Source organism: Vigna angularis, chromosome 4, assembly GCF_016808095.1.
Source record: "Vigna angularis cultivar LongXiaoDou No.4 chromosome 4, ASM1680809v1, whole genome shotgun sequence".
Taxonomy (NCBI): Eukaryota; Viridiplantae; Streptophyta; class Magnoliopsida; order Fabales; family Fabaceae; genus Vigna; species Vigna angularis.
Genome location: NC_068973.1, coordinates 3,267,456 through 3,336,410, shown reverse-complemented (window position 1 = coordinate 3,336,410; position 68,955 = coordinate 3,267,456). Strand labels below are relative to the sequence as shown.

Genomic DNA, 68,955 nt, shown 5'->3' with positions numbered 1-68,955 from the left:
AATAAAAACTACTATATTATATTTTAGAAAAACACAACATCGAGTTCTCACTGTTTTTAGATGAATTAATCACAAGCTTTTTATGTAATTTTGCTTCAATATGAAGCCTCCAACACTATTGCTGAATATTTGCAAGTTGAGGAAATTTGTCGCCTTGACCATGTTACACAAACTATACCTTGTCGTTCTAAATGAATCTTGACTAACAAATTTCAGGAATAAAATAATATATTTAAATTAAAAATAGTTTTAATATTTATGTAGATTTATTGAAATTCGTTCTCTACGGTCCAAGATAGGAGTGAGGGAGAATCTTGGTGATTGGAATATATGTATATATAATAGAAATTTATAAGAGTTAAATTAGGTGGATTTTATCTTTTTCATAAAACATGTTAATAAATAGTAAAACATAACATTAAATATAATTAAAAAGAAAAAACTTATTAATTTTTTTTTCTCTTCTCTTTCGTAATGAGTTACTTACTATTTATATTCATATCTTATTCTTAACTTTTTACATGTTAACTCTTTTGCTTCTGAATAAAAAAAAGTTAAACACAAATGTATTATTTTTTTCTCATTTCTCAATTATCAAAACTCATAAATAAAAAAGTATTAAAAAATAAAACTGAAAAAAATGCATTTCTAATTCTAATACAAATCCAAAAAATAGAATAAAATCAACAATAACACAAATAAAAAAAACATACTAATTAAAAATGAAGACAAAAAAATAGTACACACAGATTACATGATATTCAAGAAATGAAATCTGGCAAAAATTTAAAAAAAAAATAGAAATCAATAAATGAAAAATCACATAGATAAAAAAGAAAATAAAAGTTATAATTGATTATAAGAGAATAAAAATAACTTATCATTATCTTATTCCTAAAAAAATTATAATTTATTGAAAAAAATATTTTAACTCATTAAATATCATTTTTTTAATACCAATAAAAATTAACAAGTAATAATTTAGTTAAATTTTATTTACAAACACAAAGTTATAATTAATTTAACAGAGGTATATTAATACAATTTTTTTTTTGAGATATTTTTTCTTAAACATAATTTTATAATTAACTTAATAGAAATATATTAGTACAAAAAAAATTTTGAGACTTTTTTGAAAATATAATTTTATAATTAATTTAATAGAAAATATTAGTACTTAAAAAAATTGAGGCTTTTTTTCTTAAATATAACTACATAATAATTAATTTAATAGAGAAATATTAGTACTAACATATATTTCTTTAAGGTCTTTTTTCTCTTTAAACATAATTTTATAATTAATTTTGTGAAGTAGTATTAAAAAAATTCGATGCCTTTTTGTTAATGTCTAGTTACTTTACAGGCTTAATCCTTAAACCGGCCATAATTATGTATAAACACTGATATAACTTTATCATTCATTCAAATTTATTAATCGACATTTTTTTTAACTTAAAAATCCTTCTAATCGTTTTCACTTGTATAAATGCAAACTACTAGTTTCCAATTTATGTTTTCAACAATTTCAATTTATTTGACCAGTTTTCTTCTTTCTGTTTGCAATGTATTCCTAAAATTATCTCTGATATTGGTAAAATTTAACCAGATTCAAGATTTGTCGACGTCCTCAAATATCTACATTTAAGAGTTAGTTTGTTTATAAAATGATGTGAATTTTCATTGTCAGCATCCACACACCAGTTCTTATCAACTTGAATTTTTCTAAAGTGGGTAATTTTCCATATGACGTTTCATGCATATAGGATTTTCAATTATTCTTCGAGGAAGATTCTCATGTTTCTAAATATGTTTACATATATTTAGGTTTAGAAGTATCGAGGGTTAACATGGTAGGAAGAAACCATACACTTCTATGTTGTGGAAATTATGTTTATAATAAGTTTATTTAAATAAACTGGTCGCAGTAAAAAAATATAAGTTTGCTAGTTGTGGTGTCAGCTTGAATTTCTATTATTGTTGTTGTGTATTTCAAGCTTTTTCTTTGTTTACTCTTTCATTTTATCTTTGTCTCCATTTTACATACGTTAATGATAGAGTTGAATATATATTTAAATGCCATGTTTTTATTTTTAAAAAAACAAAACATATAAAGATATGATGATAATTTAAAAAAATTTGTAAATTTATAGACTCTAATTATAAAGGAACTAAAGTTATACATACTTATACTTGTGTGTTTGGATTCCTTAATAATCAATATGAAAAGATACCTCAAAATTTTTAAAATTTTCGTTATTATTTTAATTATTTTATGTGAACGAGGAGATTTGATTTTGGTTATACACTAACTAAAGTTATATATTTTTTTGCTTCGATTTATAAAAATCATGGTCAAAAGTTGCATAAAAGTTTTCAAAAGTTTTCAAATTTTTTTGAAATTATTTTATCTGAGCGAGAGAATTTTACTTTCGTTTTTATTATAATGAAACATAAACTCTTCTCTAGGGTTATTTATAACCAAATTTTTAGAAAGACACATTATTTTCTATCTTCTTCCGTTGTTATGATTCTATGCGAATATCGTCATCCTCCATTGTTTTCATCGCCAAACGTCATCATGTTGTCGCTTTGTCGTTGCTACCACTCCTACACTCCTTCATAGCCTCCACTTTATTTCCATTTCAAAATTGCGAGAGAAGTTTCCTCAAGATCTTTTTTTTTATTTGAAAGGCTAATGCAACTACTTTTTGTTCAAGTTCTTTACACCATACATAATTTGACACTTGATACTTCAAAGATTTGCAAGACTTTCGGTATCAACTTGTTTTGTGATCCCAGGTTCATGAAAAAAATTTAATATTGGATATTTTGTTATAAATTGTTTTTATTTTGGTACAAAACCAAAACTTGTAAAAATTTATCATAACATAATATATATTTTCCAAAACTGAAACTTTTTAAAAAATAATTAAAATCACGCTTTAGATATGCTTCTTTAAACAAAAGGAAAATAAAGGAATGAAATACTCGTGAATACACCTTCTATTAATCATGAAATTGCACTTAAGGGAACATCACCAACTAGCATCTAATCTCCATCTTGTCTCCATAAGTAAGAACATATTATAAACCATGAAAAAGATCCATCAATCGATTTTTACTTAATTTTTCATCGTCGAAAGTGGACATAAGTGTTGCAATCAATTATGTGTTGCGAAAGTGTTGTGTGTGAGAGATGAGAGATGGTGTTGTGTGGGAGAGACTTGATATAATAGAGATAATATGACATGTGTGGAGATGGAAGAAATTGTTATGTGTAAAGAGATGTGAGAAAGTACTTAACAACTTAATTATAAATTATTTTTAAGATATATATATATATATATATATATATATATATATATATATATATATATATATATATATATATTTATATAGGTTTTATAAATTATAAATTATTTTTAAGATTAATTTTATTCCAAAGTTAATTATAAACTTAAAAATATTTCTTTTCATGTCTAATTTTCTCTTAATAAACACACAAATCGTTTCGTAAATAGTACAGATTTAAAACTAGTTTCAAAGGAAAAAAAAACACTACATGCATGGAAACATTGTAAGACAATGTTTTGTGGATTACTTCATGCATGACACACGTTGTTCAATGCATTGTGATTTGGTATAGAGATTATTAAAGTTTTGGTGCACTTCAAAAAATCTTCCTGTAATCTTTGATGCTGAAATTGGACCTTGTAGAATAATAAAAGTAAGAAAAATCTTCGTAAAATCTGCTTGGAGTCAAGTTGCATGCCAAAGAACATGAAAGGAATATCACTTCAACTTTACTTAATGGCTTATAATTTTCAAATGCAAATAAATTAATAGATAACGGGATTGATTGGGAAGCCAAGAGATTATATTGCTATGATCTTTTTAAAACATTAAAAATCAAAACTAAATTTAATTAGCCCCTCAATTTTGAAACATCCTTTTACCGTTAATTTCTCGTCCAGATTCTATTAGATGTCTTATAATTTCCACCCTTTAGGTCAACGACGAAATCATTTTTTAATGCGTTTTTTCTTCTTACCAAAATAACTATATTCATGTTTAGTCACAGACGTTTTACAAATGTTTCCTTTTGTCTCAATCCAACTTAGATTATTCTCATAAATGTTCAATATATGTTTTAGGGTGGATTACTTTCTATGCAATTTTTTTTAAGTGAAATAGTTTTTAGTGTAAGATTTATTTTAATACAAACAATTTATTTTATGCTTTCTAGGTAAAAACTGAGTAAAATATTTTTTTTAGCTTTTAACTTTTACACAATGGATTTCATTTGAAATAAAATTATTTTTCAAAGTTCACTATTTTGAATTTTAAACTAATTTTAAACTCGTGTTACACAGAGTTGGTTTGTGTGTTTATTAATGGAGATAAAGAAAATAATAATAAAAACTTTTAAATTTATAATTAAGTTTTGAATAAAAATACATTTTAAAAATAATTTATATGTTTAAAAAGTCAATATATTTATAAAAATATAAATAATAAATTTTGTAAAAATATAAAAAATAAAATATGTGAAAAATAAAATAAAATCTCTAAAAATATAGAAAATATATAAAAATATATAAAATTGATTCTTTAAAAGTATAAATTAGTGTATAAATGTAAATGATTAAACTCATTTAATAATATATTGACAAATTTATTGACCAATATAGCAACATATTCATCTGGTGTAATGTGTATAACTAATTGATAAAATTACAAAAATTATTCATTGTATAAGTAATTTTTATAATTTTTTAAAATCTAATAATATTTTTTATTTTGATAATTATAATAAAAAATAATATTTTATTTTTTTTATTACGAGAAATAAAATATATATAGAGAGACAGAGAATAATATACGTATTTCTACTACTACATATGTACACGTTTTCTACTATGAAGGTAATTACATGAGACACATAAAGTTATATTAGTCTTTGACCTATTATTATAAAATGTTTGATGAAAATTACCTTAAAGTTGTATTAAACCTCGGTCAAAGATACGATTTCAAATTTATGTGCGCAGAATGCATATGTTATTAAGTGGGACCAAATTATCTCAAAGACCAATATTTAATTATGCTACACTCGTAAAAAAACTGCTTTTTAACTCGCGTTATAGGCCTCGGTTTAGGTGCAACCGAAGTCTATCAAACTTATACGCCTCGGTTCAAAATCAACCGAAACATATAAGTCATATTACCTCGGTTAAAGTAATGACCGAAGCCTAAAAGCTCACCTACCCCCTGACAGTCTCTGAAATTTCTGAAATTTGAAATAAGTGCAGAGCCTATGGCTTCGGTTCGTTCAGAACCAGTGTAGAATAGTGTTTATGCCTCGGTTTAAACGCAAACCGAGGTATATAATCATTTCATATTTTTTTTCTAAGAACTATAGGCCTCGGTCAGGTGTAGAACCGAGACCTATACGTATGTATGGCTTCGGGCCAGCAGAGAACCGAGACCTATTCATTTTCCAGATCTCCCTCGCTCTCGCTACCTCAGTCTCCCTCCCTCTCACTCGTTCTCCCTCACTCTCCCTCCCTCTCACTCTTTCTGCCTCACTCTCCCTCCCTCTCCCTCCTCGGTTGCTCTCTCCCTCCGTCAATCTCTCACTCCCCTGGCTCTCGCCTCGCCATCCCTCCCCTGGCTCTCGCCTCCCCTGGCTCTCGCCTCCCTCCCCAGGCGCTTCTTCCTTACCCCCACGAACCTCCCACAACTAAACCACACCACACCACCCAGATCTGCCACCGTTTCTGTAAAGAGCACCCGATGAAGAGGAAGGAGAGGCATCGCGCAGTCGGCGGCGGCGGAGGAAGAATATCGGAGAAGAACGGTGCGGGGATGGGGGCCTTGTGGCGGAGGCAGATGTGGAGGCTGCGGGGGTGAATGCGGAGGGCGCGGAGGGTGCGGAGGGCGCGGAGGGCGCGGAGGGCGCGGAGGCCACGGAGGGCGCGGAGGCGAATGCAGAGGATGTGGCGGAGGAGGAGGAGAAGCGACAGAGGCAGCGGTGATGGCAGAGGCGGAGGCGGATGCGGCGATTGAGGTTGCGGAGGCGAATCCAGAAGCGTTTTTCTCCAGATTTCTTTTATTTTTGTTTTGAATTGAATCTGAGATTGAATTTGACTTTACTTGTTAAATTGATTGCTTGAATTGAATCTGAGATTGAGATTGATTTGTTGAATTGAATCTGAGATTGATTTGTTGAATTGAATCTGAGAAGCTTGAGGCACCAAAATGATTTTTGTCAAGAAGCTTACAGAAGCTTGAGGCGTGATACGAGTGGCTAAAGAAGAAAAAAAAATAAAAAATGGATCATACTGCCTCGGTTCAGCCTCCAACCGAGGCAGTAAAGGGAGTGAAACGATTTCGGTTGTTAGAACCGAGGCCTAATCGTATCATTATATGTCCCGTTTCAAAAACCGAGGCATAAAGTCCACCGCTTTTTATCTCGCCCGAATATGCCTCGGTTCAGGAACCGAGGCCTATTAGCGAAAATAACCGTTGTCGTATCCCTTAACTGTACTAGTGCTAGTATCTATAATTTATTAAGTTTACACTATTTTTTTAAAATATTATATATAAAAATCTTGTAAATAGTAAATATTTATTTAGTCAATAAATATTTAAAATATATTTTAATTAAAAATTAAAAAATATGCTTAGATATGCTTTTAGTCCTTATAAATATGAATTTGTATACCTTTAATTATTGTAAAAATTGTTGTTAGTTTTATGATGACAATTTTTAGCAGTTTTTTTCTAGCTGTCATTATTAACTATAGTTATTTTAATCATACAATATAAATTATTAATGAATATAAATGATATTTTAAATTAATATGAATAGATTATTTTACGTATTTTAATTATATAATATTTATTATTGAATAATTTATTTTTAAGATTGTATTTGTTTTTTACAAAGTAATTATAATTTACTTGGATGGTTATAATTTACTTTTTCATATATTAGTTTTGATTGTACAATTTACCGTTAATATAAAATAATTTCATTTATAATATTTTTTTTTCACTGCTCGTTCTCTACCTATAAAAAGAAAAATACATAATTACAAAATAAAATTATATAATAATTTTATTTAAATAATACTTTGTAAATAAGAAAATTATAATTATTTAAAAAGTATATAAAAAAACATATTCCATGATATATTTAAAAATATTATATGCAATTTATTGCTCATAACAGGAAATTAACCTCAAAGTGAAATAGAACACAAAAACAAAATAGAAAAGAGTTTCCATATAAATGAATTATTATAGATATTGTGATCATGCAAAATAATTTATTTAGACAATTACAATCAAGTTCCTAAAATTATATATATTGTATAAGTTATAAAGAAAGATTGTCTAAAAATATGGTGGTTTGATTCTATGGTTGTTTAATGTTATGATTATCTAGTTGTCAGGGTCGTATAACGTTTTATATTATGTAATGAATTGTGAGTATTCTTGATAAAGATCCATTTTCACTTTAAAGATTATATAGTGTTTATGGTAATTAATAATGTTTCAAGAAATATTCTCACTAGACATTAGAATAATCAAGATTATTTAGATGTGAAAGATCACTTCCAAGTACTCTAAAGAAGAAGAGAAGTTCACTTAAACAAAAAGACAAAGGAACTAAAATGCCGAATTGAAATGTACATAAAATGAATCAAAGATGAAGATCATATGATAAAAGATAAAAGACATGAAGAAAGGATGGAAAGCTCAAGGGAAGCATGCCACTTAAGAGCATAGAGGCTCACCAATCCAAGATGAGTAGGGATGTCACCACTTGAATACAAGTCTCAAGATAAGGCTCAAGAGAAGAACACTCCATAAGGAGAGCACTCAAAATGATTGAATATAGTGTATGTATTTTCTCAAAACATTCAACTCTTACATAAGTTTAGGAGAGCTCCTTTTATAACTATGGAAAATGGTCTCCTTTCAGAAAGACAAAGTTAAGGATAAAGGTGCAATAATACAAAAGTTAAGCTTATAGAAACTAGGTGTAAAGGAAGTGTCTTAAAAAATAAGACAACCCTAGCTTGGCATCTAAACCTTCTCCTTATGCACCAATGACCTTTTAGAAGAGAAGGTCAACTTCAAGCATCTTTTCTCTCCAAATATGCACTTGATAGAAGAAAATGTAATGACATGACACCTTATAACATGACCTTTGCTCTTTGAATGAAACATAGTTTGCATTCCTGACCTGCTCTGCACCTCTGTCCCAAACAGAAAACAATATTGTACTATAGTGCAATTTGCGCCTACCTCGTCCTCTAAAAAATTGTGGGAGTGTATCAAAGTTCAAATATCATGTCTCTAACAAATATTTTATCTTTTTCTTCCATGTGTCTCTTTAGAGTCAATTATACACATTCTCAACGCGTTTAAGCATTCTAGGCTTGCTTAACCCACATGGTATAAGGTCTCACATGGACATCACAACCTTGCAATGTCTAACAAACAAATGTCTAACTTTCTCAATCATCTAATCACTAATACAAAAATCGAGTACAACGTCGAATATTTTGGGCTTTTAACGACGAATTCGCGAACAACGTCATATCAGGAGACGTTAAATTTACGTCGAATTTAAAAAATTCAACGTTAAATTAACGTCGAATTTTGTTAATATACGACATTAACTTAACGTCGAATATTGACAAAATTCGATGTTAATCAATTTTTTTTGTTTTTTTTAATTCTGATCATTTTTTACAACTCTATGAGACCTGAAAAGCAAAAAAACAACAAATTTCAGTGTTTGGTATTTTATAAAACATGAACTATGAATGTGTAGTTTAGTATCAACAACAAACAATAATAAACAACAACAAACAAGTTCAATCAAACAACAACAAACAAATTCAACCAAACAACAACAACAAACAAACAAGTTCAACAAAAAAAACAACAAACAAATTCAACACATAAGCTCTTCAAAACGAAAACGAAAACTAACCTTCAAAAGGTGAGTTCATCGGAATAAAGTTTCGTCACCAGTGAGAGAGAAAACAAAATGCGACTATGAAGGAGAAGAGCACGAAAATAATCGGTTAAAACAAACAAAAATCATACATAAAGTAATTAATTAACATGCATTTTTATCAAATGAAAAAAAGATTACATGTGATGCTCGTCAAACTTTGTTCGAGAAAAGTTTGAGAAGAGAAGAGGGTATCGAGCGCTAAGATAAAGTGAATGAATTTTCAATCTCCCACTTAAATTTTTATTGAATTCACTAACCTTTTGACGTCGAATTCATTTAAAGGGAATTCGACGTTTTATATCCTTTTACGTCGAATTACAATTCTAAACGACGTTTAGTAATTACATTTCAGTGGTTAGACATTGAATGCGTGACGTTATACGTTGTTTTTGTACTAATGAATGCTCTTAAGTATCTACTACTTGTCTAAGAATGATTGTCTAATAATTTAAGAGGTCTCACTAGACCATTACTCACCTAGAAGACATTCCACCCTTGGCTACGCTCATTTAACAAACCCAAAGGGGTTGTCTAGTGATCTTATATCACACACAACATTACCCTTAAGGCTCATCTAAACTTTTAATACACTCCCATCCAAGGTCGTCTTTCCTCAACTCGTTTAACACCTATATCTATAAGAGACATACATTTTTGGGTCTTAGAGTAGCTAATTGAGATAAATGAATTTTATCATTGGTCAACAAAATAACTTCAAGATATTTAATCTTGAGTAATATTTACTTATTTGAATCCTTAAGCTTACAACCAGAAAGTCATCAAATCCTTATTTGTTATATATTTTATTATTCTTTAAGAAAAATTTAGATTATTATCATATTTATTAGTCATAAAAATAAAATATTAAATTAAAATCAAGAAATATAAATAAATAAAGAGAAATAATTATATTTAAATATAAATAAATAGATATGAATATAACTAGAGATAAATAAAAATAAATAAATAAGATTAGTACATAAATGAAGATAAATACGAAAAATAAATAACAATAAATAATTAGAATGAAATTAGAAATACCTTCTTAGGATGACAAGAAAATTTATATCCCTATATATCCGCAAGTAAAATCTATAATTGATATTCAATGAATATCTTTAATAAATACTTACAGACAATGAGTATGAATATTTAATTACTTGCTTGCTAATTAAACAAGGACTTAGTATTCAATTTATAGATACACCTACCACTAATAATTGTTTGTGAATTTTATTGAGTATGTAAAAAAAATAAAGTTATCAAAATAAAATTATTGTGTTTATTTTTCTTTTTATTTTTTAATAAAATATTCATGATGTTATGGTAGTTATGCAGCTTATGTGAAAAGAATATTAATTATTAAATAATTGTTTTTGACTTCATATATTTTTATTTTTTTATTTAGATTTATGAAATTGAAATTATTTTTAAAAAATTAATTTTTTAAAATTTATATTTTAGTACAGCTGTTTTGAATTCTTGGAAAAACAAAACTTATTTCTATTAATATTTTAGTGAGTAATTTTGTTTGAATTATATTTTGAATAAATTTTTATTGAAATTTATATTTTAGATATTTTTTTTAACTAATTTTATTTAATTTTAAAGTAAAATATAAAAATATCCACAAGTATATATGAGTATCTACAAATATAAAAAAATCTCAGATATTTTTACATTTATACTCAGCAAATAACAAGACTTATTTTTTTAAGCAAGATTAACGAAAGACATTATTTATGTTTGATCCAATCCATTACCACTTTATACCTCATTTAACAAATACAATATAAATATAAGTAAATAAATCAAATGAAATTAGAAACAGCTCAACTTAAATAAGTTATAGAAATAAATAAATAAAATAATAGATGTCTTGTACTCTTAATTACAAAATTGTTTCTTTTTTTTTTCTTTTCTCTTTTCTCTAACTCTTTCCTCCTCCCTGTGTAACTCATATCTAGCTATGGACAATTTTTTTTTCTAATTTTATTTACTACAAGTATTAGTTGCAGCAAAAAGAAAAAATTATCCCAACTTATCTCTTGGTAGGATGGAATATAAAATTAGTTAACTAATTTTCATTTTATTTTATTGTTGTAGTTCTTTATCTTAATTTTTTTAATTTAATATTTTTCTATTAAATTCCTTTTTATCCTACATTTTATATATATATATATATATATATATGTATATATATATATATATATGTATATATATATATATATGTATATATATATATATATATGTATATATATATATATATATGTATATATATATATATATATGTATATATATATATATATATATGTATATATATATATATATATGTATATATATATATATATATGTATATATATACATATATATGTAGAGAGAGAGAGCTGTGAAAACGGATAATTCGGCTCGACTCGGTTCGACTTACCACGGGTTAGTCACTTAGTGAGCTAAACCAACCCGGCTTACTTATTAGCAAGCTGAAAAAATTCGAACTCGGCCCGACCCACCACGGGTTAGTGGGTTAAATGAGTTGGTTCATTGGCTCATTTAATTATAAGTGTTTTTTAAAATAAAAAAAAAATTACAATTTTTTTAATTTAAATTTAAATAAATGTTACACTAAAATGATGTTAAAACATGTACAAAAGGTGTGAACAAATAAGTTTTTAATATTGATAATTTTTGTATCACTTATCCATTTATAATATTAGAGTCTTCAATAAATAAATCTATAATAATTTTCTCTCTTTAAACATCTTCTTTTTTGTCACCATCTACAATAATAAAAAAAATTATGTGGGTTGTTAAGTCAACCCGGCTCACCACAGGTTCAACCCGGTGAACAAGTTGAAAACTAACCCGCACAAAAAAATTACATTTCTTTCAAACTCAACCCAACTCAAACCTGCAGTAAGTTGGGATTAGCTCGCGAGTTACAATCCATATTTACAGCACTATATATATATATATATATATATATATATATATATATATATATATATATATATATATATATATATATATATATATATATATATATATATATATATATATATATATATTCAAAATATTCCATTATAAACCGTTAAATATTTCAAATGGTGGGGACTTTGAATTCACCTTATCACGGTGCTACCGATACTTGTTTTCATCCACAGGTTTAGTAAATTTTCTCAAGGCTAAAATTCCTTAATAACCAGTCCTCATTAATAAAAGTAAAAATCCTTGTAGTAAGTAATTGCCATAAATTATACAAAACCAATTTGTTAAAAATGTTTTTTTTTAGCTTTAACAAACATGGAAGAGAAATCATTTGTTATGTACGTTGGAATACAATATTTTGAATAATAAAAATATCGCTAATTAAGTGCTTAAATCCAATAAATATTAACAATTAAAATGCTTCAAAAATATTAATTATATACCTATATTGTCTACTGAATATCCATAATTAATTAGTAATTAATACATTTCATTTGTTGATACAGTATAGTCTTAGGAGAGTATTAATTAAATGAATTAATAATTAATCCAACATAATGATATATTTTTGAAAAATAAAAATAGTATTAGCTAAAATATTTCAATTACACGATTAAGTCATATAGGTAGAGAAATTTTTTTTAAAAAAATCTTTGAAATATATTTTACATAATTGCATAATTTGAGTCTGTGTTTTGTAAAAACAATAAACTTAATTCTATCTTAGATTCTATAAAAATAAAATTATATTAAAAAAGACGTATGCAATAATCCCTTTACAACTAATCAGACCAAATTCGTAAACTTCTATATTAGATCTAAATGTAAACGAAGGATGTAAATAATATTTTAGAATAAATTAATTTATAATATTATACAATATAAAAAAAATGCAATTGGCTTAACAAGTATTTGAAAAGTTAACCTAACTTGTATCGTTTTCAACACCAATCATTACGTGGCAATTACATAAACTTTGAATACATGATAACTTGCACGAATTCCTTAATCTATATATAGACCCAATTCAAAACATATCACATAGAAATTTAACTTGAAAATAAAAATGGATGTGAGTAATTTAGCATTTTCCATAGCCATGGCTGTTCTATGTCTATCTAGCATCACACAAGCAAATGTCAAAATCCCCAAAGAAATAGCCAAAAAGTTTAGTAGTGACCCTCAAATCCTTTCACTGGCATCAACAGATTATGGGCACATAGTTCACGAAACCCCATTAAAAGTTTTTGAGCCATCTTCTGTGAGTGATATCTCAAGTTTGATCAAATTCTCAAACTCTCTTCCCACCCCATTCACCATAGCCACCAGAGGCAAAGCTCACTCCATTCTAGGGCAAGCCCAGGCACGAAATGGGGTGGTCTTGAACATGACTAACCTCAAAGGGTCACTGATTTCGGTTTCAAATTGTGATCGAAAAACATCATTAAATTGTTATGCTGATGTTGGTGGTGAAGTGTTGTGGATTGATGTGTTGCATGCAACCCTAAAACGTGGACTCACACCTTTATCTTGGACAGATTATTTGTATCTGAGTGTTGGAGGAACTCTGTCAAATGCTGGAATCAGTGGCCAAGCCTTTCGATTTGGTCCTCAGATCTCTAATGTTCTTCAACTCGATGTTGTCACAGGTATCACTTTCTCAAATCTCACCTTCTTATCAACTTCAATGCTATCAAAGTCTTCAAAAGTTAGGTAACTGTTCATAACATTTCAAACACACTCAAACTTTATTCACTTTTTCATTGTGTGATTATAGTTCATGAATCATGTCACATTCACTTCACGACAGAGAATCATTATAACTGAAGTTAAATCCTATTAAATTTCAATCTATAGAAAGATTAGGTGAGTAAGTTGTCATTCTTTAGGGTTGAAATGTTTGATTACTCATTTTATTATAAGCTGTACAGATTTTATCTTAGTTTTTGTATTTGAAAATTGTTTATTTTAATCTTCGCGTGTATCGTTTTAATTGCTTATATTCATTTTAAATTTTTCAATTCTCTGTTGTCTATGTATATATAAAGACCAAATAATTATTACATAGAATAGCAAAACAATATATTTGCCTATTATATTCATCCAAAATTATTGTTTTCTAATCCTTCTATATTATAAAAAGGTTTAAACAATTTTGTATCCATCATATATTTTTTGGATTTTGATTTATGCTTGATAAATTTTATTTTGTCCTTATAAAAATATTATTATTTTTGTTTTGTTCTCTGATATTTATTGGCATCAATTTTCTATTAAGCGATAGTTTAATAGAGAGTGTAATTAATTAATCAATCTTCTATTAAGCGATAGTTTAATTGATTCATTGAATTGGAATTACACTAAAATTAACTATAATAAATTCAATTTTTTAATGAATAAAAGTAAAAAAAAAAAATTTATCCCATTCAAAAAATAAAATCCATTATTGATCCAAATTTGTCACTTATGTTTAAGTATATATAGACTAAAATATAAATTGAGTTTAAGCATAATAAAACTTAACAATTTGACAAATTTAAAATATGAAATAAACTCTTAAATGTAACTGTCACATGATCTCACCATATATGTACCAATACTCTTCATGATTAAAAAATCAAAGAAAGTTTGCAATTATATATATAATACAAAGATTTCACATGTAACTATCTTGTAGACCAATCTCTTATAGTGAGTCAAAATATCATTTCTTTTTCAAAAAGTCAACACTTATTCTCTCATCAATCTGAAAAGATGTTCATATTATTTTCCTTTTTAATTAATTTAAACATATATTACCAAAGTAGTTTAATTTCCGTATTTATTTATTGGTTATAAAAACTGAGTAGATTGGTTCTTTTGATTGAAAAGTCAATTAATTGATCTAGTATTCAATTTATCTCATCCATAAGGTTTCCATTTGAATCAATTTGAAACCAATTCAGAACGAGTTATGGAAATGTTTCTATTTAGGAAAAAAAACGTTTTTAATAAAAAATTTAAGATAATATTATTATTTTTTCCCTTAAAGATAAAACATGTAAAGTATTTATCTCTTAAATATAATATAATATTTTTAAAATAATATTATTATGTATTGTTAAAGTTTAAATCTACCTAGATGTTATTAAACATTTTATTTAATGTTATATTTTAAATGATAAAGACTTATTAAATGTTTTATTTTAGTTTTTAATATTATATTAAATTATGATATTGTTTTTAATAGTATTTTATAAATGGTTTCATTATTACATTAATACCAATTAATTAGTGGTTTCATTGTTGTACTCTCAATCAGTATTTTAACAGTTTATAACTGATACGATTCTCAGGTCATACATAGATATCTATATATAATTGGTTTAAACAATAATATAATGCACAAAAAAATGATATTCAATTGTCTATCTATAAGACAAACTATATTTTTTTTTTCAGGAAAAGGAGAGCTTGTGACTTGCTCTAGGGATAAGAATTCTGAGTTATTTTACGGTGTTCTTGGAGGATTAGGTCAATTTGGTGTAATAACCAGAGCCAGAATACCTCTAGGACCTGCACCAACCAGGGCAAGTATCATTTTCTCTCTTTTCTACATTTTTTTTCTGTACAAAACAAACTTGTAGAATTAATTAATTAAAACATATATATAAAGTAAACAGTCTACCAAATATAAGAATAGTTTAAAAGTATGAATACAGATTTTATCTTATGAATTTTTTTGTGAAACTAAATTAATTTTGAAGTCTTCTTCTTATAATATATTATAATAAATTATCAAAGTCATTATAAAAAAAATGAGATTTATTATTTGTTATTCATGTTATCGAATTATTCATTAATATTAGTTTTACGATGTTATGGTTACTGTCAAACCATTTAGTTTTAATATATATATATATATATATATAAATAATTAAAGAGCTGGTTAATTTAAGTTCCTTTTTTAACCTAAAACATACATATGAATTATTGATCAGGTGAAATGGCTCAATCTGCTTTACAACAACTTCACTGCATTTTCTAGCGACCAAGAACATTTAATCTCCTTCAGTGAAAAGAATGACACTACTGCAGCAGATTATGTAGAAGGCAAGCTTCTATTCAATCAGTCACCCCTGGAACTTTCCTTTTATCCAGATTCTGACCATCAAAGAATAACTTCACTGGTAACTCAAAATGGCATAATCTACATCATAGAACTTGTCAAATACTATGACAACAACTCTCAAGCATTCGTGACCAAGGTAATGAAACAAATGTTGTCATGTTCTAAGGAACTTCTTTTACTTTCATTACTCGTTTTCATATATCAAAACATATCATTACACGTCTGGAACAAACTCATCATGTGTGAACACTATGTTTTACTAAATTAACTATTTATCTTCTTGTATAGGATGTGGCCGATTTGGTGAAAGGGTTAAAGTTCGTACCAACATTTATGTTCGAAAAAGATGCATCGTACGAGGAGTTTCTGAATAGAGTTTACGCAGAAGAGTTATTTCTAAGGTCAAAAGGACTTTGGGAAATTCCTCACCCCTGGTTGAACATCTGGATTCCAAGATCTCGAATCTCAGATATTAACGAAGGTGTCTTCAAGAACATTATTCTTAAGCAAAACATTTCTGGCGGAATTTCTCTGATATACCCGCTGAACCGAAGCAAGTAAGTTCATAAGTACAATACATAACATATAATCAGTTTTATGAAATTAAATTACGTAACATGCTAACATGCATTATAATAATTATCAGGTGGGATGATAAGATGTCACCAGTTACACCAGATGAAGATGTTTTCTACGCTGTAAGTCTTTTGCGTTCTACAAGTTCGATAGATATGCTGAAGAAATATCAGACTCAGAACCAACAAATATTAGAGTTTTGTAAGGGTGCTGGTATTAAGATCACGAAATATCTCACTGGGAACAAAACACAACAACAATGGGTGGAACACTTTGGCTCAAAATGGAAACTTTTTGCAGATAGAAAAGCTCGATTTGATCCCAAAAGAATATTGTCACCAGGACAAGGCATTTTTTGAAAGTAAAATGGTTATAAAAAAGAGAGTAGAATTTTGTATTCTTATTAGAAAATAAAAGAATAAAAAGTAAAAAAAACAAAAGTATCAATGAATGTAAAAGATTTGTATGTTTCAAAATATTATTTCACATTTTCCAATAGATAATGTATAATTAGGTTTTGCTTTACCAGTCAATCTTTCCTTTGGAACTTTATGAAATTAGATTTAATATGCAAATATCTATTTAAATGTTTTTCGTTATTAATTTTTCATGACTCACTAAAATCATGGACAGTTCTACGAAAAAAAGAAATAAGAAAATGGTGTTTGGAAAGTGATGGAAGGAAGGAAAGTATAATATTTTTAATTTCTTTTTGCAATGTTTCCTCCATTTTTGAATGAAAATAAATATTTCTTTTACATAAAAGAGAATATTTAGCTATGAAAAGATATTGACTTTAGAATTACATGTTTTCATTTATAGTACAAAAATAGAATTATGTAGTTTAAAAAAAATGAGTTGATTATTTTATTTTGAAAATTTAATAATTTTAGTGTTTTAGTAGAATATTTTAAGGTATGCATAATTCGGTTTAGTTATATATAATTAGACACGTCAACATGAGGTTACATTTTCGTTATCAACAAATATTAATTATTAGTATTTTGTTAATATAGAAGTTGAACTCAAAATTTCTTTTTTTAAAAGAAAATTATCAAAATAATTTTATTTTGTAATTCAAAAAGTTAATAGTATCATCGAAATAAGGGAAAAATATATTCAATTTTATCTTACCGTCGTTACTATATTCAAATATTTCAAAGTCAAAATAGCAATTGAAGTTGTATTTTAGCGGATGAACAACATATTTGTCTACATTTTAGCCCAACCTTAATGATGTTAAGTTATATTATATTAAAACTTACATATGAACTTTAATTTTTTTTTTTGTAATAAATAAGTGTACGAAATAATCTATAAGCTATAATTTAATTTAATTTATGTTTAAATTTAATTCATTTAATAAGGTGTTATAGTTGCGGTGTCCATATAAATGGTGAGGTGAGTAAAAACAAAGGTGAGCTTCCTTGTGGACTTTTAAGTTGGGCTAAAATAGAGGAAACCCAAAGCACAGGGAGGGGGAGTGTGCTTTAGTATTTAAGAAGTGCAAACAAAAACCCTCTCTTATTTCTTTCCAAAAATAGTTTTATTCTTATTCTTTGCCTTCAAGCACCACTTATGTCATAAAAATCACACGTGTCAAGTCTTCATCAACCATAAAAATATTATTATTAAACACTAAAGTAAACAAAAGAAAAAAATATATATGCATGTGATGTCAGACTTCGTATATAACTTTTAATTTTTTGGGGTAATTACTCAATTTAATATAATAATCAGTAGCAAAAGTTAAGGTTTAAAAAGAAAAACCATGCGATATTAGACTTTGTATGGAACATTGCTTCGTGTTACGAAAGATAAGTAAATGCACCAAACTTTCATATTACTGGTGACAACACAAATTTTTTTTTATGCTAGAATGAATTCAATACCACGTGATTCTAATTTTTTTAATAATTATGCAATTTTAGTTTTTTTTATAATTTTAATTGTGTCAATTTGATCACTTAATTATTATAATTATATGGTTTTAGTTTTTCAAACATGTAATGCGTAAATTATACATTAATATATTTGAGGGGAATTAGAAATTCATAATTATAATTATAATATCCGGAAAACAAAGTTGGAACCACAGATATTCAAAATTTACACACGAACTCCATTGAAACAAATGAAAGCACAGGGGTTAAAGTGCAATTAATTAAATTTTTTATTTATTTTTCTTTAAATTGAGAGACTCCCTACACGACACCGTACCAGGGAATCATCAAGGTCCCTCCCTTCACCGCGCCATCGATCACCATCGTCTTTTCTCTGCGTTGCAAAAACGCACCGTTTTGTTAGTGTTTTCGTTCTCAAGAAAATTGCAAAAGTGAAGCAGGGTTTGCAAGCTTGTGTTTAAACAACAATGGCGGAGAAACCCCAACCGGTTCGGGTGCTGTACTGTGGGGTGTGCAGTTTGCCTCCCGAATACTGCGAATTTGGATCCGATTTCGAAAAATGCAAACCCTGGTTGATCCAAAACGCCCCTGACCTATACCCTAATCTTCTTAAAGGTACCTTTCCTTTCTTTCTTTCTCAAGAAATTCAATATTTCCCAATTTACTCTTTTTTTTTTTTATTTCGATCATTCCGATTTAATTCAAATGCGAATTTTTATTTTTTTTTCGCGCAGAGGCAAATGATAAGGGAGCTGATAACGTTGCTGACAAGCTGCAAAGTACCGGTATATCGTCAGGAGCTGGTGATGGAGCTGCTTCCTCAGGTATTTTTATTTTTAACTTTTGTTTAGTGTGCTTGAGATTGAAGAAGGTTGATATTCCGTAAATTTTAGAATTTGTATTTTATTTTGTGACCGTTAATTTAGATGAGTTGTTTGGCTTTCAATGACATGAGTTTTTTGTGATTCTAGCTTAGTCAATGTGATTCTCTGATGGTGTGTGTTGGTTTTGATGTTTCAGCACCGAAGCAAGAAGAAGTGAAGCGTCTTCCGGGTGGGAAGATAAAGAAGAAGGCATGTCTTGGAATTATTTAAGCCTCTGTAGTGAACGTACTTGTTGTATGATGCTGAATGTCATAGTTTCATGTCGTTTGGTGTGATTGGATGTGATTTTGCTCTTTTCAGGATAAGCAAGAGGTGGTTATTGAAAAGGTTGTACGTAACAAGCGAAAGTGTATCACCACTGTGAAGGGCCTGGAGCTTTTCGGTGAGCTATTTCTGTTATTCTCTTGGGCATTATTTGGATGTCTTAAGGACAGGTAGAATATAAAGATGAATTGGGATGAACTTGTCATACCAGCAGTCTGGACGTTTCATGGTGAAATATGGGAAATTTTTTATTCTATAGGATGGAATTAGATAATATTGACTCCTCCTTTTTCATTTCATTTTAAACAACCCAAAAAGCTATAACTAACATCATTTCATTTCATCCCTTTCTATTCAGTATCAAGACAAACATAGACTTAAGGTAATATTACATAGGTGTGGTTTGGTGTTTAACTTTTTTTTTTCTTTTATTGCATTCAGGTGTCAAGCTCAGCGATGCTTCCAAGAAACTTGGGAAAAAGTTTGCTACAGGAGCCTCTGTTGTCAAGGTTTGCTGAAATTTTGTATGGTGTTCATAAAATGCATGTTGTGACCCTTTTTCCTGGGATTTTTCTTTTGTTTTCTTCCAAAAAAATTGATTACCAATTTACTAAAGAAAACATTTTTCAACTCAAAATAAACTAAGCCAAACCATAGTTGTCAATATCGCCAAAGTTATTGGGGAATTGTGTCATTGAGCGGCAAAAGTGGAATATTGTTGCAATTTGGAGTAGCTGCTGTTACAGCAGCAATAGTGGACAAAATCATGGAAAATTGCAGATGGAGCGAGTGCTATTGGAGTGGGTCACAAAAACTTGTTTAAACAATGAAACAGCGCTATTTAAGGTTTTTTAGGGGTCAATTTGGAATGAATCCCCCTTCTATGAATAAGAATTGACACCGTTGTTTCTTAGTCTTGTAACACTCTGTTATCCATAGTTTTTTTATTATCGTCTCTTAGATAATCTGGTTAACCGTGATCTTTTCGGTCTTCGTTCTGTCCGTGTTCTTTTATTTAATCTCTCTGAAACATTTCTTTCATCTCCTTGTCTTGTGCTCTCTTCTAATTGGTTACCATAGTGGCTATCTTGCTACCCTCTATTCTGCTATATAGTGTTTAAGAGGACAATTCCTCTGCACTGGTATTTGGGATTGACAACTACGATCAACACCTAGTACTGTTGGTTCATATATGGATATAATGTCTTACACTTTTGTGGATTGATTGATGTTAGGGACCAACCGAGAAAGAACAAATTGATGTTCAAGGGGATATAGCTTATGACATCGTGGAATTCATTACAGATACATGGCCTGATGTAAGTAATTTTGGTTGTTGGTTGTTTGGCATTGTAATTGTGTAATCTAATTTAAACGTATGTATTGTTGACAGTGATTAAAAGAAACAATTAAAAAGGAAAATTAGAGTTATCAAGTTTCAGTAACATAATTTCCATTATAATCTTCTCTTGTGGGAGACCAATGCATATTTTAATTTGGTTATTAAACTGAGCAAGGAAATTTGTTGTTCAGATCGGCAATCTATCTTTGACACCATCTTATATGATATATGGGACATGTCCTTCATCTATGATACTGCAGCTGAATGTAGCCAACATATTTCATGCATGATATGGTTAATATTTTGTTTTCAGTACTGATGGATGAATTTGGTCATGAAAATGTTTGTAAACATTAGCTGTAAAGATGCATCTGTTTTTATATGAATGTCATCGGCTAAGATAGGCCTGCTGCTTATTGAAAGATATGTTGTTAGTGAGACTATATCTATTTTTGTTGACATCTATTACTGACTCCATTTGTTTGACATCTTTAATCGATGAGTCTAAACAAAAATGTAAGTAATCTCTAGTTAGCTCAAAGAATCCTTTGAAAAGCGTTTCATATGTTTTCTTTGTTATGATTAATTTCAAGATAGTAGGAGACCTGGAGTTAAATGGTTTAAAATCTCGTGTGATCGAAAATCTACCTTCCTTTTGCAGGTTTCAGAAACAGCAATTTTCTTTATAGAAGATGGGAGAAAGGTTCCAGCTGCTTGATTTTGATATCCTGGCATTAAAACTTCGTACTGGTTGCTAGACTCTTCAATATTACTGTAATCCCCCAATGTCCCCTTTTTCTTACCATATCCCCCAAAAAAAGAACATAGTTTGGTCTCGATGGACATCAGCATGTGTACTTTTAGTTTAACGACAATTTAACTAGTGATGTGTGTAAAGAGGCAAGAGGAAAAAAAAGGTTCCTTTTCATCAATTTTGTATTTTCATTGAGGTTTTAAGCCATATATATAAGTTGTGGGGATAAGGCTCTGCTTGCATGAAATTGCCAGTCGCAGAATCCTTTTACATAAATTTATAATAATGCAGGCTATGGATTCTGAACATAAAACGGGAATTTAGATAAATTAATCTGTGTCATTTATCATTTCGTTCTGTTCGGACTTCGGTTCGAAGGAAGGGGATGAGGGGCGTGTGTCCCATTCAAAGTTGAACGCGTCCTTGTTAGTAAAAGTTTGATTTGTTTGTACACAATAAAAGTAGAAGCTGATATGGGTTTATTTATTTATTCTCTCTTAAACGTCATTATGAATTCGTTTCTTTAAACACGGTGGTATTACATTATATTTTTCTTTTATGTTTGACAATCATGATGGCTTTTCTTTTGAGTTTAATAGCCATGACTTTTACATTTGAAGTGTGATTCTTTTAATGAGTTTTCAAAAAGTTATGAATCCCAGCATTCTGCATTTACTCCCCTGTGTTCAATGTCTTGTCCTACGCCAGCAGGCGTTATTAATATTTTTAATTTAATTAACAAAATTTGCCAACAGAAAGCTATTGAGTTTTTTTAAATACGCTTATTTACAATGCTTGAGTTGACTAACAATTTATGAATGGGGAAATGACGTTAGGCTGTTTATATGTGTTAGATATATATATTCAACAATATGAATACAATTGTTAGTAAAATAAATGCTGCTAGAAGTCTTATAATACTATATATTTGGTTGAGGTATTAGAGCTAAATGTAAAAAGCAAATAATATTTGGGCTATGTGATTAAAATGAAATGTTTTATTTTATCGTGGCTGTTTAAAGCCCTCCCTCCTTAAACATGTGATTGTGCATATGCAGAATTTAATAATCCAAATGTCAGTACTCAGTGTAAACACTTTTTGACCAACATTCAGCCGATAAACTTGATAATGGAAAAGTAAGTCTAAGTGACTATGGAGCCCCGCCAAAGGTTGAAGAAGACTCCCAAGAGACCTATGCCAAAAATATATATTAGGGGAATTCTATTATAGAAACGAGCTAAGGAATTCCTGTAATAAAATATTTATGTTACTTTTCCATAATTTTGTTTCCTTTTAAAGTTTCAATTAATTAGGTCGTCTTGGTGAAGGTATGTAAATTAGTACAAGTTATGAGACTAACATCCAGACAAATAGATAACCTATAAAATAAAATAAAAACTCAGACTTCATCTTTAAAAATTGTCTACATTCAAAAGATTATCGCTAGCTGCTTGCTATACATATCGATTAATTATTTTTTTTTCGAATAACAATACCAACACAGCAACGGTTTACAAATACAGATTACAGACAACAGACCAGGTAGCCAAATTCTCGTGTTCAAGCAAGAAACATTCGGAAAAAGGTGATCTTCTCCTTCAAATAATATTAAATTCAAGTGTTATTATGAGTTTCGTGTGAGCATATCCCTGCATCGTAGAATAGAGTCAAGCCTCTGCAACCTGAGTTGCTGCCTAAACCTGTTGATGAAATCATCAGCCTTAGCGTCCACCCCTTCCTCTTCTTCCCTTTCCTCCACGAACTCCCCACCATCTCTCACCTCAGCTTCGGACTCCGATCTGTCAAAGGTCAAGGACTTAAGCCGCTGCAGGAAGGAAGGAGCACGGCTTAATTGCTGCTCAACCGAGTCACAACTTTCCTTCTGCACTTTACCTAAATCCAGACTAAAACGCCTAACGTGCTCCAACAAAGATGGAGTTCGTACCAGATTCATTCCAGACTCAGAATTTTGGACCGGCTCGGATCTTTCACTTTCTGTTCTACGAAAACTAAAAGACCTAATCCGGTTCATCAACGACGAAGACGGAACCCGGTCCAACTGGGGTGAGTTATCACTTTTAACTTCATCTCCTTCTCGGGTCTCGGTCGTATCGAAGGAACCGATTTGAACCGGCCGAGGCGAGTCTAGAATCTGGACAGACTCCACAACAACGTTGTGAGGCGTTAACGTTGCTGTCGTTTCATGTTTGCGATAACGTAGGTTGAAGGATGTGAATCTGTCCAGCAAAGAGGGAGAACGGATGAGTTGGTGTTGGTGTTGGTGTTGGTGTTGGCGTTGGCGTTTTGGTGTGGTGGTGAAACGAGAGGTGATGGCTATGGTTCCAATGACAAGGTTGATGAAGATGAACAGATACGAGGGTGTGAACCAACTTGCCATGGCACCATAAACTGAAAAATCTCTTGCTGCTGTTTCACTCATTGTTGGGTCAGATTCTCTTCTGTTTTTTGGTCGATGGATGTGTTTGGCACTGTGGGAATGGAAGGAAGGGTGTGTGGTTTCTTATATAAAAGGACAGGTTTAACGTTTGCTTTCATGCATTCGTCAGTTTCTGTCTGGTTTCATTGTTAAAACGTCAAGTTCTTCATTAGTGCGTGACGTTGTTGTTATTCTTTATTCTTTTCAACACTGTTAACAACCATCTTAGTATTATGTTTACTACAATGATCACCTGCTATGCTAATTCAAACACATTAATTAATATTTCTAATAAATGGATAAACATGGTTTATATTATAAACAAATATAATCATGGTTTCGAGAGAAAAACTATTAATTAATTAAGTATATTATTACAACGTGCCTGCATATCATTTTATTTGTCTTTCACGTTTATATTTTCATCGTTTCAGTATTTTTAAATGAAATTACTATTGGTTAAGATTAACCCAGTATCTTATCATAAATTTAAACTATGGTTTATATGTTTAAAACATATTTTTGTTAAGAATTTTAGTCACTAATACTGATAAATACTATTCTATGCAGTGCAAATCTAAAATATTATTTAGTTTTAAACATATTTAAGTATTATTTAATAAAATATTTTGTGAGAAAATATTGGTAAAAAATTCAAATCAAATACTACTCTTTATATTTTGTTTAAAAGTATATGACGCAAAAGTCGGTGGTGCACGCTGATATAATTAATCTTTCATACTCATCACCATCAGGAGGTTTTGTCTTCTTTATTTTTGACCATACTTCAACCACTCTTCTTAGTCTTCTGATTCAAACTTCATTAGTTTATTTTTCTTTTATTCAATCAAACATACCTCGAGTGAAACCATATACAATCCTAAGATCAAAATAAATAAATAAATATAAGTATATATATACATATATATATGTGTGTGTGTACATTGTGACTTCGTAGTTATCCATTAGTGTGTTTTGAGGAATGCTGAGTTTGAGTAATTTAAATTAACGTTGTAATTTTTATTCCTTTGCAGACAATTCTGACTCATCCATCTTTTGAATAATACTGTTAATTGCAATTATGAGTGATTTGGAAATTGCGTAATGATATGACATTGAGAAATGAATTCAATTAAGAAAAAAGCTCAAATTTCCATAGAGTGGGAAATTGTCATTTTGTAGGGATGAGAAATCAACTCATACAAGTTTCTATTTTATAAATCTCTGTGGTGGTGAAATTAGAATTTAACTATAAATAATTAAAGTACCTTCAAAGTTTTAAAATTTAAAATACATAAAAGTTTATAGAAATTGATTATGAAATATGGTTAGAGCAACACTGGCACAAAATGTAAAAAATAATATAATATAGTAACACTCATTCCAAATAAAATAAATCTTGTAAGAGAATATAATAAATACCCTTTGTGTACTTTTAACTGTGTTTTTAGTTTTAAAAAATGTTATTATAACGTATGTGGTATTAAATGCTTCCCTTTTAAAATAATTATTTCAGCAAACTTTTTCCCGTCTTTGTACAAAGCCAAAAAGTGCAGCCAGTTGCGCATAATTTCGAAATCATACGTAACCCTAATTTATTGTGTTATATTATTTTAAAAAGAATTACTTTTAGAGAACATTTTGAGCACACAGATCCATATTCGTGGCGGCTATGATTTCTTCTTCTTTTTATGTTCTTTTGTGTGGAAATTAAGATGTTGAAAACACTTTCCAAAAGAATTTTACAAATAAAATGAAATATTTTATTTGGTACAACCCACATGATATTAGTATTCACTTTTATAATAAACTTATTTACGCGGAAATTGTTTGAAAAAATTCTTTGTATTTATTATATTTATTCGATATAAATATAGATACGTATAATACTTTGATTTTTTATTTTTTAGTTGAGTATGTTGATAAAAATGGATATGCGTTTTGTCCTAATATTCCCATCTTCCATTAAATTATTAAAATATTCATAATTTATTAAATAATATTTTATCACATTTTCCAGATTTTCATTCTTCTAATTGGTTGACTTGTTATAAAACTTATTCATATTTTCAATATATTTTTTTTCTTTGTCTCAATTTTATGGCAACTAAAAAACTTTTATGCTAATATTCATTTTCTTTTTTAATATTTTTATTTATTGTATTTTTTATATAAAAACGTTTAATTCTCAATTTAAGTATTTAATAATATAAATATTAACATAAAAAATATGTTGCTATTCAATTAGGTTTATATTTGAAAAGTTTATTAATATAGGTAGAAGTTAAAAAATGAGATCTATGTTAAATTTCAATTATTATTATTAGTTTATTTTTTTTAGTGAGTAATTTTGATCAAATTGTATTGTGATTTTTATTAGTGTATAAAAAATATTTAATTAAAATATATATATATATATATATATATATAAACTATTATTAATAAATAAAAATTAAAACTGTTCTATTTAAATAATAATTGCACTTTTCAGTATATTAAAAACATAAAATAGATAAATGGTTATCGTATTAATTTATTTTTCAAATAAAATATACTTGGAGACATACTGAATATCGCTTTTAGCTTTAAATGTACAATGAGATAAAAGAAAATGTGTCTTTGTTTATCTACGAATATCACTATTCCCAAATACTGTTAAATTGAAGTAGCCATAGGCTTTGGCAGGCCTAAAGCCCAAATCACTAACCTTCCACATTTGTTTGGGCCGAAAACATTTTCCTCCTACATTTGTTTGCCTAAAGATAATGAGTCTTTCATCCTACACCTCCAAGATATCATCCTGTACCTTCAAAAATTACATTTTTAACCTTCTAACATTTCATCCTACACCTTTAACTTTTTCAAAATTTTCATTTTCAACTTTAATGAATATTTTTTCATTTTTTTTTCTTTCTTATTCACCACTTTAATAATAATTTAATTTAGTTTAAAATTTAAATATTATTTAATATAATTTTATATTTTAATAATTATTAAAATATAATTTATATTATAATAATAATTGTATTAAAAACTTATAAATAAAATAATAAAAATAAAATTAATAATAATAAAAATAAATATTTATAATCATGTATTTAAATATATTAAATTATATTAAATTATATTAAAATATTAAATTAAATTCAATAATTATTAAAGTTAAAAAAACAAAATTTTGAAAAGATTTGTTAATCGGATATGCATATCCGATAAGTAATATTACGGATATCCATATCCGATCAACAATTGTTTTTAGAAATTTATTTTTTATTTAAATTTTAATAATTATTTAATTTAATTTAATATTTTAATATAATTTAAATGTATTTAATTATTTTATTTAATATAATTTTATTTGATTTTAAATAAATAATTATTTTTAAAATTTTGTCTTTTATTTAAATTTTAATAAGTATTTAATTTATTTTAGTATTTTAATATAATTTAATATATTTAAATATTTTAAATATTTTATTTAATATAATTTTTTATTTATTGTTATTATTTTTATTTTTATTATTTTATTTTTATATTTTTAATATAACTAATATTATAATATAAATCATTAATAATTATTAAAATATAAAATTATATTAAATAATATTTGAATTTTAAATTTAATTATTATTAAGGTGGTGTAGAGTGTTTTTAATAAGAAAAAGAAAAAAATAAAAAGATATTTTTTAAAGTTAAAAATGAAAGTTTTGAAAAAGTTTGAGGTGTAGGATAAGAATGAAATGTTAGAAGGTTAAAATTGGAATTTTTGGAGGTGCAGGATGAGATGTTGGAGGTGTAGGATGAGATGTTGGAGGTGTAGGATGAAACACTCAAAAGATAATTACTGTTGAAGCAAGATTTTGAAGTCTAAATATGAGAATTCGAGAAACTTAAACAAAATCCGTTTTAGAATCTCTCAGTGTCTCTTATAACAATATATTCCTTTATCGTGATCGCACATAAAACCATTAGTCCAAAAATTCAGTTTTAGAATTTGTTTAAGTTGAATCAACATAAAATGTTACTAAACACTTATTTAAACACATTTCTTTTGAAAAAAAGTATTTTAAAAGAAATTTATAACGTCATATATATCTACAAATTTATATTATTTTCTTCTTTTTTGTGTATATATTTAGAATGTTCATAAATATTTCCTCGTAAAAATGTGTTATTTTTCATTATATTTTTTTATAGAAGTTTAGATATTTTACTTTAAACTCAAATACAGAGAGAAAATAATAAAAAGTAGAAAGGAAAGTTACATTTTTTAGAATAATTTATTTTTGTTGAAAGTTAATATCAATTAGGTATAAAATTAACTGATAATATATAAATATGTGTGCAAATTATATTATAAGTAAGATTGAGTTAGATTTAAAATTTATTTCTTAATTTATTCTTATAAAAATTATTGTTTGTTGAATCGATTGTTTCTTCTATTTTTTATAATTGTTTATTGTTTATTCTATTGTCAGGTCGTTATAAGAACTTTGTAATAATACGTTAATTAATTTTAATTTTAATTTGTTTTATGTTGACAAATATAATTATATCATATATTTTTTAATATTTTTTTTATTTTATCCTCAAACTAACCATCTTACTTTTTCAGCACTTTTTCTTTCTTCTTCTTTTCAAACCAGCATAAGATAAGTGTGGAGTAGAGAAAAGAAAATCCTTATATAGCAATTAGAAGTTAAATAAAAGAACTGAGGGATTTGAAAATCAAATTAGATCGAATATGCATTTCATAGAAAATGAGGATTAAACTTATGTCCCAATTATTTAAGAATAATATTATGATTATTTTACCAACTGATTTTTTTGTACTTGATTAACTTCAAAAAAATTACATTAATTATATATGTAACATAAAATTATATATTTAATGATACATTAGGTCATCAGTTCCATTAGTGATCTAATGGTTGAACCAATAATCCAATATTTTAACCGAATTGATGACTGGTTGCATTATAAAAACATTGATGAGTAAGATAAATAAAACCTTTTAATTTTAATAATTTGAACTAGAGTTGGATAGGTGATTCATTTCTTCTATATTCACAAAATTTTTAATATTATTCTAATACCTTCAAAACTTAGAATATGAAAAAGTAACTTCACACTTGTTCTCGAATGCATATAGTTACTATTGAATTAAAAGGAAGCTTGAAAAATTCATTCACTAAAAGGTAACAAGAATTTTAAAACAATATTAACTTAAAAATGATAAAAAAATCAAAAAATAAAGACATAACTACAGGAAACGAATTCTCTATCGGCATTCTGTCTGACGAAGTTGTCTCTCGAAGTTCGCCTCTTCAATTTCTTTCTTCGCGCACAAATTTTGGCCTAATTATATATATATATAATAATAACACATAAGGTGTTTAATTTTTTTTCTTTAAAATATATTTCATTTTCAATTTAAAAATCACATAATATTTTTCTTTATACTTAATCTTTTCATATATATAGTTGTTTAAGAATAATAATGTTTAAGATTTGGTTGTCTTTTATAAGAAAAGAAAAACAAAACAAAATAATATTTATAATAAACTAAAATTAGTTTATATCTGCAATATAAATAAAAAATTCTAAAAGAAGTATATATTTTTATTCTATTTTACTGATATTCTTCTCATCTCTTTCTTGATAAACACATGGTTTTTACTCACATTATTATATTTAATGAAGTTATTTTCTAGCTATATTTATCTTATTAATATTACTGTATAATAATAGTCTTTGTTAAATTTACAAAAGATTAAAAAATAATAATATCTTATTAAATTTAATATATTTGAGAATCATAACCGAGATTCTTAGATAAGAAATACAACCCAATACATATACGAGATTTAATATATTTTAAATAATAATAATAATAATTTATATCAAGGAAAATAAGTTTTATGTATTTTATTTGTTTATTCATATTCATAGATATTCTTTGGTTGAATTTAAAACACAATTCTATAGAAATATACAAAAAAGAAATCATAAACACGCAAAAAAGAAAAAAAATACACACATGTAGAATTTAAAAATAGAAGATTACGCACATGTAAATGTAAGTAAAAAATTTTAAGTATTGAGCTGCTGGTGGGTCAATTTATATATATATGTTAATATATTTTATAGAGGTTTCTTGGGAATTCAGCATTGTAGGAAGGAACCACCTCAACAACCATGGGAATGTTCTTCAAATGTGCCTCTTTCAGCCTTAGCAAAAGTGAAGATCCTAAAGCTATGCATGTGATATAAGAATTGTGTGTTAAAAAGTTCTTGCACATGGTTTCAAAGCATTGGACGAAACTCTTTTATGTTTGGTCCCCTTCTTCCTTTGCTAACTTCATGGTTGTTACCTTGTATCAAAAGATTAGGTTTAGCTCCGAGAGGCAAAGAAATATATATGATGATGATCGAAACCCTAACAATGGATGAAAAATTGAGTGGACCAAAGGGAGTAACATGGTGGAGTGAGTAACCAGAAATTAGATAAAGGGTTGCAAGGAAACCTTTTCAAACATGCATAATGTCACGTTCTACTTAGAACTTTCTTCTTTTTTAACTTTAAAAAGAAAAACATATATATTTTTTATGGGTGTTGAAAGTTTTATACCGACTAAAGATAAAACCAATTTATAATATATAAATCAGTACAAATCTCACTTAGTTAATTTTGTGGAATTGAATTAGATTTAAAGTCCGCTTCTTAATATGGTATCATATATATCTCAATATGAGGAGATATATTGAAAGTCTTACATCGACTAAGTCAGTTTTATAGGTCTGAGTTAAACTTAAAGTTTATTTTTTATTAATGAAATTAGTATTTGAGACTTGAAAATTAAGAAAGAAAGAAAAAGAGAGGATATATGTATGTTAAAAAGACAAGCGGACCATGTTGTATGTGTACGTGGTTATATTCTTTGTTGGGTGTCCTTTTCCACATACCATGTGACATTTTTTTTTTTGCTTTTCTTAGTGAGAGTAATGACGTGGAATTTGAGAACTGTCTTTGAATTTGTTTATAAACTTTTCATGTATTTATTTGTTCCACTTTGTGAAATAGCCACCACATATACTTTGTTTTTATTAATAATTGGACCAATCGTGTTTGTTGTTTTCATGGTCTTGACATCAATGTATATACTATTTTGATACGTGAAGGTCGTTGGTGGTTGCCAAGAATGTTTGGTGGGTTTCACTATCTTGGTGGGAGTGTGAATTTCACTTCTTCATTATATAATAAGTCAAAATTGAAAGGTATTTGAAATTGCAACTATAATTATACTTAATGAAATATCAATCTTGTAAGACACGTTTCTTTTATTTTTAGAATCATTTTTTTTCTAATTACTCTTACTTTTTTCTAAATGGAACCAAGCTTATATATCTTTAGGCAATATTTTTATTCAAATTTCGTATATTTATATATAATTGAAAAGGAAAGATCACCTAATTTAATCTGATATAATTTCAAAACAAAAAGGACACTAAGATTAATCCAAAATTAATAGTTAAGTTTTTGTTATTCCAAAATGAATTGTGGTAAAAAACATGACAAAAATATTTAAATGCATTGGTTTCAAGTTTCCATGATGATTATAAATGTTGAAACATTCATTTACACACATAAATGAAAAGGAAATTTTGTATTTTATTTAACATGTAATAGAAAAGAAAAAGATATTTTAATACATATATGTTTTTGATAATATTTTAATACAGTACATAATGTTTTTTTTGTTGATTTATTATTACATTGACGTATTATAGATTTAGTAAAAAAATAACATATATATTATGTCAAAATATTGTAAAAACATTATGTTAACATATTATTACAGTGGACATTAGGTTCAAATACTTAATTTTGAATTGAGTCTCTTGAAGATTAGTTGTCTTTAGTGTCCATAAATTAGAGGTGATGATCCCTTTGTGGGGTATATGAGTTGCACTTACATAAATTAATGGTTGGAGAGAGAAGTTAGTGAAAGAAAATGTGTGAGAATGGACCCTACCATTATCAATGGTGTTATGGTGCAATAGTGCATGTGAACAAGAAAAGATTCACCACCTTCTCATGTCATTGTCTTTGCCCTAAAATCCAAGGAAACCATCACTCATGCTGCCCACTCTTTCAGATTAACATATCCTGTTTTTCTCTTTCTTAATTAATACTCTTATTTAAAACTGCTAAATAAATTCATAAAACATCTATTTGGTTTTCATAACATTACTTCTTTGATAATTACAAATATACAAAATAATATGAAGAAATATGTATAATTTATTAACATTTAATATATATATATATATAGGGGTTTGCTAACGCGCGTACGTCTGTTTTTCAGTTGATACATTTTAGGAATGTGTACCGGGTTTTAGTAGACAAAAATATCTTTATATATCATGGATTCTAAGTTTTAAGGTTAAGGATATTTTAATAATTTTCATTCTCAAAATTAAAAAAAAAAAAAAACCCCCAAACTCTTACTCACCTCTCTCATTCCTTTCAACCCTTTCTCTTTCATCTTTCTCACTCCAATCTTTTCTCTGTCATCCTACTGCAGCCCCAATTGAAAAAATCAGAAACACTTACCGTTAAACAATCTTACAAAAAAAATGATTTTATAATGATTTTTCATCTTATAAGCATAAAGAAATTGGTAATTGACCTGGAAAAAATCAGAAATACTCGTTGTTAAACAATTTCTTACAAAAAATGATTTTATAATGAGTTTTTATTTTATAATTTTTGTCTTTATTTTATAATTTTTGTCGTATATAATTTTATCTAATTTTCACAAGCATAATGACATCCGAAAGATTGGTAATTGGCCTGGAGGATTTTTTTAGAGATGATGATTCAACATATGCAGATGATGAAATTAGAGAGGTTAGTGAAGATGCTGAAATTGAAAAGATCTTGAATTAACCTTTGTTTGAAGGTGATTATGTCAATGACTCAACTCTTTACAAAGGCAAATTGTTTAAAGGCAAGTGTTTCTGATTTTTTTCAATTGGGACTACAGTAGGGATGACAGAGAAAAGGTTGGAGTGAGAGAGATGAAAGAGAAAGAATTGAGAGGAATGAGAGAGGTGAGTAAGAGTTTGGGGGGTTTCTTTTTTTTTTGTTAAGTTTTGAGAATGAAAATTATTAAAATACCCTTAACCTTAAAACTTACTACTAAAATCCGGTACACGTTGCTAAAATGTACCCACTGAAAAACAGGCGTACGCGCCTTAGCAAACCCCATATATATGCGTACGCGCGTTAGCAAACCCCATATATATATATATATATGTTTTTATATTTGAATTTTATTTAAATTGAAAATTAAATAATAGACTGTAATATTTATTAACAATGGCAAGTTATATGAAAGAAACATTACTAATGTTTTGGGTTCATTTTTATCTATTTTAAGAAAATAGTTAAAATTGTAAATTTCTTAGCCAATTTGAGAGGAATTGTTGATTTTTCACCATAACCAAATTGGTTAAATCCACTGATCAATTTGGTTATGATCGACAGTCATGGTTATTTGTATGAAATATTTATAATCTTTGCTCATCGTCAATTTTTATTAAAAAATAAAGATTGTCAACATTTAGTAAGATTTTATTTTTCTTTTATATCTTTTTCATTATATTAACGTGTGTGTGTGTGTTTCTTCTATACTTTGGATCATTATATTATTATATGGAGTATTTCATAATTTTATATATAATTAAGGGTATGTATTTCATTGAGATTTTGAATATCTTTTCAAATATTTTAATTTTTTTTAAATGTCATGATTTTATAAATACATTTAGAAAATAATTTTAGAATTATGATTTTTAAATTGGATTTTAAAAAAGTTACAAAATATGAAATCATAAGTGCTATGTATTATGCAAATTTATGTTAATCAAATTGTATTTTAGTGCCATTAATATTGGACTATTAATAAAAATAATAAATAATTTGATTATTTATTTGTTGTTGTGAATCTTCCATTTCGATAAGCAATTAATTATTATAAAATAATACTACTATCAGTCAAAGCAATATACACAAACAGACAAATTAAAAAATTAGTAAAAAAGATAAATAAATAAACCTAAACCACACATAAAAAAGAAAGACATATTTAAAGAGTTTCCCACTATTTTTAACTTAAAATGATAAACCTATCTAAACACTCTATTAGAAATTTATAAAGAATAAATTCTACTATATTAGTATCTTTTTTTACCGTTGCTTTTCTTTTGAGAAAAAAAAAACAGAAAAAATCGAAATTGATTTGTGCAAAGGTGATGTTTGCATTTCTTTATAATTATGTATTTGATGTTATAATATTAAAAACACTAGTCTTACTTCAGTATTACTTCTATCCTATGGAGTTAAATTCATATATATGGTTTTAACTTATATTATTTTCACATAAATATTTAACAAAAAATTTCCAGTACCATATGTTTCAATATATATATATATATATATATATATATTCACTTCTTGTTTGTTATTTTTCATAGAATGCGATATAATTCATTTTTAACTTGTTGAATGCAAATAAATATGAATTGCATTGCTAAAATTCTGTCGTAACAGTTCTATAGTAAAAAAATCCGAGTTGGTCATAAAACAACATTAAGTGTAAAAGTAAAATAAAAAATTATATTTTCATTAATTCACTAAGTAACACTTTTTTAGTAAAAAAATATTTTTTTCTGAAATTCCAATCCAACACATTCCTAAATTTTAATAAGAAATGTAAAGTACTAGAAATTAAAATGGGATTTTAATTTAAACCGTTCAATTTATTCATTCACGCAAATTGAGTTTCAACAAATTTTTTGGTCTATTTCCATTTTCATATAATTCTTCTTCTATATGCATGCGTCTTTTTAATATTTCATATGACTCTATGTTGATTAATGATTATAACTATATGTCCTGATCGTCTCTGTGATGTGTCTATGTGTATATAGAACATCTTGTGGAGATAGAGGTGTTTTGGCTATGTTGAGTTGTCCTAAATGTGAAGGAAAGTAAATTTGTTGTCTTTATATATTGTTGTATGTTTTAATTATTAGAGTGTGATTTAAGCTTGAGCTATGAATTATTATTGATTGTGATATATATTGTTTCACTTGTTGAATCTGTTATGTATCAGTGATGTTGGCTTTTGAATTACGAGAAACATGTATCTGATTTGGTTAGCTAAAAGTACTCATGTGGGATTCTTTAATTGAGTAATATGGATCTACTTGAGTTAAAAACATGTTTTATGAATATATGATGTTCCTTTTGTATATTAGCTTACTTTTTCTTATATGTTTGTTATATGTTTGAATATCTCTTTTTGCAATGATCACCTTATTAGTGTGAATAAATGAATATATGTGACATCCCAAAATATATAGCAACGTATATATGTAGAATGCATCGATTATAATAATAGAAAGCAGTTAAGAGTACACAATAGATAGGATTAATGAGTACAGTTATCCAAGTCTGGCTGGGAAGTGTTAAAACTTAAGTACAAGTTCACAACTCTCCAAAATACAAGACTATTGAAATTTTAAAGAGACCTAAAAAAGTTTTCCAAAAGACGGATCATGATAAAATGAAGTCTAGAAGTCTTTCAAAATGAAGAGCTACTTAACATAAGAGCTAGTAGAAATCCTAAGCACTAGGTGCTGGGTCTTCCTCAACTTCCAAAGCTTGCTCCAAAGGTACATCATCACCTACTGCTCACATCCAAAGGATTGGATGATCATCGCAAGGGGAAAGCAAACACATGCAACACATACAAATGCAAGGGTGAGCTAGGTCTCAAACAATCATACAATTCCTTTTCAATCAATCTAGCATTTACCAGAATAATCCTTACACATATAAACACCTTAGTCAACATAAACATAAGCATTTATTTCATAAAACTCATCAAGACAAGCATCCTATCCTGTTAAGACTCCAGACACGTTCGGACATAGAATGTATGTAGAGCTGGGGCGGGTTGTGCACTTGTGATGGCCTCTACTGCTTTGCAAAGCCATTGCCGAGGGGTTCCACCCGACCATACACAAGGCTAGTCCGTTACCGCGGGATAGACCTCCAGTGATAGCGTCTACCCTAGGACCTCCCACTACTCCCACCACACGCGTCAATCCTCTCTAAGTGAGAATGAAAGACCGTTGGAGTGTTAGGGATAACCCCCCATATGGAAGCCTCTTACATTCATTCAATACACTAACCGATCCCACCGAGAGATCTTAATTTTCGATTAAATCCTACCATTTTAAATCTCATGATATTTCTTTTGGATCAACAATGTACATCATAAACCACTTATAACCATACACTTTCAACCAATCTGGATCACATGAAGATGCATTCATAAATTGTAACCGAAATATTTAAATAACATAACTTACTGGATGAGAGAAAACATAACAGAAAATATCACTGGACGAACACTATTTGGACGAACGCCAAAAGCCCTTGGGCGGACACTGTTTGGACGAACGTCCAAAACCCATTGGACGGACACTGTTTGAACGAACGTCAAAAGCACTTGGACGAACCCTATTTGGACGAACGTCAAAAGCACTTGGACGAGCACTGTTTGGACGAACGTCAAAAACACTTGGACGAACACTGTTTGGACGAACGTCAAAAGCACTTGGACGAACCCTATTTGTACGAACGTCAAAAGCACTTGGACGAACCCTATTTGGACGAACGTCAAAAGCACTTGGACGAACCCTATTTGGACGAACACTGTGGGATCAAACACTAGGTCGAACGCCTCCAATATGAACGCTCGCTACTACTTAAGGACGCTCGCTACTACTTATGGACGCTCGCTACTAATTCAACCCCTGACCGAACGCTAATTAAACCTTCAACTGACCGAACGCTACTCAGCACATGGCATGACCGAGCGTTCAACTACGACATGGACGAACGCTCAGTTTGCACATTCTGCAGAATTTAATTCTGCAGAATTCTCAGAATTCTGCAGACTGTATCAGAATCTCCCTTAACCATTTCTAACCACTTTTCTCAACTTCTTAGACTCTTAATTCTCGTTTAGACTTAATTACACTTATCCAAATGATTCTAAACATTTCTACTACCATTTTTTTAGTGATTAAAGTTCACTTTCAGCCCAAAACACTAACTTCCACAACTTAGGGACCCAAATTTGATTCTTACCACTTTGCACCTATCTTGACCAAATCAGTGACTCAAACAAGTCACAATACAGTGGGTGAAACTGTCCCCACAGTCTAAAAACATGACAAACCTCATTTGCTCAAAATCACTACCTCACTTCCTCTAAAAATGACCAAAAAGTGACCCTAAGACACTTGATTTTCCTTCCTATCAACACCACAACAAATTTTCCACACCAAAGCAGTTCCAACATACATAATTCATCACTCAAAATCATCCCAAACAGTTCATATCCATCAATCACCAAATTCACATAACACTCACACTTCCATACATGCATTTCAAGTTAGCAAAATCAAAATTATGCTTCCAACAACATCCCAATTTGAAAATCATCATGCATTCACGTCATACAACTAAATCGAAAAAGAAGAACTAGCTCCCCTTACCTCTAGTGTAGACAACCCAGCTCAAGTAGGAACCCTAGACCACTTGCTTGCACTTTCAAAATGTTAGAATCACCTATAAATCATCAATCGATGATAGAAAACGAATCTTAGCACCAAATAGAAACTAGATTATGGAAGAAAACGAAATGGGTTGCATGCAACAAGTTCAATCACATGCTTACAACCCTAAGGCACATGAGAAAGGGGTTTTTCTTACCGGTTCAGATTAGAGAAAATTGATCGACTAAGAGCAATACCCGCTACTTTGTGATCGTTGGGGCAGCACCTAATCGAGAATTTAATGGTTCAGTGTGAAGAATGGAAAGGGAGAAGACATAGGAGGAGGAGAGAGCTTGCAGGAAGATGAATGGTTTCTCAGACAAGAGGAAAGAGTTAAAAACCAATGTTTCCAAACTAATGAAATTTTATTTTAAAGTACTCAACCTCTCATCCTTTGCCACTTGTCATCCTCTTTTTGCTGACTCAAATCCAAGCCCTTACAATATACAAGTTGAAGGTTTTCTTTGAGAGATGATGAACCAATTGTTTAAGTCGTGGAACGATTGTAGATTTTATTATATATATTTTTGGTATAAAATCATAGTTAAAAACTAAAGATATAAAAGTCTTATATTATTATAGTTTTATCTTTTGGATAAGATTCGATATACTTTAAATAAATATATTTCTAAATATTTTTAATGAAATATTTTATTTTAGTAGTATGATTACATTAAAATTAAAATAAGAGGTTAAAAGGAATATGAAATTTTAATTAAAAATCATTTTGAGTTAAGTTTTTAAATCCACAACACTTAAATCTTAATATTTTATTTAAGAAACAAAATAATTGAATTCTTATTGGGCAAGAAGAAATGCCTCTCTCGAAAAAAACACTTTGTTTCATGTTCATCAATTACATAGCGATGCTTTTGTCTTTTTCTCAGTCTAAATTTTGTTCAACTTGTTTTCTCTTTCGGTTATTTTTCACATGCATCTGTCAAGAATGCGTAGTTTGGGGACAACAATTTATTGCTCTGATTCCCTTATCATCAGAACAGAAGCTTTCTTTATCATTAGAAAAAAAAGGTTTAGAAATGGAAACAGAACATACCACCTTTGTAACAGTTCATCAAATTAGTCCCAAAAAAGGTATAAAACTTGAATTTTTTTATGAAGGGTTGATGTTTTCTGTTTTAAAAAAAGTTACAATACATCACCCACAGAGGTTACTTAACGTTACAAGAACATTAGTAATAATAACGATTTGATTTAAAACTGTACTCTTTACCAGATCAAAGCCCTTAATTTCAACTGGGGTGCTGGATAAAAGCCTAGGGACAAATAGTTAGGCAATAATCAAGTTGAAAAAGTCAGAGAATGGTGCAGCATGAACTGCCATTAGAGATGACAAAAAGAAAACTCATACTGCTAGATAGAAAGTTCATAATCAACCTAGATAAATTCGTATCAATGGATAAAAAAATGATGTGTAGAGATGAATTAGTCCCTTCTTACAGCAAAACCATGTGACTGAAATTCTGGCCTTAAAAGTCTGATGCAGAAGCATGTGTTGGACACTGGATCCTGTACTTTTTCCCTAAACAAGAAGCAATTTAAAATTGATCATAGCATTATAACTTCATTGGTGACCATTTATTGGGTGTGGCAGAAGTCAATTAAGCATTAATTAATACGAGATCATGTGGGGGAGATTCAAGAGGGATCGGAACAAGATTTTGCCACATGGCACACCTTATTACTCAATAAATCACTTTCTGAAGATGGCCACCAAGAGCTGCCCAAAGGGAAGAGGAAAAGCAACTAGGCAACCTCCATTGAACTGAAATCAAAGAAAAGTTTGGTAATTATCCTCTGTTGACAACAACGCATAAATCTGACTTTCCCACTGAAAATTAGCAGACAAAAAATTAACTACACATTTTATTAATACAAAAAATAAGACTCTTGTGTTCTGTTTTTGAACCTGTCTGTCCCACCCCAACTGCCTCTCTCTCTCTCTCTCTCTCTCTCTCTGAGAAGGGGTCTGTTACTTTTTCCTTTCTTGAGGTTCCTTGAAGTGTGTGTGGATTGTGGAATACACAAAGTGCTTATTTTTATTGCTTTGCATCAATTTTATACTTGATCTAGTTACCAACTCCAGTGGATAGAGTTTTAACCTTTTACTTTCTAATCTCTTCTACCCCTGCCATGGAAGACTCTCTGTTCTGTTTCTCACAATTCATGAGCTCAACCTGTTCTCAAGACGCACTTCTTCTGGCACTTGCCCTTTTCACCAAAGACTCTTCTGGCTTCTTCCATAACCTTCCTTCTCATTGCTTTGGTGTCACTATATGTGGGTCTTCTTCAATTTAACCTCTAGTTGTTCTTGCTTCAAGTAATAAGCTTCCAAAGCTGTAGTTTTATTTTTCTCCTATTTATTGTCCTGTTGCTCTGTTGACTCACTTCTGAAGAGGTTATATTTGGAGATGGGGGTGATCTTGGCTCTGATTCTGCAGCTGTTGAAGCTCTGCGTCATTGGCTTTGTTGTGGCATTCCAAGGATCTCAAGGTACGTTCTTTGTTCTCAGAACTCTTTGTTGAAGTTACTGTCTTCTTCAGAAATTTTAGCCTGAGTTTGTTATAGATTATGACACACTTATGCTTTGGTTAGAAGTACGTGATCTTGATTAGTATACATGTTTTTAAAATTGTTATAAGAGTATCTATTTAAACCTTTATACTCAGAGATAGGATAAGCAAAGCAGGCATTTGATGTCCTATTTCTGTTGTACTCTTGCATTGCCTACAAAATCTTATCTTGGTTTGAATATATTAAACAAAAGGCAAGTTTCTAATGGTTTTATAACCCTTGGTTACACCCTTCGTTGTTGCTGTGAGCCTGTCTTACTAGAATAAAAATACATTGGCTGCTTACAACAGATTCAGCTGATATATAGTTAATGGTTCTTTCTGTCTGTGATCATTGCTTCATAACAGGAGTTATCATTTGCTAAGCATAAAAATAGATGCATATAGGATTTACTGGCTTAAGAAAATCGTAGCTTGTAATTTACAGAATATTTAAAGTCAGAGGGTTTCTTGTAGTGAAGCTACTTTTGGCATATTGATTGATTTCTTACCCTCACCGTGATCATTTTAAAATCGTGGAGGTTCATCTAGTGAAGGTACTTTTAACGTGTGCATTGATTTCTTAGTTCCATTTAAATGCTCATTATGAGAAGCTAGTGTTGTTCCTTAAGAATCTAATGGCCTTCAACATTTAAATTTGTAGGGGCCGAAATTTGATTTCGGAACTCTTCCATCTCTCAATTGAACTACAATCCTTCATTTTTATTTCAAAATTAGTTTTCCTAATACACACAGAGTACAAACTAGCCTGAAAAACAAGACAGAAGAGAAATACCAAGATTCCAAATGTTAAATTTTTCATCAAGATATAACTGATGTGAGGCCAAACCCTGAACCCTGACTAATGAACATAAGTCATCAGATTTGATAATTTTAATCCTGCTGATAGAAAAGAAAGTTGATATTTTTTTCTTTTCTCCCATGGAACTTTTGGCTTTCGATTGATAATATGTTCTTCTAGGGTCTATTATATCCCCATCTCCAGCATTCCTTCCAGTCAGTCATCCTAGTGGTGAAGCACCTGCTCCTATCCATCTTGGACTGCCATGGGGAAGCAGTCCACCAAGATCACCTTCAGATCCTAATGGTATACCTAATCTAATCTAAAATCAAATCTAACAATATCATACAAAATGAATTTGAATTTTAAGCCTTTTGAACTCTCCCTATTAGCTTATTCTGGTATCTAATACTTCTTTTCCTTCTTCCAGGGTTTTTTATATCCCCATCTCCAAAAACCATATATGTGAATCCTTCCCCCAGTGAAGCACCTGGTTTTATACACCCAAAAGAACCATGGAGAACCATTGCACCAAGCCTTCAAGAAGTACCGAATGGTAATCTCAGTCCTTTAGTCCACCAGATTAATTATATTGCGATTATCTGACCAGAAACTTGGGTTTTCACCATCCAGGGCCATTTTTATTACCACCTCCTAAATCAGCTCCAACTCCCGAGAAGACAAGAGAATCTGAACCATCCATATCTCCTAGTCCTGGTGCAAGCACCATTACATCAACATCACCACCGTATAATGGTGCTCTTGGACCATCAACTGCAGAAAGGAATGTTTCACCATCCATACAACTAAGTCCACCTCAAAGCAAAACACCTGCTTTTAGTCCTCCTGTTTTCACACCAATTGCTCCAGGTACATGACCGAGAAATTTGTTTTCTGGGGGAAACTTCCCATTAAGAATAACCCAAATTCAACTCTTTTATCACTTCTTCAACAGCTCCCATTGCAGTACCTTCAGGGAATTTGACAAAAACCTCACCAGTCAGCCAACCAACTGAACATGGAAGTTTGCCTCCTAAGACTGATGAGAGGAATACGAGTCACAAGCCTGAGCCAGCTTTTCCAGGTGTGTGATAAAAAGTCTTGTCATGTAGTTGCTATTCTGAATGATGGTTTTTCCATTTCATCATATCCAACTTCCAGTTGGTATTGACCTAAAAATATGCTTTTCTATTGAATACTTGGAACAGCCGTAGTTCCAATACCTTCTACACAGTTGCCCAAATATTCACCAGTAAGCCAGCCAAGTGAAAATGGAAGTTTGCCTCATAGAGATGATGCAAATAATGGTCACATCCCCGAGCCAATTTCACCAGGCATGTGATGAAAGTAAAAAAGTTGTCTCCTGATTTCTTCTTAAATTTCTTTTTTTTATTAACAACTTGTAGTTGGTATTAAGCCAAAAGTCTGTTTTCCTAATGCATTTCCAACAGCCCCTTTAGTATTCAGTTTTCCTGAACATCCACCAGTGAGTCAGCCAACCGAACATGGAAGTTGGCCTCCATCTGTTCCCAGAGGTCACACATTGGAGCCAGTTTCACACGGTAATTGTATTTGAGGGTTTATAATTGTTTTTATTTTCTTTCATTGCCAATTTTCAGTTGATACTGAGTTAAAGTATTTGATTCCATGACCATTTTTAACAGCCCCAGTTGCACAACCCCCTACAAATTTGCCAAAAAATTCGTCTGTTAGTCAACCAACTCATGGAAATTCCCTCCCTGATCTTCACAATGGAACTGCAAATAATGGTCACACTCACACCCCAGCACAAAAAATGTCACGTATGTTGTTTAATTTTATATAACTGTTGTGATTCTAAACTTCCTTTTTCATGAAAGCACAAAATATATTGCATCATCACACAGAAAATGGAAAATAACCAACAATATCCTTATTTTGATGAAAGAAGGTATAAATTAAAATATCTATATTCTCCCTTTTACTTGTATCATTAATTTTTCTTTTATTTTATCCCTGCAGCATCAGTTGCACCATCAAGTCCATTTCCAGTAGATCCACCATTAGTCCACCCAGTCATACCAGCAGCTTCTCCATCCAAATCACCAGGTGCAAATTTTGAGAAAGGATTTTGTACCATTACCCCCCCTCCCCTGGTTGATTTTGTTGTTTTATTTCCAAATACATTACAGTTGTTCTTTTCTGTTAAAGATTTAATATTTTCGTTTCCACATCTATAGTCTTTCTACTCTTCGAATGATGAAGGTTTAAAACCAATCTTATGTACAATGTGCATTTTTTTGTTGAATTACAATAGTTATTGATGTCCCACGAATTATATCTCTATCTCCTTTTAACCTCACATGACAAGGAGTTATGAAGTGAGGATTGGATTATGTACCTGAAAAATTGAATTGAGATAAAAAAAAGAATGTGACTGATACGTAATGTTTAGTTTACTTGCCTAATCTTTGCAACATGCAAAGTGGAAAAATAAGCAATAAGCAATATGGCCTAAGTGGTGCTTATAAGGTTTAGTCTGTCCTTATTTTACAAGTCAGATTTGTAAGATTGACCTAGATCGTAAACCTAAATTCCAAATGTTAAAGATTATCAACATTGTGATTTATATCTTCTAAGGTGAGACAAAGGGTGCATCCACATTAAGGGTGGACTCTCCCTTGCTTTCTCGCTTCACACACCTCAATCCCAAGGAGCTAAAACCACAAAGTTGCTAAATATGAAAAAGAATATGCAATCACTGAGATAAATTTAGTTACAACTATTAGCATATATCTTTACAATGGAGCATCTTTTACCACATTGGAATACAATAATTTCTTCAGCGTTGTTAGTTCTATTGTGCATTAGTTTAATTAGCACAAAAAATTTGCTGCAGCACCTATTGTCTCTCCTGCATTGACTCCTTCCAGAAGCTTTAGTTGGAAAAAAGGTGGAGAACCAGTTTCTGCACCAGTGTACAAAACACCAAAGCCACTACCGGCTATAGTACATTCCCCTACTCAAGGTATATGATAACATTAAACTATTTTTGATGAGTCACATTCTTCTAGAGGATTGCCTGTTCTACTTACAGGATCAATCCTTCTTCAACTGATGGAAATTTAATTAGCACTAAACATTTGATGCAGCACCGGTTGTCTCTCCAGCATTAACACCTTCTAGAAGCTTCAATTGGAAAAGAGGTGGAGAACCAGTTTCTGCTCCTCCATACAAAACACCAAAGCCGCTACCCGCTATAGTACATTCCCCTACTCAAGGTATACAGTAATATTAAACTGCTTTTTATGAGTTTCCATTTCTTAACTAGAGGATTGCTCATTGTACTAACAGCCTGAATAAAAACAAGATTACCCTAACAATTCTGTCAAAAACCTACTCTTCCAAAAACCTTAGCTGGTTAAAGACCAAGAAAGACTTTATTCTAAACGCTTTCCTTCACACGAGTTCATTTGGCTTAAAAGTGGACATTGAACATTAACGTTTTATCATGAATTGAAATTCTATTTATTTCATATTCAATGGTAATGGCAAAGTTTTGAACTCAAGAACTCTTTGTCATAGAGACTCCAATATCATGTGAAAAAACAACCCTCATTAAAGTGGGCAAAGGAGCACATGAATGATTTTTTAAGTCTAATAAATACAGAGTTGACATAAAGCTTGAATTCTAATGGAAATGTAATTTTACCTTTTTTAAAATTATCTTATCAGCATTCTTTTTTATCATCTCCAATTATTTACTATCTAAACCTAAAGCTTTAGAAGATGGAAAACAATACAGAAAACAAGGAATGTAATTTTAATTATTAAAATACACACTAAACCAATATATTTATGTACGCATACTGAGTTAACTTTATTATTTTCTTTTATGCCGTGGTTCCTCCTTCTGCACATGTAGCAAGGCAATTTCACTATGCTCCTGAACCATCTCCTAACAAAGATTACCCTCCTGCATCTTCACCTTCAACCACATTCTATAAGCATCACCACACAAGGAACACAATCAGAAGCCCTGCTCCTGCATCATCATATTCAGTTTCTCCTTCCACTTTAAAACACCAAGGTTTGTTTTATTAATCAATCAATATAATTGTTTCACACAAATTCCGAAATTCACTACAATTGAATATATTACTTTTTGCTTGGTTATTTTATGTAGATGAACCAATTCCTCCCTCACGGTTGCCAGCAAGTAGGCAAAGACAACATGCTCCATCACCATTGAACACAGGTACATAAAAAGTTTTGGTGAGCTTATAACATGTTTCTTCTGTTAGACTGATAAATAAATAAATAAAGAAATAACAGGAAATTTAATCACTGAAACTTTTGTTCACAGAAGGTTCAACAGTTTCCCCGTTTCAGTCACCAGTAAGCCAGATTTCACCAGCTCCTTCTCCATCCTTCAAAATACTCCCTCATTCAACCAAAAGTAAGAAAGACTAAACTTGTATACTCATTGCATACATTTTAGAAGTCTGGTCTTTTCAGTACCATCTACTTATCCTTTTGCATCCATTGATTGTGTTTATTATTGCAAGTTCCAATTCATCCTCCCGAGGTATCTCCTTTTCGGCCTTCTTCCAAGAGCCCTAAGAAGCCGATCCTACCTCGTAATCAAGCACTACCACCGCCACCTCCCAATGAAGGTTAGTTAATAGTTAAGGTTTTATTTGTTTCCTCTCTAGTAAAAGAGTTATTTCTGCTAGTGTACGATCTTTTTGCCTAGTGTCTTCATCAAACTGAAAAATAAATGTCTCTTCTTCATTTTTTTAGATTGTATAACACTGGTTTGCTCAGATCCTTATACAAGTACTCCACCTGGTGCACCTTGCAAATGTGTGTGGCCCATGAAAGTCGGTCTTTGCCTTAGTGTTTCTTTGTATACTTTCTTCCCTTTGGTTTCGGAGTTTGCTTCTGAAATTGCCATTGGGGTTTTCATGAAGCAAAGTCAAGTTCGCATTATGGGAGCTGATGCAGCAAACATGCAACCTGATAAAACTATTGTATTCATTGATTTGGTACCACTTGGGGAAAATTTTGATAACACTACAGCCTTTTTAGCTTCTGAGAGATTTTGGCATAAACAGGTTGCTATAAAGACTTCTTACTTTGGTGATTATGACGTATTATATGTGAGCTATCCAGGTATATTTAAATTTTGAATGTCTTGTACCCTCTTCCTGACTTTTCTTGTTAGAAATTTATGTGGCTCTTTCAATATAGGTTTGCCTCCATCTCCTCCTTTACCTCCTTCAAGCATTACAATTGTTGATGGCGGTCCATATTCTGGCGGTGGCAATAACAGTAGGACCATAAAGCCCCTTGGGGTTGACATATCAAAGAGGCAGCATAAAGGTGGAATTAGCAAGGGCATGATTGCTGTTATTTCTCTCTCAGTTTTTCTAGTAGTTGTTTTATGCTTTGCTGCTGCTTGGGCCTTGTTCAAGTTCAGAGATCATTCAAGTAAACTGGCATCAACCCCACATGTTCTGTCTCCTCCACTTACCAAAGCTCCAGGTAATACAATAGTAGTGTCTTGAAATCTGGTCAAGTAGTGCATTTTTCATGTTATAAACGTTGTCTTGGTTGATCATTTAAAAAAAAGAAGAGAGAAAAGGTGTATAAACGCTGTATTTTTTTCCTATTAAGAAAAAACAATACAAATTTCACAGGTGCTGCTGGATCAGCAGTTGGAGGCAGGCTTGCTTCAGCTTCAACATCATTCCGGTCTAGCATTGCTGCTTATGCAGGATCTGCTAAGACTTTCAGCATGAATGACATTGAGAAAGCCACAGATAATTTCCATGACTCCAGAGTACTTGGAGAAGGTGGCTTTGGGCGTGTTTATAGTGGTGTACTAGAAGATGGGACAAAAGTGGCAGTCAAGGTTCTGAAAAGAGAGGATCATCATGGTGACCGTGAATTCCTATCTGAAGTAGAGATGCTTAGCCGGCTTCACCATAGAAACTTGGTTAAATTGATTGGTATTTGCGCAGAGGTCAGCTTCCGGTGCCTGGTTTATGAACTCATTCCAAATGGCAGTGTGGAATCCCATTTACATGGTACTTAACTAGCTTAGTCTCAAATACCATTCCAATAATTAAGTTCTTTAAGTTAATGATTTTTCTTACATTTGATCTTGTTCTTTGGTAGGGATGGACAAGAAAAATAGCCCCCTTGATTGGAGTGCTCGGATAAAGATAGCACTTGGCTCTGCTCGTGGACTGGCTTATCTGCATGAAGATTCAAGTCCTCATGTCATACATAGGGACTTCAAGTCTAGTAATATCTTGCTGGAAGATGATTTTACTCCAAAAGTATCTGATTTTGGATTAGCCCGAACAGCAGCTGATGAGGAGAACAGACACATATCAACACGTGTAATGGGAACTTTTGGGTAACAGACTTCTTTCTTTCCTTCTTTTCTTTGGATATGTTTATGTACAAGTTACCTCCTCATATTAGTACCTCTTAAGTTTATCTTATCACTTACTTAATAAATTTGTGTGGGTTTATTGATTAGATACTTTAAAACTAGAACCCTATCAATTTAGTCAAATGAAGTAATTTCTTAACCATGTCTAAGAACATTTGCTTCTGTAGCCATTTGCTTTTTAACCACGTCCAATTATTGGTTGAAAACTATTTTAATTATTTGCTGTTATACTATTATGCATTCCCTAAATAAATTTTCTTTCATATTTGAAAAACAATTTCAGTTATGTGGCTCCGGAGTATGCAATGACCGGCCACCTTCTTGTGAAGAGTGATGTTTACAGCTACGGTGTTGTCCTCCTTGAGCTCTTGACAGGAAGAAAACCAGTAGACATGTCACGACCGCCCGGTCAAGAGAATCTCGTTGCATGGGCTCGTCCATTGCTCTCAAGCGAAGAAGGAGTGGAAGCAATAACAGATCCATCTCTGGGACCTGATGTGCCTTCTGATAGTGTGGCTAAAGTTGCAGCCATTGCTTCTATGTGTGTACAACCAGAGGTTTCAGACCGTCCTTTTATGGGTGAGGTTGTTCAGGCTTTAAAACTAGTGTGCAATGAATGTGACGAGGCAAGAGAAACAGGCTCAAGTTCTACCTCGGTTGATTTCAGTCATTCTAGACAAGTATCAGATAATTTTCAAGGCCAATCCTCAGCCACCAATTATGATTCTGGAGTTGATATTGAAAATAGGCTGTTGGCATCAGAGTTATTCAGCTCATCATCCGCAAGATATGGAAAGCGAGTGTCAGGATCATTTAGAAGGCATTCTTATTCAGGTCCTCTTAGTACTGGAAGAAGCAAACGGTTATGGCAGATAATTAGAAAGCTTTCTGGTGGTAGTGTCAGTGAACATGGAACTATGTTCAAGTTATGACCAGGGTTCAATTGAGCCAAATTGCAATTTTTGAACTTGCTATGTGCATACTACTTCTCTTATCTCCTTCACTTTGTTAATGTGCAGTTCTGAACTCTGCTAGAGGCATTGCTCTTCTCTGCCTAAGCCCTTTGAAGTTTGACAAGAGAATACAATCAACTTGTAAAGTGGTGTTGACATGTTTCTCTGCTAACCTGCAAAACCATGTGTACGTAACTATACTAACTCTTTGAAGAGAGCAAGCAATGCAAATCTAGCTTGAAAATAGAAGATGACTGAAGATGGCCTTTACTAAGACCCAATGGCAATGCAATGCAACATACAAAGTGTAGTCTTTGCAGTTGCAGCATCAGGAATATAATGTTGAATGTATTTAGAGGAGGAGATCAATGAAATATAGTTCATGTATTCCGAAGATATGATTCTAGAAATTCGGTTCCAGAAATTTGATTCTGAAAATATAATTCTGAATAGCTTATTCTGGAAATTTTCCGAAAAATATATTCCGGAAGTCATTTTTTTGAGATGGTAAAATGATCATTGATGAGGTGTGCGTGAAGAAATTGATGGGTGCAGGAAGTAAAATCTCTTATTTGGGTGTATAGACTTGTCCATGTGCTAGGGCGTTTGTTTTCTGCACTTCACTGATTACTTTTTGCACCATTCAAAATGACTTGTAGAAACGCGGAGTTAGAGTGAAGAGTGTCAGAGAAAAACTCAAAATGTCCAACTTATTGATTGTTTCATAAATTTAGGTTTTTGTGTTTCACACCAAAACTTGGTTTCATGTTCATCATCTTTATTGTCACACCTCTCTTTTCATCGTACCTCTGCTTGTCATTGTGTTTTGTTGTTGTTATTCTTGTTTGGTCTTGAGTTCTCACCTTGTGTTCTATTATCGTTGTGGCATAACATCATTTCACCTGTCTGAAATGTTTGGGGTCATGTTACGTTACCTCCTCCTCATGCATTTTTGACTTCTTTTTCATGTAAGGTTTTGGATTAGGGTGTCACATTTTGTGGCTTAATTTAATTATGGATTTATTATGATTTGGCTTCATTGTTGGGTTATGTTTATATACAAGTTTTAAGATGTATGAAAGTAATTCAAATTCTATTGATGTTAATGTTGTTATATCTCACTTTCACCTAGAAGTAAAAAGGTTGTAGAAAATAGGATAATATAAGGTGGAAATATAGAATAAATGTTTTAGTTAATGGGAAAAATGTGAGCTGTAATTATTGTTTGAAGATATTTAATGGAAGAATTTATATATTCAAACATCATCATGCTAGTAGTAGATATGACACTCCTAGAAGAATTAAAGTATTAATGATGAAAGTTGTAAAAGAGGATTTATAGGCCTTTTGCATGCAGCTCTCTATTTACCTTAATTCCCATTTGAATTATGAATTAATTCTTATAAATGATGATCTTAAGGTGAAATGGATTGTATAAATGAATGAAAAAAATTAGTTAATGGTGTTGTAAAAAGGAAAAAAAAAAGAATCAAATTTAAGGACTTTCACAGTGACAAAAGATATTTAAAAAAAATGAAAGGATTATAGAAAAGTTATGCTTATTAGAAAATGGTGGGTGATAATGTTTAAGTATGGAACTCTTTAAAATAAAGAAGTTTTGCTAAGTTTTGAGTTTGACTTATAGAATTTATGAGTATGATTCGAGCTCATTTAAAATAACAATTCAAGTTTATGAAGTTATTTAAAAATTTTAATTTTCTTTTTTTTTGGTTTATATACTTACTAATATATCATGTGATGTATAACTTTAAATTAAAAAAATATATACAAATTAGAAGAATGTTTCTCTCCCACTTAATTATATTAAGTTGAATAATGAACAAGGAGAAAAATAATGTTCAGATTGAATAAAGTTAAGATGAAAATGACTATGTTAACTACAACAAGTTTAAATTATCAAATTCTATATATACTTTATCTTATAATATAGTTTTTTATGTCAATTTTGGTGCAAAATTTTCATCTAGAGAAAGATATTGAAAATAATTTCATCAAAGAATTTGAATAAGAAGACATATAATCTTAATCATATTTGTGTTTTTCAGTTATTTAAAAAATAATATATTGTTGGTGTACTGTATAAACATATTTGCTTCAATATTATGGAACTGATCATGAATGTGTATTTTGTTTTATTAAATTTCCATATGAAATAAACTCTTACCAAATTATGAATTAAGATTGCAAACCTCTTAGTATATATAAACTCTTGAATATGACAATCTTAAATATGATTGGATTAATTCACACTCTAATCAATTCCACATAGATTTTCTATAGAATTTTTTTCCTTCTTTCTATCAAAATAGATTATACAAAACAACACCTCAACAAATAATCACAATTAGATTGACAATTTATGTTATGTCAATCAATTTTTTATAGATTATATATATATATATATATATATATATATATATATATATATATATATATATATATATATAAAAGAAAATGTAAAATATCATCTCACTCTACTAATTACTTTTTTTTTCACTCCAAAGTATTTGCAACTTACAAGAAAAAGTATTCTCTTTCATATAAATATGAAAAACATTTTACATTTAAATTTGTATTTTGTCACTATAGGGTTGGATCATTTTTGTTTCTTGCTCTTACTACAAATATTAGATCAATACATTTCACTCAAACTTTAGAGAGTGACAAAAACTAGCCATATGTGTAGTGATGTGGATGAATTAGATTAAAATAAAACATAGAGATTGGTTTACCATAAGTAATATCAAACATAAGAAACAAAAACCGACTGAGTATGAAAATAATATAACTTTTACTTCTATGGTTAAAGCTACTTGATTGGAATGTGGATATTAATGGCTGTCTTTTACTTTAAGTGGATTTAATCTTAATGGTTTTGATGGTATATGACATGATTAATTAGGATGTGAATATCATTCTGATTATGAAAGACTTTCTAAGTGGTGACAATAATGTTGGATTATTAGACCATAATTTGAATAGTAAGATGATTTTGACAAGTTTGCACAAATTTATAATGTAATATTAATTTTTGTACACATTATTACATTTATTTCTCTTCATATTTTAATTTATAAAGTACATAAATTATTTTCTATTTATGTCAAATTGGTTTTATGTATTTAACTGTTATAATATCTATTCAAAGTAATATAATTATAACATAATTCACTTAGTATAAAATTAATTAATTTAAATTATACTATTTTGAAGAAAGTATTTTCATATGTTATAATTTCTACTTTTACTAGCATTTTATTTTATAATGAATTTTCATTTTAATTCTACTCTCTTATTAACTTCAATTTATATTTATAAAAAATATTTTTCACATTATTATTGATTGCACAAAATAATTGATTATTTTGCAAGTTGATACACAAACGTAGATAATATAAATAAAATAAATTTTTAAAATCCAATCTCATTTCATTGGTACTTTAGTCATTTTATTAATATATTATTTAAAATTTTTTATTTTATTTCATTAACTAAATTATTTTCGATTTTTCGTTTATTTTTCTTAATTTTTTATTCTCTTTAGTTTTTTATTTTCTTTTCAACTTTCTTCTTTTTCCTTCTTAAATCCAAACATATAACATTAAGATTAACATTTTTTCTTTCAATCTTTTGTAAACAATTTTACTTTTAAATTTCTAAAATAATTAAATTTGATCTATGCGTCATATTTAATGTAGAATGCAAATGGTAAGTTTCATACATATTAAATTACTGGGATTTCAATTCTCAATGAAATAAAATATCTAGGACCAAACATTCCCACAATTACTTTTCTAACCAAACCCAAAAATATACATTAATGTTTTTCTATATCCAAATTACTCAAATTCAAGTTTATTCATGTCCATCTCCACTAATTTATTTAAGAAAAATGTATAAAAAAATGTACAAAATATAACCCTTACTCTAAATTATAATTCTTTATTAAATAATAATGACTAAAATAAGAAAAATCAATTTTACCAAATATTTTATTTATTTATTTACAGAAATAAAATAAAACTGTGTGAGATTGGAGCTTAATACTTTTATTTTTGACTTGTAGGTGTGCAACAGAAAGAGAGCAGAGAGACAGAACAGTGAGAGTTTGTAAGGAAGAAGAGTGAGAACTGAGATGGAGACTCCTCCTCAGCAAGGTGTGGTGAAGAAGAAGGAGACAAGAGGTCGAAAACCTAAGCCAAAGGACGACAAGAGAGATGAACATTCCAAGACAAAGGAAGGGAGAAAAACGCAGCAATATCAGCAGCAACAACAGCAGCAGCAGCAACAACCTTCCGTCGATGAGAAATACACGCAATGGAAGTCTCTCGTCCCTGTCCTCTATGACTGGCTTGCTAACCACAACCTCGTTTGGCCCTCTCTCTCTTGCCGGTAACCCTCTCTAGGGTTTTCACTTTTTTTCCCTTTCTTGATCTTCAAAATCTAATTTTTTTTTAATGCTAATTTTGGGTTTTCAGGTGGGGTCCTCAGCTTGAACAAGCCACTTACAAGAATCGTCAGCGGCTCTATCTCTCCGAACAGGCAAACTCTTATTTTATAAATTAAAAATTGACCCTTTTTGATTTTTTGAGTGATGGGAGTTGGTTTTGTTGTGTCCTTACTGTGTTAGTGAAATGGGTCTGTTGAGTTTTGTGGCTGGTTGCTATGTAGGGGAGGAAGAGTGTTTTTTGTTTTATTTTTCTTTTTGTGAAAAAATGATTTTTGTTTTTTTGTTTTTGTCGAGAAGACTGATGGTAGCGTGCCAAATACTCTGGTGATTGCGAATTGCGAGGTTGTGAAGCCTAGGGTTGCGGCTGCAGAGCACATTTCACAGGTGAATTGTTGTTTTATGATTGTGGATGCTATGTTTCTTCTCCGAGGTTTTCAGTTTGATTTGTGACTGTGGTAAGGTTGTTGTGTCTTTATGGTTGCCATTGGGACCACTTTTGTCCACAGTTTAAGACTACTATACATGATCACACTTGTCTGAAGCCTTGTTCATGTTTTAATGATTACTTTGGTGTTTGAAATTTGATTAAGCTGATAGAAATGTTTGTCTACCCCTTTTAGTTTAATGAAGAGGCACGGTCCCCGTTTGTGAAGAAGTTCAAGACCATCATACATCCTGGCGAGGTATACTCATTGTTTACAGTGATGGGCTGGTTAAAGATTGGATGCATTGTTTACATTGATGGGCTGGTTAAAGATTGGATGCTGTTGAAACACGTGTGAACAATGAAGAAGGGATAATAATTGTTCCCTAATCTGCCTTGGTCTTTTTAATGCTACCCATCATCAATGATATATGTATTTTGGATCGCATTCCATCTTTTTGATGATCAGAGTAAGATCTGATATGGATTTATTTTGTAGGTGAACAGAATTAGGGAATTACCACAAAATTCCAAGATAGTGGCAACACATACAGATAGCCCTGATGTAAGAACTTTACTTTACAGTTTACATTTTGCTTTGATATTTCTGGTTCCTTATATATATAACTCTTTCAATATCAGGTCCTTGTCTGGGATGTTGAGAATCAACCTAACCGTCATGCTGTCCTTGGAGCTACAAACTCTCGGCCTGATTTGGTATTACTCAGCTTTAATATTGCTTAAATACTTCCAACTAAACAAGATTAATCTATTTTGGAATGTGAGAAAAATGAAGCAGATAAATACTCCTATCTATTTGTTTTGTGAGAAACATGACCTTTCTTATTTATGTGTAGCATCTTCTGATGTGAGTCAGATTATGCTTCAGTTTCATTTGATTACTGTATTGATTAACTTTTTTTTTAGTTATATTAGGATATAACTTCATTGAACAGAAAATAGTGGTAACATTATTGAGGCTAGGACAGACCCTGAGTGCAGAGATTTGTGTTCCACAAATATGATCTGACATGTATGTGATGCTTCAGTTCTTTGAAAGTCACGAGACATGATACTTTTGTGGCTATACTGAATATAAGAGTGGGTGTAGCATTGTAGGGGCTAGAGCAGGTCATAGGTGCGAAGTCCTATGATTCAAAGACATGATCTGATATGTGCATTTGATGTGGATATTCTTGAAAGTAAGGGAGAGGGAACATTTTTATGACGCATATATAGATATGCATAAATACTTTATGGAACACAATAATTATATAATTGGAATTCATAAAGTCCAAATTAAAATTTATATAATATTCTGCTTTTATGAAAATACAATAAACAAACTAGTCAATCCAGGATGGCATGGTCTGTGTGCGCATCCTTATGTGTCTCACTGGTGCTAACATCTACGGGTTTGTTGCCTTGTAATAGGCTGAGATGAATCAATTCAGTTTCCTCTTAATAAAAGTGACTTGAATATCGATGATATTCCCATTTATTGGTATCAGATATAAGTATCCACTATCCCACACCTATATTTGATGTGAAGACCTAGGAGAATGCATCATGCATCCATGCTTCTTAGGTAAAAACATGAAAATTCAAATAAGCAAGACGAAATTTGCCCCTCCACTTTGAAGTATGTTATGTGGCCACCAGCTTTAGTACCCTTGAATTATCTATTATACACGAAACTTCTAATGCATCATATTGTTATTTGGCATGGTTGCTGGCTCCTGATATTTACGTATAATCTCGGTTGCAGATATTGACTGGACACCAAGACAATGCAGAATTTGCTCTTGCTATGTGTCCAACTGAGCCCTATGTTCTTTCAGGAGGTTAACTATTAAAGAATTAGGTTATTAAATTCCTGCTTATTTCTTGATGTAGTAATTCTATATCTGAAAGTAAAAACTTACACTTGCAGGAAAGGACAAAACGGTGGTATTGTGGAGTATTGAGGACCATATAACATCTGCTGCCACAGGTGGATCAATTATCAAGCCAAACTCTAAATCTGGAGAAGCCAATGATAAAGCTGCTGAAAGCCCTTCTGTCGGGCCACGAGGTATCTACTGTGGGCATGAGGATACTGTTGAAGATGTGACTTTCTGTCCATCCAGGTAACTTGCCTACTTTTTACTGCGTAGCTTCTGCTGTGCTTCACGATAAATGCCCACTTGAGAAAATAAAGGAATTATACCATGTTCTCTTCCAAACAAAAGAAGAGAACAATGCCTTTTCTCTTTATTTCCTTTCCTTCCATTTTCTTTTTGTACACTTTCTCTCTGCAGCCAAACAAAGCATTAGGGTGATGTCTAGGGTGGGTGTCCTCTGTTTTTCCTCATCAACTCCTTATCGTTTACTATTAACTAATGTATAGCTATACCTTTTATTTTATTTTATTTTGAGGGTGCGGGGGATTGTTCTATATTATCATTTTTAAATTTCTGTTTGAGGGATCTAGTGTGTTTGTACTTATAGTAGCAGCATAAACTAAATACCATATTTGATTAATAACCTTACTCTCCTGACATAATTGTGATCATGCTGAAGTGCACAGGAGTTCTGTAGTGTTGGAGATGATTCTTGTCTCATCTTATGGGATGCACGTGTTGGGTCTAGCCCTGTGGTTAAGGTATTGCTTTATACTCCAATCATTTATTTAAATTTGTTTTCATTTATTATTATTATTTTTATTGTTATTTTATTTAAGTACGTGTTTTATTGCAGATTTAATTTTTTTGTCAAAAGAACATTTTTTTTCCTTTTATATTTTAGTTTATTCCAAAGATATTGGATTAGGAGTATGCAATAATAACATTGAGGTTATAAGAACCCTTGTACACAATATCTTTTGTATGGTATCTTTTTGTTTTTTTTTTTAAATTGTTTTTCCTCTTCCATGAATTTGGTAACAGGTTGAAAAAGCTCATAATGCTGATCTTCACTGTGTTGATTGGAATCCACATGATGATAATCTGATTCTTACTGGGTATGTTTTCCTGTTTTACAGTTCTCATTGTCATTAATTTTGCTTTGACATGTAAACTACCTTTTTGATCTTATATGTACAAATTGATGAAGATTCACATCCCTATTTGACTTGTCCCCATTTATCTACAGGTCAGCAGATAATTCTGTTCGCATGTTTGATCGTCGCAATCTCACCACTAACGGAGTTGGGTCGCCCATCCATAAATTTGAGGGTCACAAAGCTGCTGTTCTTTGTGTTCAGGTAATTTTGGACATACTTTTTTGTTTAAGAAGAATAATTCTTCATTTATATTGTTATTGCGCTATAATATATGAGAATCACTGTTTGTTTTTATTCAGTGGTCTCCAGACAAATCATCTGTATTTGGAAGTTCAGCTGAGGATGGTCTCTTGAACATTTGGGACTATGAGAAGGTGCAATCTCAGTGTTTAGCTATTTTCTTGCCCCAAAAATAATATTTGGTGTCAAGTGCTCATGATGTCTCTTGTTTTTTTTTTCCTGCAATAATGTAGGTTGGTAAAAAGATAGAGCGATCTGGAAAATCAATAAGTGCTCCTCCAGGGTTGTTTTTCCAACATGCTGGTCATAGGTATAAAACTTGTTTTTCTGGTACCAGTAGCTATTTTTTTTTTGGTTATTCCAATCATATAATTGTAATCAACCTTTATTATTTATCTTTTTAGCCAAGGCCAAAAGCAACATTTTTCATATTTGAACATCTTGTTTTATTCGTTGTCTGATGTTGCTTCACAGTTTCTTATGTTACATTATCTTTAGTTTTTCTTTGATGCTTATGTCGCCGATTCCCTATTATCAATGCTTTCCTGTCATTCTCCATGACATCTTTTGGTAAAAACTTTGACGAAATGCTGGATATCTGATAGTAACCTCCATAGTTAGTTACATAATTGGAGAAATAATGTTGCCTACGAATAAGAAAAAAGGTTGAGAGGGAGATTGAGGGTAGTTTTATCTATGATTTGCAAGGAGAGTCCAGATCTCTCAAAATCCTGCAAGTGATCTGTTCACTTTTTCTGTTAATCGAAGTTTTTCTCTCTAATTCTAAGCCAGATTGTATCAATATCAAACATAAATTTGTGTAAGGGGTTTTTCTTTGATAATACTGTCAGCTATGGTCTATCGGTTGCAAGCTTGCGATATCAATTCTTCAGGACTTCTGTAGTTACTGATATTCATAAGATTAGTTATCCTTGGAATTCTTGTTATCCTCTGGCAGCTTTCTTTTGACTGTTTCTATTTTAAATTTTTCATTACATATTTTGGTAATCCTGTCAAATAATACTCTGAATTTGTTCTTTTTTTTGTTCAAAATATTTATTTAACACCTCTCACCCCCAGTCTGGCTTACTTTTGTTTGTAACGTATAAACTTTGTTATTATATGCAGAGATAAAGTAGTCGATTTTCATTGGAATGCATTTGATCCATGGACAATTGTTAGCGTCTCTGATGACTGTGAAAGTACTGGTGGAGGGGGCACATTGCAGGTATGAAAAACACTTTTCAACTAACGTAATATAGGTCATAGAAAATGGCTATTTGTGTCATTTTATATAGTTGAAGATTTTTGCTTTTGGAAACAAAGCAACTTGCTTGTGGCATGATCAAATTTATTACTATTTACGTCCCCAGTACCCTAAGAGCAACTCATCTCTCACCTCTTCCAAGAACTTCATACACAGTAACTTGCATTCCTGGTATTTCTGCTCGTTTGTGGCATTTGTCTTTTTAATTGGATAGTGGATGTGAGGATATGCTCATGGTAGAGCAGATTCAGGACTGGCATGGGTGAGACTGCGACAAGACTGTTCCCTTCTCCTTTATTGGGCACAATGGGGATTTGTTGAGTATGCATTTTGCAGCTCAAGTTTTCTTTGCCATTTTTGACTTTTGTTTATTTTTTAATGTGAATGATTCTCACGTTCCAATTCAAAGGCCAGAGCAGGTTGTGTTTAGTTAGACTCATTATTGAACTGGCTAGCCGTTCTGGTATTTCAAGTTTAGTAAGTAGTAATGAGTTTGTTTTAATGATTGCCTGTCTGATCCATCAAACTGATTTGTGTAGATATGGCGCATGAGTGATTTGATCTACAGACCAGAAGAAGAGGTTTTAGCGGAGCTGGAGAAATTCAAATCTCATGTGGTGGCATGCGCTTCCAAGTCTGAAAAATGAGCAAAAAGAGTTCAGTTATTCTTGCTGTTGTATAACTCAATCTTTATTTGTGATTCATGTTTCTGAGCATTTTAAAAACCACCCACATGGGATTGGAGTAGGGAAACTTAGATTAACATAGAACTGACAAGTGTTTGTGGTGTAGTATTCCTTAAATTTTACTGTTTCTGTTCATGATCCTTCTCGTGTTGTGCACACTGTTCAATCCTCCAACCACTGAACCGATTATGCATTCTTAATCCATGAACCTGTGAAGTTAAGTTGGTTGGCAAATCGGTTGCTTTTATGTTTGGTGTGTGCAGCCATAGCTAGATGATGGTATTTTAGATTCTGAAAATAGATTTTGCAATTATTATACAAATATCACAAACCTTTTCACTCGACTTGAACTAGTTAAACTCAATTTATAGTTTTGACATAAAGTTAATATATAACTTGAAATAATGAGTGTGATTTTTGAAAAATTATCGTTAAAGCTCATAAATTATTAGTCTGAAAGGCCCTTCTAAATGATAAATTATAGTTCAAAGTCACATTTGTATAATCTAAAGTGAGCTATGAAGCTGAGATGTAGAAGTAGAAGAGTAGCCCATCTATTAAAAATGTTTTCGAAATTTGATTTGATAGGTTTAGTGATATTCCTGATTGGGTTATAAAGTATTATCACCCAAATAAAGGAGATATTGTTCGTAAAACAAATTCAACCAAGAAATGAGTTTTTCTTTTTAAATGTAATTTGTGAATTATTTCATATATTTAATAAAACTCTATATAGGTAGCTGGTTAAGGTGTATTCAAACACTGAATTCAAAACATGCTTTATATTGTTATCTTATGGTTCACGTTGAAGAAGATAAAGTAGTGGTGACAATGCTTTCACAATTGATAAAAAGAAGGGTGAAATGTTTCAAGTTTATCTGTTTGGAGAAATGATCAAGCTTTGATGAAACAAAAGAACAACTCTTGAAGTCGTCATTTGTAAACAATTTGGTTAAAGATAACGATATTTTGACAACATTTTTAACATCATCTATGTGTCATTCTGTTATTGGTCTAAAATTACTTCACAATCAATAATAATAATAATCATAAACACCAGCATGGACCAATCACAGAATGACACGTAGATGTTAAAATGTTGTCAAAAAAATGTTGTCAAAGTATCATTATCCATTTGGTTAAGGATAATGATACTTTGACAACATTTTTTTGACAATATTTTAACATAATCTACGTGTCATTCTATGATTGGTCCAAAATTACTCCACAATCAATAATAATAATCATAAACACCATCATGAACCAATCACAGAATGACACGTAGATGATGTTAAAATATTGTCAAAAAAATGTTGTCAAAGTATTATTATCCTTTGGTTAAATAAAAAATAATACTAAATTTAATTACAATATTTAGTTACATTTAATTTTCATTGTGATAGGATTTAGTTACATCTAATTAAATAGTTGGTTGAAAGTTTACTTTGATTATTAATCAGGCCTAAAAGAATATTAATATGTAAACAACTACTTGTTTTTTTAGTAATCCATTCATCATTAGATTCAGTATTTGACAAAGACATAAAGTTGTATTTACTTTTTTATCTTTATTCTTTTGTCTAATCTCAAGTAGTAGATTGTACTTCACATGCATAATAAAAACATTTAATCTTTGTTGTTCTAATATATTTATTCATTATGTATTTGGTCAAATATGTTCCAATTTATTTCACAGTGTGAAACTTAATTTTCACTATTACCCTTTGTAACTCTTTAAATTCTCCCATAAAAAAGCTATCAAAATAAAAAGTGTTGAATTATAATGTAATTATAAATTTATAAATCATATAAAAATAGGAGTGAGTAATTTAATTACTAGGTTATTTCTTTTTTTCTAGTATTTATTGTCAAGTTCATTTCAGAAAGTCCATTAACTCCTTTGAACTTTCAAATTATTGATCAATTGCAACTCAATCATTGATCAACTGTAACTCTTGTTCTTGTGTATGAAATCATTCTTTGAAATGTTTCACATAAGTGAACTAACACTTCACAGTTTGAATTGATTCTTTTGTCATAATAATATCTAGCACTATAAAGATCAAGTTAATTGTAGATACTATTCTTTAGTAGGACAAATTGTTGGAAAGGTAAAACCATTATAATGAGTTATAGAAAAAGGTAATCTAAATATCAAATAATGATTCATTTAAAGAAAATTTTCAACACCTAAGTGAATAAAATTATATGAAAACTATAAGACTTTAATGTAAAAGTAAAAATGAGCATTGTTTGATATGTGTGTGATATTAGTCCACTACACGTAAGACATTTCACACTACTTTTAACTTTTAAGACAATCAATAACTTTATGGATCTTTCATCTTATATAGTGTTTATTGTCTTTTCAATCCAAAGGTGAGTCACTTTCATATGATATATTTTTCCTCGGGTATAAGGTGACATATTTATATTCTTATGGTTATACGATGATGTTACTCTTGTTATAATGGTCTAATGGATCATACTTATATATTATTTTGTAGTTATTGTATTTGTTGAACATGGTGAAAAATAGATTTGAGATTAATTTCTCTTGTGTAAAAAATACATATAGGATCATAATAACAAAAATACAAATAAAGAATAATAACAAAATAATTAATCATAAAAGATAAAGATAAGATATTTAATAATCTAATGCTTCTATAGACTTGTCAACAAATTTTGAATTCATATGGCACATAGAATTTTACAAAATTGTTGAACATTATTGAGTCTATTTCAACCTCACAAAACTAGCTCGTAAGATGATGTTTGCACCTATATATATACTTTAAATTGTTTTTATCACTAGTCGATGTGAGATTTCTAACACACCTTCACGTATATATCTTGAATGTGAGATTATATATTAATAAATAGTCCGATGATGACCCGATAATGGATGAAATGATATTTCCAACATACATAAATTTTGTTAGGATTTATTCTGAACTTCCCTTTGGTACCATGTTGATCATAATGAAAAATAGATTTGAAATTAATCTCCCTTGTATAGAAAATACACACAAGATATTATATTTATAATAAAAAAATATGAGTTAAGATGAAAATAAAAATGAAAATAATAACAAAGTAACTAAAGATATATGATAATAAAAAATACACATAGAGTATTGTATTTATAACAAAAAAAATATGAGTTAAGTTTAAAATATAATAAAAAATAATAATAAAGTAACTAGAGATATATAATAATATAATATATCATATTTTACATCATTTTTAATCCAAAACTTTAATATAATAAATTTATGGGTTTTTTTTATCTTATTAAGTGTTTAATTTTTTTTTTCAAATATGAGACTTTAACTCATGAATTATTTAAAAAATTGCATTATCATATTACACTCCTTCTAATAGAAGTAGGGATGTTTACATTGTATTTTGAGCCTTTATGTTTAAAAATAATTATCAACAAAAAAAATTATAATTAAGGTGATGATACAATAAATTAGGATATTTATGTAATAATATATTGTGTTGTTATTGCTATAATTAGTGAAACTATGTATATAGACTTTGATTAATAATAAATATATCCTATATATTCTGGGTGTAGATACCTCTCCCTTTGCTATAATTAAGAACTGACATACTCTTGTCCATATTACTTTACAGATTGATTTTCTTTGCAGGAATACTAAGAAAGTAGCTAATAATTATTGTAAGAACACAACACTGGGAATAATTTGGCGAAGCAACTTCAGTATTAAGTGCTTACCATAGGATGGCAAGTAGACACATAATAATCTGAATTAGAAGCACTGTCAAGAGATTCTTTCATTTCAAACAAACAAAAATCTCAGATGATATCTGATATTTGTCATTTAATTAGAAGATGCAGTACTTTAATCCTTTAACCCTCAGCAACCAATGGGCAAAACAATAAAATATAAGAAAAGAAGGTCAATTAATTATTATTTTTTCATATTAAAATAGAAGTATTACACAGAGAGAATATTGGATTAAGATACTAATCCAACTTCAGAATCCACTCCCTTCACCTCAATCAAACAAAAAATCTTTAGTCTGTGAAGTCCTTGTCATGTACTATTTTTTTCACAAGCTTTTGTTGCATCCTAGACATCTTAGTTGACCAGCTAGGTTGTACAAAATTATATACTTCAAGCTCATGGGATCTACAAAAGAAAGTAAAAGAAGATACACTGATAAGAAAACAGTTTTGTGCAGAAGCTATTACCAGGTAAAAGAGACAGACAGGTAATAACTATAGTGAGTTGTTTGTAGGTTGTGTTATTTTAGACTGCATATCTGAAGAAGAACCTCTTCTCAGGTGATGGTAATTAATAGTCATTTTCTTTTTCAGAATTAATCATTTGCCATGAAAATCATATCTGACCAATTAATGGGAGGTTACTGAATCCTTTCCTTTACCCTCAAAGTTTACTTCCTTTTTATTATAATATCAGTAAGAAAAGAGAAAATCTTTGGTGAGTTTACACTTGAGCTAAACAATTGGAAGAGCCCACCATTGAATGAGATTCATATATACATTGGATATAGCTCATCTCACTCTCTCAACACTTCTCCTGAACAAAAGAAAAGGAAAAGAAGTGAACTTTAGTTCTGAAATCATTATCATTTAGCAGTGTTTGGTTGATGAGTTGCCAAAAGAACATATTGAAGGAGGATTGTCCTTCTCATGTCACGGACATGTCTAGATAAAATATTATGCTTTGGTAGCTTTGGTTCAATCATCATGAAAGAGAATGTGGGCAAAAGATAGTAAATAGTTGGATCGACCCCTTCAAGTGTGATGCTCAAAAAAGAATTTGGGAAACCTCAAAACAAACCTATTAGCTAGGCTACGAATATGACTACTCCAAAGATTCCATTCTCAAGATTTAAGTGGCCTACTTCTTGATCTTTCTTTATATATTATTTGCAAAAGGGTCCCCTATCACTACCTAGGTCTTCCTAAAGAAAAATCCAGATCCCCAATGTGATAACTTATTTAAATCTGTCATCTTCCTCTTTGTCATCATTGGCTCTTTAGGAATGAAAAAACGTTATTCTCATTTAGAAAGAATAAAGGGATGGAGACCTCTTAATCATCTATCATTAAACTTTTAATCTAAGATTTGCAAAAAAGGAAAAGCAGGATCATCATGATAAAGAAGTTGGACACGTAAAGTTAAAGAAATGTTTGTCCAAAGGTGAATATGATAGAAAGAATCATAATTTTTGTGGAAGAGAATGATTAAAGTACATCCAACTGAATAAACAGAAAAGCAAGAAGCAATGGAGTTGAGTGGTACGTATATTATATCAACACTTCTACAACATCCACTGCTTAAAGATGTAAAGTAAGTCTCACGATGTGATTCACATTCTGCCCTGCCAATTAGTTTTATATGGTTTGTTTCTAATTGGTGACTGAATCAGTTCCCTCGCTGTACTAAGTGCATGATAGGGCCATGAGTACAATAATGAGAGGTAATTGTCTGCCCTTATGTTAAATTTATGCTCAATGATTATTTTCAGAGGGCTAGATCACATTACACTTGAATTTGATTGAATCATAAAAACCATCTAGCTATCTGTTTGTATCGTAAAAAGATGTGGTGTAGCTCCTTACAATGAAATCTTTCCAATGTGCACGTGTAGTCAATTCAATGGTCCTACTAGAGTTGAACCAAATCAAGTGGCAGCCCCTAAACCTAGAGTAGGATTGTGTGGCATTGACTGTTCTTAATTCAAAAGATTTCACATTAATTTGAAAAGATTTTCAGCAATGAATGGGGTAATTATCACACCAACTTGATTATACCGGAATAGACCTCAGATGTTGTGGTCAATTACATGTGGTGGTGAGCATTAAATATTGCCAATGAAGGTGTGTGACCATAATGATAATTGGATGGAAAGAGGGTGATGTTTTGGTAATTAAGATGTTAGATTAGCAGGTGAGGAATGTAGATTCTCATTTGTTGGTTTATGTATCAAACAAGGACTAGATGACAGATTGGTCTGTGGTGTGCAATCATCAAAGGGTGATTGAAGCCCACAAGAGGCAAAAAGAGAGAACAAGTGGGCCATTTCAGTGTCTTATTTTTCTTTTCCTTATTTATTCTTTTAAAAGGAGGGGGAGGATGGAGTTAAAAACTTGAAATGGGGAACGGAGAGGACCTTGGCAAATCTTACAATAATACTCACTTTACATTGCACTTGATTTGACCTTACAGTCACCAAACAGATATTCTTAGATAATCCGTTAGCATTTATCAAGCAAATGCACGAAGCCATTGCCAGAATTTTAGTGACCCCAAAACAGGTTGTTATTCCATGTGACTTTTGTTTGGTGTTCTATTACCAAAAGGGTCTTCCTAATCATTATCCTAAAGATACTACTAATTCACAATATCAAACACTTCTACTTGCCTAAGTATAACTGATTTTTAAGTTCCATTTATTCATGATATACTACCAAGTACTGTTTTTAATTCTAATAAAAAGAATAATGGAAGGAACTGGTTCGTTGTTTGCTTGACAAGATGCATGAAATTCAAATGGGTGAATTTTTTAAGCACAGAAGGTAGAAGTTGGCAATGACAGACACATTATGACAGAAAGTATGTATTATTGTAACATGGGGATGTTCTACAAGAACATGGGTGTCAAAGGAGTCCAAAATGAAGTAAGCCCCAGGGAGAAGTAACAAGTATGAATGATGGTGGATTTGGTTTGAATAACAATTGGTAGGTAGGGGATTTTGTTACTTGGAGCAAAGTGGTCTACATATATGTATGTCTGTCCTATTGCCAAAATACGTACTACTAGGCAGAAGAATGGGACCAGTCGTTTTCATGAATCCTGACCAAGAGAGCTTCTGCACAAAAGATCACTGCAATCAGATGGCTATAAGCATCTAGAATTCTGTCTCATTGTTAAAGGACATTTTGGTTATTGGTCTGATCGACCGAAACTGGTCATGGGGGCAGGGGGGGTGCATAATGGGACCCTACCTTTGCTGCCTCTATCCATTTTCATGTGAATCGTATACAGTTTTAGCCAGCTCATTTATTGTCCCAAGTTCTCATTCCCACACACCTCTAATATATATGACTCAAACAAATCAATGCTTTTGGACTTTCCTGTTACCCTTTGTTTCTTTGTAATCAAACTTGTTTAGAGTGTGTTTGGTTTGGGATAATATACATATGTATAAATTAAAGTTATACATACATCAGAGCTAGCTAGCCCCAACCAGCATCATTGCATTGGTTTTGCTTATTGCTATAAACAATATATATGTACATAGAAAGTCATTCATTTTGTTGCCTTACATTACACTGATGAAATTAAACTTGATTTTACATGTAGAATGGAATGAACAAGGATGAATCGAATTTAGCTGAACTGAACTGCTTAGCACTTAATTACAGAAGCTCTATCTATATCACATCAAGGAGCAATTCTCATAAAGGTAGCATCAATGTTTTGAGTAGAGTTGATAAGTGACAGGAACACATAGGCCTGAGCACTTGACAAGCCATATTTCATTTCATAGAACTAATGAGGAGATTCCAAGCTGGAAAGAGCCGGGTTTGGCGGATCCTGTCCTCTGAGAGAAGCCAGAGACAGACACACACATGGAGATGGGGGTTGTTGCATTGCATATCTGAAGCTTTCTAGTCCCTAAATTCAAATCCTGAATGTCATAAAAAATCTCATCTGGTTTTCTTTTGAAGATTAACAAGGAGATTAAATGAAAATAACTACACTCATAAATGAAGAGAAAGGAATATATTGGGGAAAAATTACTTCAAGTAGTACATCTAAAGGTCCCCATCTCACTATTCATCTTGCCCCCCTCTAATATTGATTTTTCCCAAATCACTCACTACTTTCCTTAAAGAGAAACGAAGACTTTTAAAATGAAAATGGGAATAATATCATAGAGATTAATGTTCAAAAAATTTAAGAGAAAAAGGAGGAAAAAAAAAACTAGTTATTGTAAATCCCAACACAATGATAATGTTGAAGAAGCCTATTGGCTTCCCTGAGACCACTGAAGTAAGCTCCATGAGTTGTGGAATAATGAGTTCTGTGAGTTGCTTCCCCTGCAAACAAAATTTGAAGTGGAGAAGAAGCAGAAGGCTGACAACTGCTATCTTTTGGCAATGGCTCGGCCATTGCATCTAAATCATCACCACTTGACCCTACAGCAACATAACTGTATGAGCCTAAAAACAAGGGATCAGTTCCCCATTTGCTCTTCAAGACCTTACTGAACTTCACCTCATTTTCTTGAGATCTCTCCTCAGAATTGGCATTCCCATTGCACAATCTATGTGAACTGGAACCCTTTTGCCACTGAGAATGCTGTAGAAAGCACGAGACTGTGGATGAAACTCCATTTATGATCTCCTCATCTTTGAGTGACTCAAGTGCTAGTGCTTCTTCCCCCACAAACCAAGACAAGAGGACACTCGAATTGTTGTATATGGGGAAAAGGGTGGCTGTCCTCCTCATCCACCAGGGTATTTTCTTGTGCCTCGTTTCAGATTGAGGTGAATGGAAAACCATTTGCAGGAAAGGGAACCCCTTGTCGGAGTCATCATTTACATGTTCATGTTGGTATTCATGTTTCCCTCCTCCATGTTTTGGACTTAATTGCATAAACAACTTGTTAACAACCCCAAAGCCAAGCCTTGAAATTGCCTCAGTTTTGGAAGAGGGAAGAGGAGGACAGAACATACCTGAATCATCACGAATAGCAGATTTTAACACTCCCAGTGAAACTGTGACAATGACATGATCAGCGGACATAACGGAGCCATCACAAAAATGCAGCTTCACAGGCTTAGAAGAACAACAGCCATTTTCCAAACCCTTCCTCTCATCAAGCTGCCACTCAATCCTTATGACTTTTCTACCTAACTGAATCAAACCAGGTGGCAACACAGAAGCTAAGGACTCAATTATGCTCAAGTACCCTTTAGCAATTGTGATTTCTTCACCTGGGAACATTCTGTACTCGCTTTCAGCACTATAATCCAGTGTCAAGAGGTCATCAGCTGATGTATAGGTCCTCTGGTTGTTCTCATGCATTCCAAATATTCCTTCCTCAAGTAACTTCCTGCTCCACTCCCCACACCCTTTGACCTCCTCTTGCTCCTTTGAAATCTGGTAAGTCTCTAGGCCTTGTCTCAGAAAAGAGCCAATACTAAGGTTGTTGTTACCAGACCTGTTGGAAGCAACCTTAGCAGCCAAAGCAGCCAGCTTGTGATAACTTTCAAGTTCACCCTTTGCAGTGGCTTCATTGAGCTTCCCTTGAGAATATTCCATGAGGTTGTTGAAGAGCTTTGTAATGGGGTCAACAATGGAAGGGTGGAGGTGGAAGCCACCTTCAGCAATGGTGATGGCCTCATCAGTGTTCCCATCCATGCACTCCCAAGGTTGGTCAGAGCGGAGTGAGTGGATTTCTTGAGCAATTTTGTGAATTGGACTGCCTCCAATTCCATGGATCCATGTAGCACCCATCTCAATACGGTCACCACCAAACTCTGAGGTGTTGATTCTGCCACCAATCCTGCTTCCACCCTCCACAACACATAGCTCAAAAAAGTCCTTTGAGGCAGTGGCAGTGTAGAGCTTGTTGGCAGCTGTGAGGCCTGCCATTCCTGCTCCAATTATCACTATCCGTGGCTTCTTCACCACCATTGTTACTTCACAGACTACTCACAAGATTAGAAGATAGCTTTGCTTTTCACTCTTTCACAACAGGCAAAGCAAAACAACAAAACCAATCACACACGGGGAGAAATAAACAAGACACAGAGTGGTACAACAACACACAAGTGGTGTGAACTGTGAAGGTGAGATTTGAGTTACTGACAATCAATTTATAACTGGCCTCTCTGCTTCCTCACTGAATGGCCTTTTTCTTGCACTTTTTTTTTTTAGGGGTGCAGTGATGCCAATCACTAACTCACTAGTGTAAATAAATAATTGTTATCACAATACTACTTCTACTACTACTAAATATCTATCTCCTGAAAGAA

At 30.8% G+C, this 68,955-nt stretch overlaps 6 protein-coding genes and 1 long non-coding RNA gene across 19 annotated transcripts; 4 read left to right on the top strand and 3 right to left on the bottom strand.

Annotated features, from left to right (window-relative positions):
• Window positions 1-13,124: 13,124 nt before the first annotated feature.
• LOC108330146 (cytokinin dehydrogenase 2-like) lies at window positions 13,125-17,071 on the top strand. The gene is made up of 5 exons (XM_017564657.1): window positions 13,125-13,674; window positions 15,467-15,594; window positions 16,006-16,272; window positions 16,425-16,693; window positions 16,783-17,071. Exons 1-5 carry the CDS (start codon window positions 13,125-13,127, stop codon window positions 17,069-17,071), a joined length of 1,503 nt encoding a protein of 500 aa, XP_017420146.1.
• Window positions 17,072-18,917: 1,846 nt separating this feature from the next.
• On the top strand, window positions 18,918-22,038 carry LOC108329978 (translation machinery-associated protein 22). Its single transcript, XM_017564405.2, has 7 exons — window positions 18,918-19,231; window positions 19,351-19,440; window positions 19,637-19,689; window positions 19,801-19,882; window positions 20,206-20,273; window positions 21,000-21,083; window positions 21,768-22,038. Exons 1-7 carry the CDS (start codon window positions 19,084-19,086, stop codon window positions 21,822-21,824), a joined length of 582 nt encoding a protein of 193 aa, XP_017419894.2. The 5' UTR covers window positions 18,918-19,083; the 3' UTR covers window positions 21,825-22,038.
• Window positions 22,039-23,243: 1,205 nt separating this feature from the next.
• LOC108331034 (pathogen-associated molecular patterns-induced protein A70-like) lies at window positions 23,244-24,428 on the bottom strand. The gene has a single exon (XM_052877249.1). It carries the CDS (start codon window positions 24,299-24,301, stop codon window positions 23,486-23,488), a length of 816 nt encoding a protein of 271 aa, XP_052733209.1. The 5' UTR covers window positions 24,302-24,428; the 3' UTR covers window positions 23,244-23,485.
• An 11,348-nt stretch (window positions 24,429-35,776) lies between these two features.
• LOC108331385 (uncharacterized) lies at window positions 35,777-38,387 on the bottom strand. The gene is made up of 3 exons (XR_001832378.2): window positions 38,157-38,387; window positions 37,940-38,012; window positions 35,777-36,058 (listed from the first exon to the last, which is right to left on the bottom strand). It is a non-coding gene; the product is annotated as an uncharacterized LOC108331385 (long non-coding RNA).
• Window positions 38,388-39,839: 1,452 nt separating this feature from the next.
• Window positions 39,840-49,327, top strand: LOC108331407 (receptor-like serine/threonine-protein kinase ALE2). 13 transcript variants are annotated; one of them, XM_017566060.2, is made up of 21 exons: window positions 39,840-40,295; window positions 40,414-40,510; window positions 41,552-41,677; window positions 41,802-41,927; window positions 42,005-42,241; window positions 42,327-42,455; window positions 42,580-42,705; window positions 42,823-42,933; window positions 43,036-43,173; window positions 43,373-43,459; window positions 44,250-44,378; window positions 44,503-44,631; window positions 45,276-45,440; window positions 45,537-45,608; window positions 45,717-45,809; window positions 45,919-46,026; window positions 46,154-46,525; window positions 46,604-46,897; window positions 47,053-47,442; window positions 47,534-47,777; window positions 48,100-49,327. In XM_017566060.2, exons 2-21 carry the CDS (start codon window positions 40,429-40,431, stop codon window positions 48,746-48,748), a joined length of 3,807 nt encoding a protein of 1,268 aa, XP_017421549.1. In that variant the 5' UTR covers window positions 39,840-40,295; window positions 40,414-40,428; the 3' UTR covers window positions 48,749-49,327. The 13 variants fall into 13 exon arrangements, with proteins under 13 accessions (XP_017421549.1, XP_017421551.1, XP_052732166.1 ...); XM_052876208.1 differs by having other exon boundaries at window positions 40,202-40,295; window positions 40,459-40,510; XM_017566062.2 differs by having other exon boundaries at window positions 39,840-40,510; window positions 41,576-41,677.
• A 3,491-nt stretch (window positions 49,328-52,818) lies between these two features.
• On the top strand, window positions 52,819-59,040 carry LOC108331409 (WD-40 repeat-containing protein MSI4). The gene is made up of 15 exons (XM_017566069.2): window positions 52,819-53,182; window positions 53,269-53,332; window positions 53,538-53,624; window positions 53,861-53,923; window positions 54,164-54,229; window positions 54,307-54,381; window positions 55,433-55,508; window positions 55,598-55,793; window positions 56,227-56,308; window positions 56,592-56,665; window positions 56,797-56,908; window positions 57,007-57,081; window positions 57,181-57,257; window positions 58,076-58,175; window positions 58,754-59,040. Exons 1-15 carry the CDS (start codon window positions 52,926-52,928, stop codon window positions 58,859-58,861), a joined length of 1,512 nt encoding a protein of 503 aa, XP_017421558.1. The 5' UTR covers window positions 52,819-52,925; the 3' UTR covers window positions 58,862-59,040.
• Window positions 59,041-66,679: 7,639 nt separating this feature from the next.
• LOC108329945 (probable polyamine oxidase 5) lies at window positions 66,680-68,922 on the bottom strand. Its single transcript, XM_017564345.2, has one exon. It carries the CDS (start codon window positions 68,612-68,614, stop codon window positions 66,896-66,898), a length of 1,719 nt encoding a protein of 572 aa, XP_017419834.1. The 5' UTR covers window positions 68,615-68,922; the 3' UTR covers window positions 66,680-66,895.
• Window positions 68,923-68,955: the final 33 nt, after the last annotated feature.

Excerpts from the sequence above, each read along its gene's own strand:
- LOC108329978 (XM_017564405.2), top strand. The coding sequence starts at position 19,084 with ATGGCGGAGAAACCCCAACCGGTTCGGGTGCTGTACTGTGGGGTGTGC. Across the intron at positions 19,441-19,636 it reads TGATGGAGCTGCTTCCTCAG|CACCGAAGCAAGAAGAAGTG; the intron begins GTATTTTTATTT and ends TTGATGTTTCAG. Across the intron at positions 19,690-19,800 it reads GTGGGAAGATAAAGAAGAAG|GATAAGCAAGAGGTGGTTAT; the intron begins GCATGTCTTGGA and ends TGCTCTTTTCAG.
- LOC108331409 (XM_017566069.2), top strand. The coding sequence starts at position 52,926 with ATGGAGACTCCTCCTCAGCAAGGTGTGGTGAAGAAGAAGGAGACAAGA. Across the intron at positions 53,625-53,860 it reads CTGCAGAGCACATTTCACAG|TTTAATGAAGAGGCACGGTC; the intron begins GTGAATTGTTGT and ends TACCCCTTTTAG. Across the intron at positions 57,258-58,075 it reads TTCCAACATGCTGGTCATAG|AGATAAAGTAGTCGATTTTC; the intron begins GTATAAAACTTG and ends TATTATATGCAG.
- LOC108331034 (XM_052877249.1), bottom strand. The coding sequence starts at position 24,301 with ATGAGTGAAACAGCAGCAAGAGATTTTTCAGTTTATGGTGCCATGGCA.
- LOC108329945 (XM_017564345.2), bottom strand. The coding sequence starts at position 68,614 with ATGGTGGTGAAGAAGCCACGGATAGTGATAATTGGAGCAGGAATGGCA.
- LOC108330146 (XM_017564657.1), top strand. The coding sequence starts at position 13,125 with ATGGCTGTTCTATGTCTATCTAGCATCACACAAGCAAATGTCAAAATC. Across the intron at positions 13,675-15,466 it reads TCAACTCGATGTTGTCACAG|GAAAAGGAGAGCTTGTGACT; the intron begins GTATCACTTTCT and ends TTTTTTTTTCAG. Across the intron at positions 16,273-16,424 it reads CTCAAGCATTCGTGACCAAG|GATGTGGCCGATTTGGTGAA; the intron begins GTAATGAAACAA and ends CTTCTTGTATAG.
- LOC108331407 (XM_017566060.2), top strand. The coding sequence starts at position 40,429 with ATGGGGGTGATCTTGGCTCTGATTCTGCAGCTGTTGAAGCTCTGCGTC. Across the intron at positions 43,174-43,372 it reads CCCAGCACAAAAAATGTCAC|CATCAGTTGCACCATCAAGT; the intron begins GTATGTTGTTTA and ends TTATCCCTGCAG. Across the intron at positions 44,632-45,275 it reads AGTACATTCCCCTACTCAAG|CAAGGCAATTTCACTATGCT; the intron begins GTATACAGTAAT and ends CTGCACATGTAG.